General features: G+C 34.8%; 2 protein-coding genes and 2 long non-coding RNA genes across 18 annotated transcripts; all 4 read right to left on the bottom strand.

The window, feature by feature from the left end:
- Nucleotides 1-22,502: 22,502 nt before the first annotated feature.
- On the bottom strand, nt 22,503-24,221 carry LOC132253431 (uncharacterized). The gene is made up of 2 exons (XR_009465299.1): nt 23,837-24,221; nt 22,503-22,843 (listed from the first exon to the last, which is right to left on the bottom strand). It is a non-coding gene; the product is annotated as an uncharacterized LOC132253431 (long non-coding RNA).
- A 276-nt stretch (nt 24,222-24,497) lies between these two features.
- LOC100259870 (putative disease resistance protein RGA3) lies at nt 24,498-33,163 on the bottom strand. 13 transcript variants are annotated; one of them, XR_002029019.2, is made up of 9 exons: nt 29,219-33,162; nt 28,444-29,066; nt 28,210-28,293; nt 28,058-28,118; nt 27,658-27,737; nt 27,255-27,412; nt 26,365-26,572; nt 25,085-25,370; nt 24,498-24,800 (listed from the first exon to the last, which is right to left on the bottom strand). XR_002029019.2 is itself a non-coding variant. In XM_019216908.2 (4 exons), exons 1-4 carry the CDS (start codon nt 33,053-33,055, stop codon nt 28,029-28,031), a joined length of 4,242 nt encoding a protein of 1,413 aa, XP_019072453.1. In that variant the 5' UTR covers nt 33,056-33,163; the 3' UTR covers nt 27,756-28,028. The 13 variants fall into 13 exon arrangements, 2 of the variants coding, with proteins under 2 accessions (XP_019072453.1, XP_010644892.1); XR_009465294.1 differs by having other exon boundaries at nt 25,085-25,285; nt 27,658-27,728; XR_009465293.1 differs by having other exon boundaries at nt 25,085-26,572.
- Nucleotides 33,164-43,924: 10,761 nt separating this feature from the next.
- Nucleotides 43,925-44,806, bottom strand: LOC104877778 (uncharacterized). The gene has a single exon (XM_010646755.1). The coding sequence runs from the start codon at nt 44,804-44,806 to the stop codon at nt 43,925-43,927; it is 882 nt and encodes a 293-aa protein (XP_010645057.1).
- A 2,141-nt stretch (nt 44,807-46,947) lies between these two features.
- On the bottom strand, nt 46,948-50,662 carry LOC104877749 (uncharacterized). Of its 3 annotated transcripts, none has more exons than XR_784717.3 (6): nt 49,559-50,662; nt 49,119-49,434; nt 48,633-48,850; nt 48,064-48,282; nt 47,458-47,658; nt 46,948-47,208 (listed from the first exon to the last, which is right to left on the bottom strand). It is a non-coding gene; the product is annotated as an uncharacterized LOC104877749 (long non-coding RNA). The 3 variants fall into 3 exon arrangements; XR_784716.3 differs by having other exon boundaries at nt 47,529-47,658; XR_784718.3 differs by having other exon boundaries at nt 47,529-47,658; nt 48,064-48,254.
- Nucleotides 50,663-72,089: the final 21,427 nt, after the last annotated feature.

Genomic DNA, 72,089 nt, shown 5'->3' with positions numbered 1-72,089 from the left:
CATTGGCCAATCAGGTTAGCTTGTTCCCCGAACATTTCTCTTGCTGCTGGAATGGTGGACATTCTTCCACCATATGTTCAAATGACTGACAGATGGAGCAAGGATTGGCTTGTTGTTGAGGTTCTGAAATAGCTTGGACTTCGTGAACTTTTCTCAACTCCATTTCCTCTATTTTTCTAGCCATGGCAGCTACCTTGGCTTTCATCTCCATGTCTTCACTCAGATTGTACATCCCCCCTCTTGACATTTGCTGAACTGGTCTCTTCCCCATTTCTCTGTTATTGGGCTCATCCCATCCACGGGAAACCTCTGAGACATAACTTAGGAAATCCATAGCCTCCTCAGGGTTCTTGCTCATGAAATCACCCCCACACATTGTCTCCAATATCTGCTTCATTGTAGTTGACATGCCATCATAAAAATAGCTCACCAAAAGCCATGTATCAAAGCCATGGTGAGGACATGCATTGATGACCTCCATATACCTCTCCCAACATTCATAAAATTTTTCATTCTCACTTGCTGAGAAGTTGGAGATTTGTCTCTTCAATCCATTTGTTCTGTGAGTAGGGAAAAACTTCTTCAAAAAATCAGCTTGAAGTTTTGTCCATGTTCTTATGCTTCTCGGCCTCAAGGAATTGAGCCATATCTTGGTCCTTTAATGTGAATGGAAAGAGCTTCAACCTCATAAGCTCAATAGTTGTTCCCCCTTATTGAAAAGTATTGCACACATCTTCGAATTCCTTTATGTGCGCATATGGATTTTCACTTTCCATCCCATGGAAAGGAGGAAGTAGAGGCACGATGTGTGGCCTGATAATCAATTGCTCTGTAGGAGGAATGATGCAAGATGGTGTACTCATCCTCGGAGGGTGCATCCTGTCCCTCATGGACCTATACAAGTTCGGATCATTCTCCTGCCCGTGTTGTGAATGCTGATCCTCTGGATGATTCTCCATGACTTCCAAAATAATCTCTAATTCAGTAGCTCGTGGAGTCTCTATCCACATTAACCTTTCCTCTTGGTCTCTAATCCAATAGGGCATGCACGGATTCAGCTGGAACAAAACAAATAAACAAAACAAAGAAAAAGAAAAAAAACAGAGCATGCGGAAAGAAAAACAGAGTATGAAAAATAAACTAAAAATGAAAGTTAAAAGCTAAAAGAAACTTATCTAAACTAAGTTAAAAATGTTCTAAAACTAAAATAAAAAGTTAGTAAATGAAAAATGAGATAGAATTCACCTCACTCATGAGAAGTCTCACAAGTTACCTCCGGCTGATGTATTCACAGTGAAGTAGCACCTTCCCCGACAACGACACCATTTGATAACCCGATTCTTGGTAGCTTGGCATGTAAGGGTATCAACAAAATTTATACCTAAGGTCCTTACACTAAAGTAGCAAAGCTACTATAGCATAGTGGCTCTAGGATCGAACATTCGGAAGGGTTTTTACTTTAACTGGTGAAGTTCGGAGGATGGAGTGAACTTTTCTTAATAAAAATTAGGTTAAGATGAAAACATAAAAAGATGAAGGTGTTGTAAACTAAACTAACATGAAAATAGGTTAAAAGATGGAAAAAGAAGTTTCTCAAAGCTTTGGATTGCCATGCTTAACTCACTGTGTAAAAATGGAGATTTTGGGACTTTTCACCTCGAGTTGGGGAAGTAACTAAGGTGATGCTTACTTCCCGAACCGGTACGAGTTTAACAACTGAGTTTTAGTCCTTGAAAACTTGCAAAAAGGGTAGCTGAACCTCATAAATGCTCTTTTATTGGTATAGGTCATCTCCTTGACTTGCAATACAATGGCTCGTAGGAGATAATTAATGAACGTCAATGGATCTAACAATAAAATCCACTGAGACCAAAAGGTTATCAAGTATTGGCCATTCAAAGCAAGTCAGAGGGATTAAAAGCTTTACTTTGAATAAAAACATTTATGACGCTTAGCTACTTACATTTATGGCTTGGAAATCTCCATCCTAACACGGGAGCTTCACATGGCATCCATTACTTCAAGAAAATAAAAGGTTTTAGCCTCTCATCCTTGGGGATTTCATCCTCCAAGGATGTTTGGCTACTAAGAAAATGAGAAAGAAAAGAGAAAAGAAGCGTATGAACAAAAGTGCTCTTATAACTTATAAAGTTACAGGTTACAAGATGATCGTGTCTGAGGCTCTTCACCTCTATTTAAAGACAATAAAAAGCTAAATTACAAGAGCTATTACAAAAGCAACCTTTTCATTGGTTGATTACAAGGGTAAAATAGGTATTTACAAAGCTAAAAGTCAAGCAAAATATCTTGGAGAACCGGCAGTGGAATATCATCAACAGCGTCTCAAAACAGAGGATTTCAAAGGCATTTTGCAAGGGGAAGATGAAAGGTCCAAATTTCGCAAGGTGGTTTCTTCATGGTGCGAAATGGCCAAATTTCGCACCATGAGGAAAATCCCCTTGCGAAATTGGTCATTTGGCAAGTGAATTGCCTCCCCTTGCGAAATGGTGTTCCCATTGCTTGTGCTCGTGTTTCCACTTGAAATTCAAGCCTGTAAACGTCCAAAATCCTTGCTTAACTCGCCCAAGTAGCTCCTCCATCAATTGGCATGCTTGAATTGGTTCATAAGCTGATGAAAAACATGTAAACTTGCCACTAAAAATGGTTAGAACTAATTACTAAGGAGCTTAATGAATTAATTAGGTTAAATGAATATGATTACTACTCAAAGGTGCTTAAAACCCTTATAATTAGGTCTACAAAATAGCACTTTTCGGTAGTAATCACAAGACAAGAGGATCAAAATTGAAAATCAAGGCTAAGAAATGAGAACTACCGCCTGAATAAAGAAAATACAAGTTTACAAATAAGCTACCTTACTTAAAACCAACCTTCGTCTCCCTTGTATAAAGTCATTTCCACACTAACTCCAGAAGAGGGTAGGAAGCAAAATTAGAAATTGGAGCAAGGAGCACAACTTAATGGCGAGGTTGGTGGAAGCTTTTCTCAACTTTACCAACCAATTGAAATAGTTGTCAATCTTTTTTTGGCATGGAAAATACTTGGCAAGGAGGCTAAGGTAGCTGGAGCATGTGGCAGCCCATAGTTGGATAATGTAACAACCATTAGTTGGATGATGTGACAACTGTGGAGTGTAAAATTGGCAACCAATACATGAAAAATATAATGGTTAGCAAAAATGTGATATAAATATACCAAAAAAGAAGGAAAATATTTAAAAAATACATTAAACCCAAAATTAAGGACTTAGGAATAAAATTGAGTAAAGGGATGAAACTAGAATTGGATATTAAATATGAATGCCTAATTTTAGGCACACAAAATGTAATTATTTGGTTCCAATCATTGATTATTGTTATCATGGTAGCCAAGTGTCATACTTTTGACTAAAAATCATATGTTACATGAGAGAACCAAACATATTGATGTTAGAATGCATTTTATTAGAGATGTGATTGAACAAGGTACTAATGTAATGAAAAAGATCCCTATAGTTGATAATTTTATAGATATGATGGCTAAACTTATTTCTATGATTAAGTTTATGCATTGCTTAGACTTAATTGGTATTGATATTACTTGAAGTTCCCTTAAGGGTGTATAAGAGCAAAGTAACATAGAAGACTTTTGAGTTTATTTGAATATTGAGAATTTGAGCCAATGTGGAGATTGTTGAAAAATATTTCAAATTGTTTTGAGTCAATTTATAAGTCTTTAATATTTTCCTATTATGATATATTTATATAAGATATTTTTCTTTTATTCTAAAGGAAATATCATATTATAAGATTTTTCTTTTAGGAATAGTTATCTTTGATAATTACACAATTAATTCTCTATGGAATATTCTTATATAATCAAGAAAATAAAGGAAGAGATTTTGATTTAAAAAAAAAAGTCCATTTTTAGTGTAATCATGAGATTTGAGAGCTTTAGGATTGTAATCTTCTTTAATAATAGTGGAAGCTCATCTTCATTTTCACAGATAAATGTAGGTTTTAGGCCACACCACATAAATCGTCCTACTTTATAAGTTTTCTATTTTTGTTCTTTTATTTCTTCTCCTTATTATTGTTATTTGCGTGGTTTTTCCATAACATATTAAGATAGCAATTAAAATAGTAGTGAAGGCATGTGCAAAGAGAAACATTTTTTCACTTTTAGCTAAGATGTACTTGTTAAGTATAGAAAGCCAATTGTAACCATCTTTAAAAGTATAGAAAGCGTAGCATTCGTATATTGTGAAATTGATCTACTCTATCTTCTTTCTTATCAAACATAGAAGTTGTTTATTTTCCCTACAAATAATCAAATAATAATTTATTATTTGAAATCCACTATAGAAAAAGATTAACATTAGGCTTGAATAATAATTTTCAATAGTTGAAACCTTCAAGCAAACAATTTATATCAATGTTAAAAATATCATTAGAATGTGCTAGAAAGAGGATAAATATGTCTATAAATGTTTAAATAAATGTATAGAACTCCTATATAGATATTTGCAATATAAGTGTTAAATTAATCAAGGTAAACATCCTCATTAGTATCATTAAAAAATTTCAAGTTCAAAAACTACTAAAATACCCGATCCATGAACTCCAATTGCAAAACTTGTGATGCTTTTGTAGCTTGGTGAAGTTCTAGTACAAATAAAAATATATATATAAATTTAAACAAATATAGAAGTCCTTAAAAAATTGGTTGTAAAGAATAGATGACAAATATATATGAGGGACAATAAATAGAAAACTAAGATGTCAAAGATAGAATGATAAACTCAATCTAACTCCTATACTATACATCCATAATCTACAACTTTCAATATGAATCTCCAAAACATAATTGAAGTTTTGTAAGCCTCATTGTTATAGCTTTTCACATTGGCTTGGTAGTGATTACATCTAGAAAAAATATACTTATTAATCTTTTTTGTTTTCAGAACATGTTGAAACAATTGTAAAATAACTTTATCAATTTAGTGTATAAGTACCTATTAAATATTGTAAGAATGATTCAACACACAATTACCAATTAAATTTTTTTTATAAAAAAAAAATTAAAGATAGAGCATGTGAATAGAGGTTACACAATTACTTTATGAAAGAGTTGGAAAATGATATATAGTGCCAAGCTATTAGATTCTTAAGTTTGGTAACTGCTAACATGTTGAAGCTCCTTTTAAAGAGACTTCACCCACCATTTACAACTTGTCAATATGAATCTCTAAGACATAATTGAAGCGTTGTAATCCTCATTGTTATAGCTTTTCGCATTGGCTAGGTATGATTACATCTATAAATATATACTTATTAATAGGTACTTGTGTGTCAAATATGTTGAAACAATTGTAAAATAACTTTATCCATTTAGCATATAAGTACCTATTAATGATTGTAAGCAAGATTCGACACACAATTACCAATTCATTTTTTTTTTTTTAAATAAAGATAGAAAATGTGAATAGAGGTTACACAATTACTTTATGAAAGAGTTGCAAAATGATATATAGTGCCAAGTTGTTAGATTCTTAAGTTTGGTAACTGCTAACATGTTGAAGCTCCTTTTAAAGAGACTTCACCCACCATTTACAACTTGTCAATATGAGTCTCCAAGACATAATTGAAGCTTTGTAATCCTCATTGTTATAGCTTTTCGCATTGGCTTGGTAGTGATTACATCTATAAATATATATATATATATATATATATATATATATATATATATATATATTCCAAATATTTTGAAACAATTGTAAAATAACTTTATCCATTTAGCATATAAGTACCTATTAATGATTGTAAGCAAGATTTGACACACAATTACCAATTCATTTTTTTAAAAATAAAGATAGAAAATGTGAATAAAGGTAACACAATTACTTTATGAAAGAGTTGCAAAATTATATAGAGTTCCAAATTGTTAGATTATTAAGTTAGGTAATTGCTAACATGTTGAAACTCCCTTTAAAGAGACTTCACCTTCAGGTTAAGGTTCATATACTTCATTTGATGTTGTAAAAATTATAAATATATAGAACCTAGAGATATGTGAATACTCTAAGACCTTATGCTAAAAAATTCAATAGATTATGATATGCATATATATGCTAGCAAATATATTAGGGTATGAATGCTACCAATAAGCACACAAATTATGGTCAAAAGAAGGAAGGAAAATGGAAATAAAGAAGATATTTTTTTCCTCATAAATCCTTTAGATGCAAATGTAATGGCATAGATGTCAATCAAGGATATGATATCAGTAATCCAACTGTAGTGATTGCGTGTTTTGGGAATGGTCCTCACTGAGTTCAAGTACCTTTAAAAATAAAAAGAATGATACTTTGATTACCTTGAACAAAAATATCTGAGAAGAGAATTGAGTAAACGGTTATACCAATTAAGTAGTTTATGCTTCTTATTCAACTTATTATTCTATTGCACATGAGAATAAAAAAAAATTAGTATTGCCAATAAAGTTTAAAAATTTATAAACAAATCAATTAAAAAATTATAAACAATAAAAAGATGAAAAAAAAAATTAGATATGAATCATAAACCTGAACAACGAAGGTTATATATATGGACACTATAAGGAGCTTGTAAGTTGGTGATATAGTTGAACCAACTTTTCTCATATGCTTCAAAGATGCAAAACTTGTGAGCATTTGTCTCTAGAATAGTGACTAATGGTCAAACAAGACTAAATATTATCCTTTTGGTATTAGTCATAGTACTAAATTGATTTCAATATAATAATTGATTAAGCCAAGTATCTTTACAATCAATAATTGATTATTACAAACATGATACTAAATAATTACCAATATTTGATTTCTTTTAACAAAAAACTTGGTTCACTATTCACTTCTAAGCGTATCAATGAATATAATAAAGAAAGAAAAAAATAGCAAAAAGATTATTATTCATGCAAGCAAGTTTACCATTGTACAAGTAAGAAACTCTTGCTTGATTGATTACAAAAAAATAGACATGAAGTAACAAATGGAATGAGAGCAAACCTGAAATATTTTGCAAGAGGCTCACCTCAATTAAAGAAGGCATGATTCCTCTACATAATACCCATGCGGTACCTTTTAATATAAAAGGAGTATGAGATAAACAAAAAGGTCAACTTTGAAAAATTATTGATAACTAATTTAAAAAGATAGTAGCAAGATGTCCAAACCATGTCAAATTAAATACTTCTTCTAACTTTCTAGACAAATATGGAACTTGACAATGTTCCCTACAAATAATAGCAATGCCATTTAAGGGCATGTCAATAGTGAATAAAATTACACAATTGAGGAAAAGGTTGTTTTTTTTTTTTTTCCTTACTGAAAGTGAACTTAGGCTCCAATAATAGTTTTCAAGAGTTGAAACTCATAGACAAACACCACTTACAAGTCTACTAAATATAATTGAAGTTTGGAAAATATACCATATACATAAGACATGAATCTCAAGTAATGTCCAACTAAACTTCATAATTAAATTGCCAAATTACTCAAGAAAGCAATATCAAATCAATGATACTTATGTTGTTGTAAAGATTAATGGTTATTTCTCACACTCTAAAAAGAAATTTGAAAATATTAAATTATTTCAGTAATGAAACGTGTTATAAATATAAATACATGATGTTTATTAGTGGTGGCATTAGAGGTATGTTAATGGAATACTAACAATAATAGGTTGGGCATTTCACTCATGATATAATTGTTAAAAAGTTAGTGAAGTCAATTACCACAATAAAATAAGAATGATTATCACGATAGTTATAATAACAATCAAAGAATTATAACAAGATCAATTAATCACCTGAATTGAAATCCAACAAAGCACCAAAGCGAGAATTATCAAACCTTATCAACATCAAACGTTTCAACTCCAAGGCAATTAAAGATTACTTAATATATAGTTGACCATCTATTACAAATTGTATGTCATGCAATTACCACGTTGTTCTATTGTCTATAAGAACAAAAAGATAAGATTTATAAATATAGTACAATAATTTCTTAGAAATGGATTGTCGTGTAAAAACCATAAAAAGACAAAAGTTTAAAAAGTGGTTGAAAATGAAAACTTGAATGATAAAGACATTATATATGAACTTTGGAAAACAACTAAAGAGGGCAGAGAAGAGAGAGTATGATGCAAGTGCTGGGTGTTTACCTTAGCACTAGCCCTTGGTAGTTTGTCAATAAATAGGTTGAGCATATGATTCGTGCCCAATTGGTGTCTCAGCTGATTTGTGTCCAGCTGGTGCTCCTTGAATGAGGGAGTAATCAACAAAATTTTTAACCTATTACACCATATACTAGGGTAGCAAAGACAAAGCTACTATAGCATAGTGGCTCTAGGATCGTTCACTAGGATGAGTTTTCACTTCACAAATGATATTAATTCAAAGTTGAATTGGTGCCTTTTCATTTCAAGGTTAGCTTTAAAAGAAAACATAAACTTGTTTAAATGGAAAAAGTTCGGTTTTAAACTAACCAAAAATAGTAACTGATTTTACTTACAAAGAAAAGATGTTTCTTGGAGTTTCAGATCACTAGGCTCAGATTCCTCATACAAAAATGGAGAGTTCCGGTCACTTGTTTCTTTTCCTCGCATTAGAGAATTAACATATAGTTCCTTCTCCAACCGGTGTTGTACAGATGCTTCCCATTAATGGGTTCAAACACTAAATCCCTCTCACTGATGCACCATGCAATGGCTCATACCTCTCACCTAGCACTTGCCATTCAAGGTGATCTTTAACCTTGGATTACCCGTCAAAAGCTCGCAAGAGATAACTAATGGATGTCTCCTTGGAGTTCAAAAGCTTACCAAGTGTTGGCTATTCTAGAAAATCCTACCTTCAAGTCACCTCCCAAAGGCTCGCAAGGGGTAAACTAGTGAATCTCCATGGACGGAAATCACTTGCCTTACCAAGTGTTGGCCCAGGTGATTTAAAGGCGTTTTAAGTTAACTAAAAAGATAAAAACCATTAACGGGTCACACTTTCTCTTCATTAAAAACTAAAACAACAAAACTTCCAATTTATGCATGTGGAAACTTACCCGGCTTTCTTCACTCCAAGAGATAAAGAGCTTAGCCTCTCATCCTCTGAGGAAAAATCCTTAGAGTTTGGTTGGCTAGAAAATGAAAATGAAAATGAAAACAAGAATATGAATGAAAAACAGAGCAAGTGCTCTGTAGATATATTATATATTGATCGATATTACATATTTTTTATATACAGTGGATGCAAGGGAATATATATAGAGACGTTTTTCCAACCTTCCTAATTAAGAAATCTTATGGTTGGTGGCTTACAAGGAGAAGAATGGAAATTTATACAAAAATATCTGAAGAAAAGATCTAAAAGTGTCGGTCGCAACTATCAGGAAGCTTCAGGAGAACACCCGTGCACTATGCAAAATGGCTGCGAAATTCTCGCAACAAAAGGCTGATTTCGCAGCCGTGCAAAAACAGCTTGGAGTGATCTGCTTGCAATGGCTGTAACTCCTTCGTTTCAACTCCGAATCGCACACCGTTTGAAGCATTGGATTCTTGACTTCCTGAGATTTGAAATGGTATAAAGAATGTAGAAAATGGACTTCGGGAAGTGCTCCAAAAGTGCAAAATAAAACTGCAGATGCTGTCCTCTGTTTTCTTCACTCTGTTTTCCTCTTCTCCATTACTTGTGCTCGTGTTTCCACTTAAAATTCAAGCCTGTAAACTTCCAAAATCCTTGCTTTAACTTGTCCAAGTAGCTCCTCCATCATTTGGCATGCTTGAATCGATTCATAAGCTGATAAAAACATGTAAACTTGCCACAAAATGGTTAAAACCAATTACTAAGGACCTTAATGAATTGATTGGGTTAAATGAATATGATTACTACTCAAAGGTGCTTAAAACCATTATAATTAGATCTACAAAATAGCACTTTTTGGTAGTAATCACACCCCCCAACCGACTCATTGCTAGTCCCTTAGCAATGGAGGAGATAAAAACTAAGTAAACTATAATAATATACATAAAAGAGATCATGCATATCACTCCAAAAAATGATATGAGTGGCATGATGGACATCCATGGATCAATAAAGATGTGAAACTCAACCTATAATAAGAGTTGTCAAAGCATTCACTTGATCATAGAGTACAAAGAATGGATATTATGCAAGTTTAAGTATCAAAAGAATTTCCATTCTCAAAATATCCAAATCAAATTCTTCCACTAAAAGCTAAGTGTTAATGTGATTAGCTTCCGAGTATAGTATGGATAACTATCATCTCCCCCCAACCTAAGTCTTTCTTTAAGTTTAGCAAAATTAACCATCTCTTGATAGGTTAGGAACGCACCTCTTATTCACAATTCTTTTCACTTACTACACTTAACCAATTCACCCATGTAACAAGCAGAGGATCGGTGACTCCCAACCAATAAAGGCTTAGGACACCAGGCTTTAAAGGCTTTCGCCACCCCTTCGGACCATGCTCAGGTTTCAAGGCAAGCAAAGAAGTTTATTCTATATTATTATTATTTTTTTCTTTTTCTTTTTCTTTTTTCTATTTTTTCAAAGACTCATTGGTCTTTATGAGGTGTCCCAACACTATTAAAGAGAGGTTAAAGGTGTCAAATTATGATTTCTCAAGCTTAGAGGGTGAGATAGTTTCACATCTTATAACCGGAATCTAATGTATGTGTGTGCGAATAGCTTAAGGTGGAAGAGATAAGTTTGCATGCAATGAGAGTTTCAACAATTCATCAACTTTTAGAAGAGCATAATAAAAACTCTAAGACTCATGTAATCAAGTTGAAACTCGACTTCTCTCATTTAATTTTGAGAGTTAATCCTTAATATCCATGGAGTTTAAAGCAAAAATTTTAAAAATTAAGCAAAAAGCAACTAAATTACCAAAATAACTTAGCATTATTAACAATACTTACTTCCTCAACTCTCCCCCCAACCAAGCTGAACATTGTCCTCAATGTGACAAAAGCGATTAAAAAATAGGGAGGAAGTGGTACCTCCTTAGTGACATGGAGTCTGAGTCGTATAGGAGAAACCACATGTTTCAAAGAAAACATAAGAGTTAGTGAGTAGAGGAAATAGAAAAATGTCAAGTTTAAACAAAAATGATGTCTATGTATGATGCATCATCAGTAATACATCCAATCCCAGAATATAAGACATCAAAACATGGAATTATCTACACTAATATAATATGTAAAGACAAAAAGTAAAGAGATGATCAAGTAGTGGTAGGATCCTGTGGAGCTGATGCAACTATGGTGGCCTCTTGAGTGGGTTGGATCAGGACTTTGGACTCTGTTCTGGTAATCTCCTTAGGTGGCATAGTCTCCTTAGCTGGAGCTCTCAGCTGGTAGCTATGGGATTTGATGGTTTAAGGAGGTCAAAAATGGAGTGAGAGGCTTGGTGTGTGTGATCCCAGGGTGTGCGGGGCTCTCCTCTTCAGATGCATGATTGTGAGGCTCTGATGGCATTTTAGCAACTTCTATTGGCTTTGCAAAGTGTTTTTGCAAAACTTCCTCCATCTCGCAAGTCAATTTCGAAATTTGAAGGCCATTTCGATGCTTGGAGGTGATTTCGCAGCCATTTTGAAGTTTGAAAATCATTTCATAGCCATTTCAAAGCTCAAAAGTGATTTCGCAGCCCAATATTGATTTCGCAACTCATTTCGTAGCTCAAAAGTGATTTCGCAGGTGTATCGCAGCTTCAAAATGAGGGGAACTGTGCTGCAAAATGGCACTCATGTGCCAAAAGTGGTTTCGCAGCTGCGAAACACCCTTCCAAATGGTGTCTCGGCTGCGAAATTCCCGCTCAGCTTTGAGCGCTTGTCTTCAAATAACCATAACTTCTTCGTTTCAACTGCAAATTGTGCACCGTTTGAAGTTCTGGACTCCTGACTTCCCAAGATTTGAAACAAGATATGGTATGCATAATTTGAGCTCCAGTAAGTGCTTCAAAAATGTGTCCAACAGTAGCAAAATGGAGGTGCGACATTTCCGCTCATGGTTTGCACAGTCATCTTCAAACGGCCATAACTTTTCCGTTTCAAATCCAAATCGAACACCGTTTGAAGCTATGAACTCCTGACTTCCTAATATTTGAAACGAGATATTGCATGCATAATTTGAACTTCGGGAAGTGATCGAGATGTGTCCAACAATTGCCAAAATGGGGGTGCGGCTATGAAATTGGGATTTTTCACATTTTGGGACTTCGCAGCCGTTTCGCAGCTGCGAAATGGGAGTCATTGTGCTGCGAAATGGTACTCGTGTGCCAAAGTTGGTTTCACAGCCGTGAAATCCTCTGCGGAATGGAGCTTTGGCTGCGAAATTGGGAATTTTTTACGCTTTGGAGCTTCGCAGCCGTTTTGCAGCTGCGAAATGAGAGTCACTATGCTGCGAAATGGCACTCGTGTGCCAAAGTTGGTTTCGCAGCCACGAAATCCTCTGCGGAATGGAGCTTTGGCTGCGAAATTGGGATTTTTCACGTTTTGGGACTTCGCAGCCGTTTCGCAGCTACGAAATGGGGGCTCTTGTGCTGCGAAGTGGCACTCGTGTGCCAAAAGTGGTTTCGCAGCTGCGAAAATTTTCGCAGAGAGGGTCCTGAGGCTACGAACTGGTTTCGCAGCAAAGTGCCGATTTCGCAGAGGTTGCGAAATTTCGCAGACCCCTGTTTTTCCCCTATTTTCGCTCCGTTTGACTCCGATTTTGCTCCGAAAGACTTCCTTCAATTTATTTGCAATTCCTCTTGATTTTGATCATCCAAAAACCTATATTACATCAAAACAAACTAGAATTAAAGTATTGAAATCAAAATTAAAACATTGAAATCAAAATTAAAACAAGTAAAAAAAACAAAACAAAAAGATATGGACTAACTAGTCTTTAAAAAGACTAAGTCCATCAAAAAATTTGATCCTTATTTAGCTTGCCCGGATCCCATATGAAGTTTGCATCTCTCTCTTGAGACTTGGTTTGTATGATTTTCCCATACAAAGCTTGGAGAAAAGGTGGAGGCATGTGTTTCTTCATCAATTCTTCCTTGATGACTATCCTTTGTGGTTCTCTTTGTACATTAACATCATAGCCATCTTTCTCTATGCTTTTCCCCTTTTTCTTTCCTTTGATTTCCTCCCTCTTTTCTTTCTCTGTTTCACTCTCTTCCTTATGTTCTAGCTTGCATGTGGGCAGATCAACCTCTTTACCACTCCTCAAAGTGATAACCTCTTCAATTTCCTTCACCATTGAACATTCTCCCTCTTGAGCCTCCATTTCATGGATACTCATGGAATTTTGATAAGGTTGAGAAGGGGAGTTTTCTATCTCTTGCACTGTGTTCAAATTTATGAGCCTTGAAATTGAATATTGGATGTTGTCAAAATTTTGGGCCATATCATTTTGCATTCCATCCATCCTTTTATTCAACATACTCTCCATTCTATCAATTCTTTGATCGACTCGAGCATTGATGGCTTCTTGAGCTTCAACAAAGTCTCCCACAACCTTGCTAAGATTCACTATAGCTTGTTTAAGGTTTGAGGCTTGCTGTGGTGCTTGAGCAGGTTGCTGATACTGAGGTGGCTGTGGTTTCCAAGAGAAATTTGGATGGTCCCTCCAATTGGAATTGTAGGTGTTGCAATCACCAAACATTTCCCTTTCGGCTGGAATGGTAGGACACTCATCCACCAAGTGCTCATAAGATAGACAAATGGCACAAGGCATAGCTTGCAATGGTGTCTAAGAGATGGCTTGCACTGGTTGCATATTCATCATTTCTAGCTTTTCCAATCTCCTTGCCATAGCTGCAATCTTTGCCTTCATGTCTATGCCATCATCCAAAATATACATCTCACCCTTAGCATTAGGTTGAGACGTCTTTCTTCCCATATCTCTAGCATTTGGTTCATCCCATCCTCTTGAGACTTCAGCCATATAACTCATGAAGTTCATGGCTTCCTCTACTATCTCGTATTCAATATGGCATGCACAACTAGCAATTTGTGAATTAAAAACAGAGAACACAAAAGAAAACAAAAGAAAAACAATTCAAAGAAAGAAAATTAAGGTAAACTAAAAACTAAATAAAAGGTATACTAAAATATGAACAATAAAGAAATAAAAAGAGTTAGTAAAAGGAAAAGAAAAGTCACCAAACTTGTGATGAAGATCACAAGTACTCTAGAAAGGTGATATCATTGTAAAGTGGCACCATCCTCGGCAACGGCGCCATTTGATTTGTGCCCAATTGGTGTCTCAGCTGATTTGTGTCCAGCTGGTGCTCCTTGAATGAGGGAGTAATCAACAAAATTTTTAACCTATTACACCATATACTAGGGTAGCAAAGACAAAGCTACTATAGCATAGTGGCTCTAGGATCGTTCACTAGGATGAGTTTTCACTTCACAAATGATATTAATTCAAAGTTGAATTGGTGCCTTTTCATTTCAAGGTTAGCTTTAAAAGAAAACATAAACTTGTTTAAATGGAAAAAGTTCGGTTTTAAACTAACCAAAAATAGTAACTGATTTTACTTACAAAGAAAAGATGTTTCTTGGAGTTTCAGATCACTAGGCTCAGATTCCTCATACAAAAATGGAGAGTTCCGGTCACTTGTTTCTTTTCCTCGCATTAGAGAATTAACATATAGTTCCTTCTCCAACCGGTGTTGTACAGATGCTTCCCATTAATGGGTTCAAACACTAAATCCCTCTCACTGATGCACCATGCAATGGCTCATACCTCTCACCTAGCACTTGCCATTCAAGGTGATCTTTAACCTTGGATTACCCGTCAAAAGCTCGCAAGAGATAACTAATGGATGTCTCCTTGGAGTCCAAAAGCTTACCAAGTGTTGGCTATTCTAGAAAATCCTACCTTCAAGTCACCTCCCAAAGGCTCGCAAGGGGTAAACTAGTGAATCTCCATGGACGGAAATCACTTGCCTTACCAAGTGTTGGCCCAGGTGATTTAAAGGCGTTTTAAGTTAACTAAAAAGATAAAAACCATTAACGGGTCACACTTTCTCTTCATTAAAAACTAAAACAACAAAACTTCCAATTTATGCATATGGAAACTTACCCGGCTTTCTTCACTCCAAGAGACAAAGAGCTTAGCCTCTCATCCTCTGAGGAAAAATCCTTAGAGTTTGGTTGGCTAGAAAATGAAAATGAAAATGAAAACAAGAATATGAATGAAAAACAGAGCAAGTGCTCTGTAGATATATTATATATTGATTGATATTACATATTTTTTATATACAGTGGATGCAAGGGAATATATATAGAGACGTTTTTCCAACCTTCCTAACTAAGAAATCTTATGGTTGGTGGCTTACAAGGAGAAGAATGGAAATTTATACAAAAATATCTGAAGAAAAGATCTAAAAGTTTCGGTCGCAACTATCGGGAAGCTTCAGGAGAACACCCGTGCACTGTGCAAAATGGCTGTGAAATTCTCGCAACAAAAGGCTGATTTCGCAACCGTGCAAAAACAGCTTGGAGTGATCTGCTTGCAATGGATGTAACTCCTTCGTTTCAACTCCGAATCGTGCACCGTTTGAAGCATTGGATTATTGACTTCCTGAGCTTTGAAATGGTATAAAGAATGTAGAAAATGGACTTCGGAAAGTGCTCCAAAAGTGCAAAAGAAAACTGCAGCTGCTGTCCTCTGTTTTCTTCACTCTGTTTTCCTCTTCTCCATTGCTTGTGCTCGTGTTTCCACTTAAAATTCAAGCCTGTAAACTTCCAAAATCCTTGCTTTAACTTGTCCAAGTAGCTCCTCCATCATTTGGCATGCTTGAATCGATTCATAAGCTGATAAAAACATGTAAACTTGCCACAAAATGGTTAAAACCAATTACTAAGGACCTTAATGAATTAATTGGGTTAAATGAATATGATTACTACTCAAAGGTGCTTAAAACCATTATAATTAGATCTACAAAATAGCACTTTTTGGTAGTAATCAGCATAGACTATATTTTGCATCCTAACCATCACCATTTATGCATTAACTTGAAAGCTATCATATATGTCATAAAATACTTGGTTTAAAAATCTTCCAAATATAAGCATGCATGGACCAAGAAGATCATTTAAGAAAACATGTCTAATTTCTCAACCTACAAAGCTGTAGTATTTTTTAGGAATGGGAAAGAGGATGCTACAAATTGCCTTCTAATAAAAATGAAGATGACGAGAAATACTCATTTTCATCATTTTTTGTTTTTGTAATTCATGGTATTTTAATTCAAACATGAAGAATCTTGAGATTAGGAAGGTGGATAGATTGATAAGCGACTTAGTAAGATGTGCTCCTCACTCAATTTGTTGGTATCTTATTACATATGAAAAAAAAAATCATCTCCAAATAGACTAACAATTTTTAATAAATTAAATAGAAAGTAATCAATAAAAAATCAAAAGATTTTAACACATGTACATTTAAGCATATAGTATATGAAAATCAAACAAGGTGATTTTTTTCTTTATATGTCTTAATTCATTTTAGAATAAAAAAATAAAATTGTAAAAAAAGTAGAACATTGTTAGAAGATTGATTGTAAAATAATTCAAAAAAATAGAGCCAATAGAAACAAGAGAAATGTAGGATTACTGACATGAAACATATAACAAATGACACACTTGAATTAAGGAGACCATGTGTGGTTTATTAATCAATCATGCTCAAGCCAATCTTCACTTTTTCCTTTTAGCATTCTTAATAAGTGGCAAAAGTAGTAGATTATGAGTTTCTATAGAGTGCTCATGGGTTCCTTCTAGTAGTGATTTTAATTTAGGGCATTCAGCAATTTGAAGTTGCCTATCTAGTCTAATAAAGTTGTAAAACCATAATACTTACACTTCTTAGAATTTCCAAAATGGTTACATGTTGAAACCCCAATTGTATTGACAGCTTCTAAAGCTTCAAGGGTAGTGAGGCACTAAAGCACTTGAGCTGAATACTTTATGCTACCACACTTTTAAATTTTCAACAACTTAGAGAGAAGTCAAGTGTGGCAGCAACTGAGAGAGGCATTGGTCCATGAAAAATCCTCACTTTCCTCTTTTGCTTTAACTTGGCAACAAGTACATTTGCAATAAAATAATTAATACATATGACAAGTAAACAACATTATAGAAAATAGAGTATAATGCTCTTAACACATTGATAGTAAAATAACAATACAATGTTCAAAATAGGAAACATGTTAGAACTGCAAGCAATACACCTGACTTGAAAGAAAACATAAATTTTGAATGCTACTAAATTCTTTGGCCATGTAGTAGATATGAATTTCTTAGACACGAGAAATGATTGTGCCAAGGGATAATCACAAGATTCTTGAGTAAGGCAAAATCTGTTATAAAATAGTAGTTCAGTCAACCCTAACATTTTCCCAAACTCTTACAATGCAAGACTTAAAGTAATATGATTAGTTTGGTCTTTAATTACTAATTAATTGAGGATGCAAACTTTTCAAATTAATCATCTAAGTCCTTTTTGATCTATATGCTAATACATACAAAAGTTACCATATAGAATGTAAACAAAGCATATTGATAAAAACAAAACCATAAAAAATGAGAAGAAAGATTGGGATTTCAAACCTGAACTAACTCTATATTAGTCCAATCTTCACCAAATATCAATATCTAGGACTGAAGATTATTGGGCCAATCTTCACCTATTTCCCTTTTAAGTCTTTCTAATATACATGGATGATAAAAGATCACAAGTGTCTGCAGGGATATGAAGGAACCAATCTTTTGTGACAATGATGTGAATCCGAGGTAGCTATCAATTTTAGTGTATGTAAGTGAAGTAGGGATGCTTATCAAATCTGTTATCATTGCCAAAATGGAGAAGTCTTGAATTATGGGTGTCAACTGAGGTTTGGATGAACCATCTAGTTTGAAAGTGATGTCAATTCAAGATAGCCATGAATTTGAAGCTCTGTAACTGGTGCAAGGTTACCTATCAAGTCTGTTAAATGTTTACAAACCATAACAGTCTCCAATTGTGAGTGGTTATAGGGTGCTAAGGATGCACGTCTTCCAACAGTGATGCTAGTTTGGGATAAATATAAATTTAAAGGTTTTTGTTAGGTTGCCTATCAACTCCGATAATGTTGCCAAACCAGAATTGTCCCAAATTATAGTTGTCTGTAGAATGCTGAGGGAACTCATCTTGTGGTAGTGATGCTAGTTAACAATAAAGATGAATTTTATGTCGTGTAAGTAACTCGAGGCAACATATCCAGTGTACTAATGTTGCCAAACCTAAACAACACATAATTGAAAGAGTTTGAAGCATAATAACATGTTGAAGCAGCTTAACTAGGAAAGAAATTATGTTATTTATGTCAATTCAAGACAACAATTTGAAGGCCCAATGTGATATCAGAATACTACCACAAAGTTCCTTACTTTCCAATTACTTTTGAGAAGTTGTTGAAACCACGTCATTATTCAATTTTGCTTTGACCTGAAAACAATTATATCTTCAATAAAATAATTACTTTAATAAAGCTCTTGAACATATAGAATGCAAGCAGGAAGTAACAAGAGGATACATTGACTATAACCATTAAAGTAAAAGCACTAGAAACTTATGTAGTCTTCAAGAGGAGTAAGGGGGTTAGAATTGCAAACATCATACCTGAATTTAATAGAAACCAAAAGTTCTAAGCATAATCAGATGACTTAGCCATCTTGAAAATGTGAATAAATGCAAGCTTTTTAAGAAAGGTGATATCTACAAGAAAATATTACAATCAAATCCAGTTGTTTCCCAAACTCGAGAATGAAAAAACTTAAAAAGTTACGGTGGAAGTTCGCATTAGCTGCATAAACATATACAAACACAGAGCAAAGGGAAGGAAAGCAATGTAAAACTTTTCCTTTCATGTGTGCTAATGGATGAGAATCAGGTAAACAAAATACAACATCCTTATAACATTGACCACAAAGTAATATAAAAAAAATGAAGTTATTGAAAGCAATAAGAGGGTTTGGATCATGAACTTGAAGTACATTATAGATGTCATTATCAAAGATCCCTTCAATTCTTCATGAATTAGCAAAAACTATCTAGTCAATATCGGGAACATGGGAATGTTGAGGGCACATACTTCTAGCAGTGATTTATATTCAAGGTAGACAATGACTTGGAGCTTATTAAGAGATCTGAAGCTGCCATGGAAAAGACAACTCAAGCTTTTAAGTCCTTAGGATTATCCTTACTATGTAGTAAATGAAGCTTTTTGCGATATTTATTGTAAGGTCCCCATAGTGATGAAATGTAGAATCTGTTGATATAGAGACCTAGTTTATAGAAATCCTCAATTCAACTATTCAAGGAAGGTTGTGCCCAAGCCCCACAATCGTCCCTTTTTGCATTGATTTGAGAACATTATATCTGCAGTAAAATTGCTAGTCTGACAATATTTTAAAACATGAAGAATGCCAATACAAAATAACTTGAACAAAATAGTTCTTATGCTACCTACTGATTAACACAATAACAAGCATGATTTCTAGGGAAAAAAAATAGCTAAATTATGATACATAACAATAGAGAGCACTGACATAATAGGTTTGTTTTAGTGATATTTTTAAAAAATAATTAACAGAACAGTTGATACACACAAAGCAAATACAAGGAAAGTAGTTAAGAAATTTTCTGCTCTACAAGTTGCATCTTTCTCAATCCAGTTACCGTCTTATCATATAAAAAAATTAAGAAATATAATCACAACTTGTATGATGCTCTCAATAAACAAATAGCAAGCAGGGATTACTTAAAATACAAGGTAGAAGTGTTTTTTGCTTTAGCCATCTGGTAGATATGAATTTCTAGGCCATGAGAAAATTTTAGGTCAATCTAAAACTTTTTATTGTGATTTTAATTTGAGGAATGGAAAAATGCAGGAACTCGTTTTAAGATGGACCAAAGAATAATCACAAACTTCTAAAGTGCGGTTAAATTTTCCATAAAAAAAAATTAGTTTTGTTTTATATGCTAATGTAATTGCAATAAACTTTTGCTCGACGACATGGATGTTATTATTTTAGGAACAGTGTGCTTAATGACCCTCAAGAATTTTTTGCCCTTACTTGTAAATAGACTAATAATGTCTTATTTCATTTAATCTAGTTATTTATTCCATTCTCTACAAGAAATTTTAGCCCTTATTAATAAATGAATGGAATATTGCATGGGTGTAGAAAAAAATAAAAATGGTTTGACGCCTATCTTGTTGAAACCAAAAATTTATGAACCTCAAGATCATCTGAGACATTAGTTATCCTAGGGAATTCCCTTTTAATCACCTTCAAAAATAAGGTGCACTAGTAATGGTATAGAAACAGTGACAAGAAAAACACAAAAATCTAAAATTCTACCTTAGAAACAAGGTCCTCATATGTGGCCAACCTTCCTTTGATATCTTCTGATATATTGAGAATGTTGCATTAGTTTCTTTTCACCTTGTCATGGTGTAAGTGGTTCTGACGGTTTCTTATGAGGTGGAAGAAAATTAATGAGAAAGGATTTCAAGAGTGAGCTTAAATGAGAAAAACACCTAAGAGATGGGTGAATTAGGTTTTTCAAAAACTTTTTCAACACAACAAATTCAAGCACAATATAATAAAAAATAAAGAGATAGAGTTAGAGAATTTAAACTCGGATTTTATAGTGGTTCAACATTTCCTTACCTACGTCCACTCTCCTCAATCTCCTAACCGAGTGAGGGTTCCACTAACTTGAAGCTTCAACAAAGCTTCCAATCTTCTTTACACTTGGATTCTGGCTCCAATGGGCTCTTACATAATCTCTTCAAGATTTAAACCTCTTGAAGGCTTTAACACTCAATTTTTACAAGAATGAATCCCTCAATCTAGCTCAATGATAGTTCAAATACAAATCAAAGCTAGGATGATTCACAAGGGTGCACTAAAAGGATATGCAAGTGAGGATTTAATGCACTAAGAAATAAATGAGAGCTTTTAAGGCAAGAACAAGTGGGTAGACAATTGATTGCAAGTTTTCTCTATGTCATAAATGAAGTGGAGCTCTCAATTTATTGGTTTCTAAGCTCGGGAGCCAAAAAAAGCAAAAAATAGCCTCAATCGGTCGAGCTGGGGGTTGACTGGTTCACTAGCCGTTGAAGCATTTAATGCTTTGGCAGGTTACCGTTGCCTCGACCGAACCTCGACCAAAGGTAAGGAGAGTACCTCGACTGGGAAGAGAAGGCTACTGGATGAGAGAAAGTGTTTTTAACACTCCTCGACCAGATCTCGATCGAACAAGAGCAACCGATTGACCGGTTCCCTAGTTGGTTGAGCCGGCTGGCATGTGCCTCGATCAATTTAGCCTTTTGGCCCCGAAAACCTATATTTTTCAATTCTTTTCCTTTCTAACACTTAGGCAAGGTCTTTAGGTAAATTAATATGCCAATTTTGAAACGTTTTACCTAAGGTACATTTGATAAAACTCGGGTTTTAATGAAATCGTAATTTAAAGGAATAAACTGAGTTTTCAAAGATTCATGAAAAGATATGTAAAATCTAAGTGCACCCATGCATTCATCTTACATTTGTTTCCTATGATCAAAAGTCTTCCAAAAGTCTCGATCTTGTATTCATTTGATCATTTGATGAATTTCCAAATTTATACCTAAGATTTTTTACCATTCAAACCAATTAGTCACTTAACCATGGTTTGTTATCATCAAAACCTGATTAGGAGAACCCTTGGGCTAACAAAGTGCTTAAATGTTTCTTTGGGCTTCTCTGTATAAAAGCATGCCTTCTGTTATTGATGATCACAAGTCGAGCCTCCTCGCCCAAAATGCCTACATGCAACAACAATCTCAATAGTGAGGAACACATGAGCTAGTGTTTATAATGTTGTGGGCATGTAGATAGGTGATATGAGTTTACCTTTTCAATTTTTGAGCCAGTTCTACTAGGAAGACGTTATCTTGGTCTTCCCAAATTATTAAGATAGGTTGAATAACAAGTAAAGGCAATTTGTAACATAACAAAAATGACATAAGGATAATTAGTGGATTGTAAACTAAGTGAATCAAAATTCAACCTGTTAGATCTTGGGTAGCTCTAAAAGTTTCTGGTCTTTAGGAATAGCTTAGATCAAATTTTTATTCTCTTCTACAAATTCTATCTACAAATTCTATGCACATTAGCTACTAGTATTTTGTCTGTATTAGAAAACAAATATATCAAATAACCAATAATAATAATAATAATAATAATAATAATAATAAACTTGAATTTTAATCACTCAACTGTGATCAAATTTTGTGAATCATTAAAAAAGACATTTTGAATTATACTAAAAAAAACACCAAAGAAAATGTGATATCCAAAGAACTTGAATGAAATTATTGAGAAAACAAAAAAATGTGATATCTAAAGAAAATGAACATAAATAATTTCATATAGATATTGAATAAAAATGAAGCCATAAGAAAATGAGAAGAAATGAGAATTCCATACTTGAAATGATTCTCCTTATTGATGGAACCTCCACTAAGTATGGCCTTTGTATTCCTGGGCAAGTATTCACCTGTTTACCTTTGGTATCTTGCGAGTAGGTGCATATAATGAAAGATTTTCTATGTGGAACACATCTCTTCCAAAGTGGTGTCGATTTAGTGCAATCACCAATAAGAAGGTCTATAAGTGAGTTGAAGTTGCCTTTCGAGTGCAGTAATGTTGCAAAACAAGAGTAGTGTTCAATTTGAGTTTGGATCATATCATCTGTGCATCCAATAAATAGAGACTTCAATGAAGAAGTAGAGACAAAGCAGTAATTGACATAACACCTTAGCTCACTAAGAGATGTGAGGTTGTCTATCTAATTTGATGAAACTACTAAACTAAAACATTTAGGTTATGTTTGGTTCCCTAAAAGTACTAAGAAAAAAAATGTTAAGGAAAATGATTTTCTCATATTTGGTTGTCTTTTGGAAAATACCAAAGAAAATCAAATATAATTAAAATTAATTAGAAATTGATATTGAAGAGTTAAAAAGAGTGAAGTGAGTTTGAAGTAGCATACAAAAATAATTCATTGACTTTCACTTTTTTTTCCTTCCACTTTTCCTCTCTATTTTATTTTCCTCACATTTTCCCTCAAATTTCTAAGAACCAAACAAAGCTTAAATGATTTTTTTTTTTTTAAGAATATTTGGAACAGTAACATGATAGAGCCAACCCCACACTCATTATCAACAGAAGCTGCTAAACTACAAGTCTGCAACATAGATGAAGTACTGAATTCATTAACACCATTCTCTATTTTGCATTTACTGGACAATTATTGCTCTAATAAAACATTTAGACTACATCAATGGCTAAATTGAAAAGATAGCAAAATTTCTTTTGTATCTGGCATCTAGTAAATATGAATGTTTGGACCATGTGAAATTTTCAAGCCAATCCAAAGTCATTTCCTTTTGGGATCCTTTGGCCATTAGGTCAATGGTAAGCTTCTTAAGAAAGGAAGACTCTATGACCAATACTATTTATATTAGAGCTCAATATTTCCTCAAACTCTTAGAATGCAAAACACTCAAGCAAAATGATTTGAAGATGTAAAAATTTTCAAACTTACTGGAGTAAGCATTTAATAAAACAAATAAGGTGCAAATAAAAAGAACTACCAAAACAAATGAAAACAGAGGATTTTTTAATGTAAGATAATAAAAATGAAGTCATAGAAAATAAGAAGAAAAGTTAGGGATTTCGAACCTGAAAGGCATTTTGTATCAGTTCAATCTTCATGGATGCTATTATTTTAGGAACAATGTGCTTGATAACCCTCAACAATTTTTGGCCCTTACTTGTAAATAGAATAATAATGTCCTATTTTCATGTAATTTAGTTCTTTATTTTATTCTTTACAAGAAATTTTAGCCCTTGTTAATAGATGACTGGAATATTGCATGGGTGTAAAAAAAAATAAAAATAGTTGGCACCTATCTTGTGGAAACCAAAAATTTATGAACCTCAAGATCACTTGAGACACTAGTTATCCTAGGGAATTCCCTTTTAATCATCTTGACAAATAAGGTGCATTGGTAATAGTATAGGAATAGTGATAGGAAAAACACAAAAATCTAAAATTCTACGTTAGAAACAGGGTCCTCATATGTGGCCAACCTTCCTTTAATATCTTCTTATATATTAAGAATGCTGCATTAGTTTCTTTTCACCTTGTCATGGTGTAAGTGGTTTCGAGGGTTGCTTATGAGGTGGAAGCAAATTAATGAGAAAGGATTTCAAGTGTGAGAAAATAAAGGTTATGCTTAAATGAGAAAAACACCTAAGAGGAGGGTGAATTGGGTTTTTCAAAAACTTTTTCAACACAACAAATTCAAGCACAATATAATAAAAAAATAAAGAGATAGAGTTAGAGAATTTAAACTTGGATTTTATAGTGGTTCGGCATTTCCTTGCCTACGTCCACTCTCCTCAATCTCCTAACCGAGTGAGGGTTTCACTAACTTGAAGCTTCAACCAAGCTTCCAATCTCCTTTACACTTGGATTCTGGCTCCAATGGGCTCTTACATAATTTCTTCAAGATTCAAACCTCTTGAAGGCTTTAACACTCAATTTTTACAAGAATGAATTCCTCAACCTATTAGAAATAACTTAGATCAAATCTTTATTCTCTTCTACAAATTCTATGCACATTAGCTGCCAGTCTTTTATCTGTATAAGAAAACAAATATATCAAATAACCAATAATAATAATAATAATAAACTTGAATTTTAATCACTCAACTATGATCAAATTTTGTGAATCGTTAAAAAAGACATTTTGAATTATTCTAAAAAAAACACCAAAGAAAATGTGATATCCAAAAGAACTTGAATGAAATTATTGAGAAAGCAAAAAAATGTAATATCTAAAGAAAATGAACATAAATAATTTCATATAGATATTGAATAAAAATAAAGCCATAAGAAAATGAGAAGAAATGAGAATTCCATACTTGAAATGGTTCTCCTTATTGACGGAACCTTCACCAAGTATGACCTTTGTATTCTTGGGCAAGTATTCACCTGTTTCCCTTTGGTATCTCGCGAGTAGGTGCATATAATGAAAGATTTTCTGTGTGGAACACATCTCTTCCAAAGTGATGTCGATTCAGTGCAATCACCAATAGGAAGGTCTATAAGTGAGTTGAAGTTGCCTTTCGAGTGCAGTAATGTTGCAAAACCAGAATAGTGTTCAATTTGAGTTTGGATCATATCATTTGTGCATCCAATAGATAGAGACTTCAATGAAGAGTAGAGACAAAGCATTAATTGACATAGCACCTCAGCTCACTAAGAGATGTGAGGTTGTCTATCTCATTTGATGAAACTACTAAACTAAAACATTTAGGTTATGTTTGGTTCCCTAAAAGTACTAAGAAAAAAAATGTTAAGGAAAATGATTTTCTCATATTTGGTTGTCTTTTGGAAAATACCAAAGAAAATCAAATATAATTAAAATTAATTAGAAATTTACACATTTTTCAAATGATTTAATCTTTATATTGAAGAGTTAAAAAAAGTGAAGTGAGTTTGAAGTAGCATACAAAAATAATTCATTGACTTTCACTTTTTTTTCCTTCCACTTTTCTTCTCTATTTTGTTTTCCTCACATTTTCCCTTAAATTTTCTAAGAACCAAATAGAGCTTAAATGATTTTTTTTTAAGAATATTTGGAACAGTGACATGATAAAGCCAACCTCACACTCATTATCAACAGAAGCTGCTAAACTACAAGTCTACAACATAGATGAAGTACTGAATTCATTAACACCATTCTCTATTTTGCATTTACTGGACAATTATTGCTCTAATAAAACATTTAGACTACATCAATGGCTAAATTGAAAAGAGAGCAAAATTTCTTTTGTATCAGGCATCTAGTAAATATGAATGTTTGGACCATGTGAAATCTTCAAGTCAACCCAAAGTTGTTTCCTTTTGGGATCCTTTGGCCATTAGGTTAATGGTAAGCTTCTTAAGAAAGGAAGACTCTATGACCAATACTATTTATATTAGAGCTCAATATTTCCTCAAACTCTTAGAATGCAAAACACTCAAGCAAAATGATTTGAAGATGTAAAAATTTTCAAACTTACTGGAGTAAGCATTTAATAAAACAAATAAGGTGCAAATAAAAAGAACTACCAAAACAAATGAAAACAGAGGATTTTTTAATGTAAGATAATAAAAATGAAGTAATAGAAAATAAGAAGAAAAGTTAGGGATTTCGAACCTGAAAGGCATTTTGTATCAGTTCAATCTTCATGGATGTATGATATCAATTTGTGGGATATGAGCAATCTTTGCTTAGTCTTCACTTTTCCTTTCAGCAGCTTTCCTTTAAGTGTGAACATATGCAAATTGTTTAGTGTCTGCAGGCTTTTGAGGGAACATATCTTCTGGCAGGGATGTCAATTCAGGGTAGCCATGAATTCCAAGTTCTGTAAGAGAGGTGAGGCATCTATCAAGTGCAGTAATATTCCAAACACAAAACAACATTTAAGATTGAGAGTTGTCATATCAAACAGTTTTTTCTCAAACTCTTATAATGTAGAACTCCAAGTAAAATGATTAGTTTAGTGCACAACATTACAATTTTTCAAAAATCTGGAAAATATTTTCAAAGTTATTGATGTGAGCATTTAAACAAACATATGAGGTGCCAATATAAAAAACTTTTGCTCAACAACATGGATGTTATTATTTTAGGAACAATGTGCTTGATGGCCCTCAACAATTTTTTACCCTTACTTGTAAATAGAATAATAATGTCCTATTTTCATGTAATTTAGTTCTTTATTCTATTCTCTACAAGAAATTTTAGCCTTTGTTAATAGATGACTGGAATATTGCATGGGTGTAAAAAAAATAAATAAATAAATAAATAGTTGGCACCTATCTTGTGGAAACCAAAAATTTATGAACCTTAAGATCACTTGAGACACTAATTATCCTAGGGAATTCCCTTTTAATCATCTTGACAAATAAGGTGCACTAGTAATAGTATAGGAATAGTGATAGGAAAAACACAAAAATCTAAAATTTGACCTTGGAATAGGGTCTTCATATGTGGCCACCCTTCCTTGGATATATTCTAATATATTGAGAATGTTGCATTAGTACCTTTTAACTTCGTCATGGTGGGAGTGGTTCTAGGTGTTGCTTGGGAGGTGGAAGCAAATCAATGAGAAAGGATTTCAAGTGCTTAAATATTTCCTTGGGCTTCTCTATGATAAAAGTATGCTCTATGATCACAAGTTGGGCCTCCTCGCCTGAAATCCCTGCACGCAATAACAATTTCAATAGTGAGAAAGACATGAGCTAGTGTTTGTATTGTTGTAGGCATGTAGGCAGGTGATACAAGTTTACCTTTTCAATTTGTGAGCCAGTTCTACTAGGAATACCTTATCTTGGTCTCCCTAAATTATTAAGGTAGGTTGCATAACAAGTAAAGGCAAATTGTAACATAACAAAGATGATATAAGTAGAATTAATGGATTGTAAACTGGATGAATCCGAATTCAACCTGTGCGATCTTGGGTGGCTTTGAAAGTTTCCGATCTTTAGGAATATCTTGGATCAAATCTTTCTTCTCTTCTACAAACTCTATGCACATTACTTGTTAGTCTTATTTTTGTATTAGCAAACGAACATATCAAATAACTACTAATGATAATAAGAATAAACTTGAATTTTAATCACTCAACTATGATCAAATTTTGTGAATAGTTAAAAATTACATTTTGAAATTATTCTAAAAAGAAAAAAAAACCCCAAAGAAAATGTGATATCCAAAAAACTTACTTAAATGAAATTATTGAGCAAGCAAGAAAATATAATATCTAAAGAAAATGAACTTAAATAATTTCAAATGGATATTGAATAAAAATGAAGTCATTAGAAAATGAGAAGGGAGGATTTCATACCTGAAATGGTTCTCCTTACTGATGAAACCTTCACCAAGTGTGGCCCTCTGTATTCTTGGGTCTGTAAGTGAGGTGAGGTGAGGGTATGTATCAAGTGTAGTAACGTTCCAAACACAAAACAACGTTTAAGATTGAGAGTTATCATATCAGACCTTAGTATTTCCTCAAACTCTTAGAATGTACAACTCCAAGTAAAATGGTTAGTTTAGTGCACATCATCGGAAAGCGCATCCAAGCTAGAAAAAAATTTCAAAATTATTAATGTGAGCAGTAAAAACAAACATATGAGGTGCCAGGGATACAATGAAAACATAATAATAAAATGAAAACATAGCATTTTGATTCTTAAATAATAAAAATGGGAAGAAAGGTTAGGGATTTCGGACCTTATATTCCATAACTCGATCACTTTGGAAATTAATACGTGGGATATGATCAATCTTGGCCCGGTCTTTACCTGTTTCCTTGTTGTATCTTTTCTCTAGGTGTGGATAATCACAGAAATAAAATTTCTGCAGTTTTTTAAGGGAACAGATCTCTTCTGGCAGTGATGTCAATTCAGAGCATTCATAAATCATAAGTTCCTTAAGCGAGGAAAGGCTGCCCATCCAGTGTAGTAATGTTGCCAAACCAGAGCACTTAACAATGTAGAGAGTTTCGAGAGTGGAAACATATTGAAGCGACTCCTCTGGGAGATATCATACCATCAATCTCCCGTATACACAGAGACTTCAATGAAGAAGAAGCAGAGACAAACATGCACTGCCTCAGTACCTCTGCTCTGACTCCACGCAGGCTTAGTTCCTCAAGACGAGGTAATGATGCCACATTGAAGGATGCCAAGTTTGGGCAATCATGGATTGTTAATCGAGAAAGAGAAGGAGATGAATGCAGTTCCAAGGATTGAGAGTTATCATACCAGACCTCAATATTTCCTCAAACTCTTAGAATGTACAACTCCCAAGTAAAATGATTAGTTTAGTGCACAGCATCAGCAAATGATGTTAATCTGGAAAATTTTTCAAAAAGTTATTGATGTGAGCATTTAAACAAACATATGAGGTGCCAACATAAAAGAATTACCAGAGACAAAATGAAAACATAGCATTTTGATTCTTAAATAATAAAAATGGGAAGAAAGGTTAGGGATTTCGGACCTACCTTACTATACATAATCGAATCACTGTAGAAACTAACATGTGGGATATGAGCAATCTTGGCCCGGTCTTCACCTGTTTCCTTGTATCTTTCCTCTAGGTCTGGATAATCACAGAAATAAAATGTCTGCAGTTTTTTAAGGGAATAGATCTCTTCTGGCAGTGATTTCAATTCCGAGCAGCCAAAAATAATAAGTTCCGTAAGCGAGGAAAGGCTGCCCATCCAGTGTAGTAATGTTGCCAAACCAGAGCACTTAACAATGTGGAGAGTTTCGAGAGTGGAAACATATTGAAGCGGCTCCTCTCGGAGAGATATCATACCATCAATCTCCCGTATACACAGAGACTTCAATGAAGAAGAAGCAGAGACAAACATGAACTGCCTCAGTACCTCTGCTCTGACTCCACGCAGGCTTAGTTCCTCAAGACGAGGTAATGATGCCACATTGAAGGATGCCAAGTTAGGGCAATTTATGATCCTTAATTCAGAAAGAGAAGGAGATGACGGCAGTTCCAAGGATTGCAAGTTAGGACACTCACGGATCCGTAACGTTACCAAGCCAGAAACATGTTGAAGTAGCTCCTTCGGGAGAGATATCATATCATCTATGCTTCCAATATACAGAGACTTCAACGAAGCAGAGACAGACATTATCTGGCATATCACACCATATCTAACTGTGAACAGAGATAGTGTCTCAAGAGAAGGTAATGGAGCCACTTTGAAGGATGCCAAGTTAGGGCATTCATAGATCCATGATCGAGAAAGACAAGGAGATGAATGCAGTTCCAAGGATGCCAAGTTATGGCAATTGATGATCGTTAATTGAGAAAGAGAAGGAGAAGAATGCAGTTCCAAGGATGCCAAGTTAGGGCATTTTCTGATATCTAAATCAGAAAGACGAAGAGATGACGGCAGTTCCAAGGATGCCAAGTTATGGCAATCGATGATCGTTAATTGAGAAAGAGAAGGAGACGAATGCAGTTCCAAGGATGCCAAGTTATGGCAATATCTGATCTCTAATTGAGAAAGAGAAGGAGACCAATGCAGTTCCAAGGATGCCAAGTTATGGCAATTTCTGATCTCTAATTGAGAAAGAGAAGGAGACGAATGCAGTTCCAAGGATGCCAAGTTATGGCAATTGATGATCTCTAATTGAGAAAGAGAAGGAGACGAATGCAGTTCCAAGGATGCCAAGTTAGGGCAATCTCTGATTTCTAATTGAGAAAGAGAAGGAGAAGGATGCAGTGATGCCAAACCAGAGCATGCACGAATATATAACTTCGAAAGATGAGAAAATGAAGGACCTTCCTCTGCTAGTAAGTCCATCCTCCACAATTCCTTCAACTTTGGCATGACATGGAGTTCGAGCGATTCAAGAGATGGGAAGAGTGGCGTTGTTAATGAACCCTCCTTTAACTCCACCAGTTCTTCCATAAACTTAAGCTTCAAAGACTTGAGAGAAGGGAGTTGAGAAAAGGGTGGCAGAATTTTGCATCTTGAACATCCTGAAATTTCAATTTTAATTAGGTAGGGAAACAGGGAACCCAACTCATCATTCATCATCCAACTTGGAAACTCCGTACCTTCGTAACCTTGTATAAAGATATCCTTTAGGTGTCGGTGTGGTTGAAGGCCTTCCATCACTGACTTATCACCCTCATCCCCCCCATCTTGGCCCGACCGTATCCATTTCAATCTCAAGGACTGAAGACATTGTTTTCCTTTCAAAATTCCCCCCCTGGATACCAGTTCAACATCCCTCACGTTTTGAAGATTACGTATGCATAACCCTCCTCTTAGTTGGTTAAGGCCTTTCAATTCACTCAAGCCACCAATTTTGTGATTCCTAGACTGCCCTATATCATTCCCAACCACAAACAATGGTAGACTTTGAAGTAAAGTCAACTTGCCGATTCCATGTGGCATATGAGTCAAGTCATGACATCTACTATTCTCCAAGTGTCTAAGATTGATCAATTCTCCTATATTGTCTGGAATCCTTTTTAAACTGACACACCCTGTGAGTTTTAGTGTTTGCAAATTCTTTAACCTTGTAATAGCATTTGGAAGTACCTCAAAATTATTGTAGGAAAGATCAAGATACCTTAAATGACTCAATTTGCCTAAACACTTTGGCACATAATCTAAACTCAATGCACGTAGACACATAAAACTCGAAAAAAATGAATTTACAATTGTACTATCTTCATAAGAATATCCATAAGGGTTTAGAAAGGTCCTTACGGGTTTTCCCTTTAGAGCCTTTATCATAGGATTTACCTTTTCAAACAATGATACATGACGAACTTCTTCTGGAATGTTATTTACATCACTTCTTAAAATAAGGATCTCAGATCCTACAATTGATTGTGCAAGATCATGTATAAGGTCATGCATTTTAAAATGATTGGTTCCTGCCTTCTCCAACAATGACCTTGACAATAATTCCTCAACATATTGATCCCCTATATCCTCTAATTGCTTATTATTATAAGGTTGAATATAACCTTGTGCTATCCATAGTTGTACCACCAACTTTTTCTCAATCTCAAAGTCTTTTGGAAATAAAGCACAATATGTAAAACATTGTCTCAAATGAGTTGGCAAATTATCATAACTTAATTTCAGCACCCCTAGAACATTCTCATTTTCATCGCCAAGTGACAACAAATTTTTATTGTTTCTAATAGACAACCATTCGCCCTGTTCTCTTTTAGACTGCAATATCATTGCTAAAGTCTTAATGACGAGAGGAACTCCCTTGCACATTTTTGCAATTTCTTCTCCAATTTCTAGAATTTCTGGATGCAAATTCTCCTGGCCTTCTCTAAATGCGATTTTTGAAAATAAATCCCAGGAGTGATTTTGTTCCAGACCTTCCAAACTAATGGGAGAATTATCTCCCATGATTGATGCAACTCTTGGTTTACGGGTGGTCACTACAATTTTACTACCAATAGCCCCAACCATTAATAAAGTTCTCACGTCATCCCATTTTTGAGGATTTTGATTCCAAACATCATCGAGGACTAGCAAGTACCTCTTTTGACTTATTTTTTCATGAAGCTTAGTTTTCATAGTCTCCAGACTTTCAGCATCCCCAACATTCAGAGATTTTAAAATTTTTTTGATCCACATAATAACATCAAAACTATCACCAGAATCATCAGAAATGCAAGCCCATATCTTAAACTCAAAATGATTGACCACTCTTTCATCATTGTATACCAATTTAGCAAGGGTGGTCTTTCCCAACCCCCCAATGCCTACAATGGCAACAACCGAAAGCTTTTCTTCACCCTTGGACGACAACAACTTCCCTATTATCTCCTCTTTGTTTTCTTCTCTTCCTACCATTTCAGACGGCAACACGAATGAATGGCTGTCTCTCCTATGTACTATGTCCCGTGGAGTCAGATTTAACATGGGGATGCCTTTTTCAATGTCATCTATCCTTTCTTTGATATCCTTGAGTCTATGACTCATGTTTAAACGAAAAGCAACTTGATTTTCAGATGAGAAGAAATCACTGACCTGCCTTGCCAATCCTCCTCGCTGAAGATAATGGGTTGCATAGTCATCCAGCAAGTCATCTGCGTCATACACAACGCCTTTGAGACTCCGGACCCAATCTTTGACCCAATCTTTGACTGCATGATTGCTCTGCTGCTGCTTCTCCTCAGCATCCAAAAGCACAGCCTTGATGATGCCCAGTTTCCCCTTGAGCTTGGTCATCTCCTTTGGAACACCATACATGGATCCAATTTCTTGAAACGCCGAGGACCCCAAGTTGGTCAAAATGTGCTCCACAACACCGAATGGAATTTGGTCAGCCATTTTGGAACAACTCAAAGTAGCTGAAAGCCAAGAAAATACAGCACGTAGAAGATGAGAAGCTGAGGGAATTGTGAGAGAATAGGGAACAAAGTAAGAGATATCTTTATAGGGGTGGATGGGATGGGCCAGGTCACATGGGTACTGGCTGATATCATGGATTAGGTGGACAAGTCAACAAGCTGCAATTAAAGGGAACAAATTTATTATTTTTAAATACCATGGAAAAAGACGAGGGAAAACAACATTAACCAAAAAAAAAAAAGAGAAAATACTAAAATTGTGTTTGTTTCTCATATAAATTTAATAGAAAATGTGAGGAAAAAAGTGAATAAAAATTAAAAATAATTTTAAATTCAATAAATTATTTGATATGTTCTTTAAATTCATTTTATTTATTTTAAATTTTCTACATAAAAATTAAATAATTTAAAAATATAAAAATTTTAAACTAATTTTAATTATATTTGATCTCTTCCATGTGAAAACCAAACATTAAAAAATTATTTTATTTTTTTTTAGAAAATGATGAGAAAAGTTTGGATAACTAATGGATTTGAAAATACTTTTTAAACTATTTTAAAATGATTGTAATTTTGTCGAATTCTCATAATACCACGTGCTACTCGGCACTTTTTTGATTGAGTATTTATTAAGATAAGGCATATTAACTTTTACTTTATTAACTTTTATGAGACGTCACTTGATTCATACGAGAGAATATTAGAAGAAGTGGAATCAAGCAATGAGGTTAACAAGGGATTGATATAAAAGTATAAAAAAGAACATTAGCACTACAAGGTTGGTTTCAACAAAAGTGCTTTGGTCCAAAAATGAAAAGACACTAAAGCAAAATGGAAGAGACAATCAAGGAAAACAAGAATATGATGCCTAGTGCCACCTAGCTAGAAATGCTTTACCACGCTGAGAAAATTATATTCTTCATGTAAAATGCATCATATTTTTGTATTTATTTGTTTTTTCATTGCATTTCAACTTTTTTATTTTTTGGTTTCTTGGTCGACCATTTTATTTGGAAGGAAGTATAATTTGTAATCTTATTTACTCTTTAATAATAAATTGAGAAAGTAGAGAAAATTTATCAATTTATCTAATATAAACATATAAAAGATTAGATTAGGTAAAAGTTCTTAGAATTGATTTATTATATTTAAAGTTCAAATAAAAAAAATATTATCATTTTAATCTAATATAAATACTGAAAGTAGGACTCATCAAAATATAAAATATGTTTTGATAAGAAGTTAAAAAAAAAAAAAAAAAACACCCTCTAACCCAAACCAATACCAGTTATAAACCTATATATTGAAAAGGTGAATTGTCTCAAAATTATTGATACAATGAGAGCATGTCTATTTTATTTTATTTAAACATTACCACCTATTTTCAAATATTTTTTTTTGAGTATTGATTAAGATAAGTATAATTAATTTTTTCTTTACCTAACTTCTATGAGAAGTCACTTGAATTATAGGAAAGAATATTATAAGAATAGGAATGAAGCAATGAGATTAACAAAAAAGAACATTAGTACTTCAAGTAAGGTTTCAACAAAAGTGCTTTGGTCCAAAAAGCAGCATCAAGGAAAACAAGAATGTGATGCTTGGGGCCACCTATCTATATTTCATGTAAAATGCATCATATTGGTGTATTAATTTATTTTTCTTCATTGCGTTTAAACTGATTTTTTTTTCTTTTACATTGTATGAGTAAACTGAGAAAGTAGAAGGGATAATAAACAAATGAAAGAAAATTAAAATTTAATATGAAATCCTAAAATCATAACTTTCTGTTGGCATCTTCTCTTCATCGGTCTTCTCTTCAATCGGATTTGCATCTTCACTCCATTTTCAATATCTTACATGCTACATGTTGTAAGCGTGTTTTATTTGCTACTTGAAGTATTTAGAGGGATTGAATCATAACACAACTAAAAGAAGGGAAGTGGATAAGAGAACACGTGGATGAGCAATATATATATGCATTATTTGCCAACAATTTTTTGTTTTCTTTAAATTCATAAAGACCTTAAATTAGTGAGGACATTTTATTTTCGATATTAAAATATTGAAGTTTTTTTTTTTTTTTCAGAAGACAACTTTTAATTTGAATTTTTTTTAAACCATCATAGATTTGAAAAATAAATTTTAAACTATTTTAAATTTATTATAATTTTTTCAAAATCTCCTAGTATCATGTAATACTCACACCTTTTTTGATTTAGTATTTATTATGATAAAGTGCATAAACTTTTACTTTATTAGCTTTTGTGAGAGGTCACTTGATTTAGACAAGAGAATATTAGAAGACATGGAATCAAGGAAAGAGGTTAACCATGGGCTGATATGCAAGTATAAAAGAGAACATTAGCACTACAAGTAAGGTTTCAACAAAAGTGCTTTGGTCCCAAAAAAACAACACTAAAGCAATATGGAAGAGCCAATGAAACAAGAATATGATCCCTGGTGCCACTAGCTAGAAATGATTTACCACATTAAGAAAATTATATCCTTAATGTAAAATGCATCATATTTTTCTATTTATTTTTTTTCTTTTCATTGCATTTCAACTTTTTTATTTTTTGGTTTCTATGAATGTTTTGTTCAACCATTTTATTTGGAAGGAAAGTTTAATCTGTAATTAATCTTATTTACAATGTAAGAATAAATTGAAAAAATTTATCAATTTATGTAATATAAACATACAAAAGATTATATTAAGTAAAAGTTCTTAGAATTTATTTATTATATTTAAAGTTCAAATAAAAAATATTGTCATTTTAATCTAATAGAACTGTTGAATCTAGGATTTATCAAAATATAAAATATGTTTTGATAAGAAGTTTTTTTTAAAAATAAAATAAAAATAAAAATAAATAAATCTCTGACTCAAACAACTACCAATTAAAAACCACTTATATTTTGAAAGGTGTATTGTATTGAAATTATTGCTAATTTTCAAACAAAGAGTTGCATAACCTTTAATCCACTTATATTTAGTTATTTGAAGAAAAACCATGAATTTTTTTTCTTAAAAAAATTAAGATCTTTTTCCTATAAAAAATTATTTAAATTATAGTTATTTTAATTAAAATATCTTGGGGTTTTTTTTTTCTTAAACCTTTTTTATAATAGTTTATTTTTGGTTGAGAGCTTCTCACCAACAATTATTAAATCCCAAATGTATTTTATTAGAATCTTTACATTGGGTTTAATTTGGCCATAACTATTAGATGTGATTAATGATTGGTTGAACTTAATCATACTTTCTATAGTTTCATGCATATGAAACTTTGGTCTAGTTATAGAAAAGTGTGGTTCATATAAATTTTTACATTTTCTTTAAAGTGTGTATTTCATTAAACAAGAAATTGTACTTTTACTAAATGAAAACTATGGATTTGTGGATATTTTAACACTCCTAACATGGTAGCTTCCACATTGATTAAGATGATAATTGTAACTTACTTTTACTATATTACTATATAAATGAATCCTTATATGATTAAGTACTATTTGGATGTCAACTATAATTAAGTTATATGAATGATAAGAAACAAAAGATAGGAAGTTACATGCATAAATTGTAATAGAGAAGCAAGGGAGAGTATTGTAAAAGACAAGTAAGAAAGAACTTTTCAACCGGATTTGCATCTTCACTCCATTTTCAATATCTTACATGCTACTTTGTTGTAAGAATTCTTATTAATTTTGACTTCTTTTTGCTATTTTACGTGTTTTATTTGCTACTTGAAGATTTTAGAGGGATTGAATCATAACACAATTAAAAGAAGGGAAGTGGATAAGAGAACACGTGGATGAGCAATCATATATGCATTATTTGCCAACAATTTTTTATTTTCTTTAAATTTATAAAGACCCCTAAAGAAAAAAGGTGCAAATATATATATATATATATATATATATATATATATATATATGTATGTATGTATATATATATGTATGTATGTATATTTTACAGGCAACACAAAACAAAATACACATGACATATAGAATAGTATAATAAGGCAAAGCCACACAAGAGGTGCAAAACATGCATCTAAAGTTCTTGTTTTGGCTTCAATTCTACTGTTATATATGGTGTCAATATATTATCTCCTAGCATATTATTTAATATACTTGTAACTTCATTTTGTTGTATCCAAGCAATAAACATAATTTTAACCCTCTTTGTGCTCACCAAGGGGCTTTCTAATATCTTAATGCCATAATGGGATATGACTAGGTACGGCCCGATATTGACTAGGCCATTAGAGTCAACGTGTCGAGCCGGCACGACCCACTTAAAAATCTTGTCGAGTCAGGCCGATGGCCTATGCAAGCCAAATAGGTGGCTCAACACGACCCATACGTGTTGCGTCGGTCCGGGCCGGGCCATGCTAGCGGGTCGTGGCCCATGGGCCAGTCACTTTGTTAAAAAATTTAATTTAATTTTTTAAGTCATTTTTTCTTAAGTTTTTTTCATTATTAAATAAAATTTCTTTTTGTTACTTTAAACACCTCTAATAATTATATATATATATATATATATATATATTTATACACCTCTAATAATTATACTTTTTATTTTTTACATTTATATTTATCGAGTTTGTAATTGTAAAATTTATAGAAATATTAGTTTTTGTTTTTAAAAATAGTAAAAAAATTATATTTGAATTTTTTTATTTTTGATCAAAATAACAATAAATTTAAAATAATGGAATATAAAAGGAAATGAAATATAAAAAAATAATTCTTTTATTCAATATTTCAACAAATTACATGAAAAAAATAAGGAGAAAGAAAAATGTGAGAATTGCATCACTATAGTTTGAGTACATCCCAACTAGGTTGGCACTCACCCAACTATCAATCATATGCATTACTCAACCTTTAAAAATTAGCTACATTTAATAGATTTAAAAAAAAACGAATAACATATAATTCTTCAATTATCATATTCACTTTTGTCTTCTTATTCAATCTTCATTCTTCTTTTTTTCATCTTCAATCATCATCAATCTCTTGAACATCATTGTCTGCATTGAGATGCAATTTCTCAAAGGCTTCTTTAAGTTCATCCTCTAAAGTTTGAAGTCTCATGCGTCCATCTTCTCAATCCTTCAAACATGTCAAAGCTTCTAGCATCTTTGCTGTAAGAGTTGTCCTCCTGTCTCCTGTTATATTTGCAACTATAGAAAAAGAAGATTCTAATGCTACAGTAGACACCGGTGGGGTTAGTAGATCACGTGTCATTTTAGATAGTACAGGAAAAGTGGATTCATGAGATTTTCACCACTTCATAATATCAAAATTTTGTACTTCATTAGGGATATGTATAAACAATAATCAATATCATGAGTGGTCATGAATGAGTCAAACCTCTTATATGTTGATGATATGTTAATAGCAGCCCAGGATAAGGAAAATATAAGAAAGGTAAAAGTCCAACTCAGTACGGAGTTTGAGATGAAAGACTTAGAAGCAACAAAGAAGATACTTGGAATGGAGATTCTAAGAGATAGAAAGGCAGGTAAATTATACCTAAATTAGAAATGGTGCATTGAGAAAGTTCTTTACAGGTTCAATATGCAGAATGCTAAACATGTTAGTACTCCATTAGCGGCTCATTTCCGACTTTCATATGCTTTAGCTCCACAATCAGATGATGACATTGATTATATGTCACGAGTTCCATATTCTAGTGTAGTGGGGTCTCTCATGTATACTATGGTTTGTTCATGTCTAGGTTTATCATATGCAGTCAGTGCAGTCAGTAGATACATGGCAAATCCTAGTAAAGAACATTGGAAAGCAGTTTCATGGATTTTTAGATTCTTGCGTGGTTCTACTGATGTTTCTTTCCATTTTGGGAGAACTAGAGGTGGAGTTGCTGGGTATGTTGATTATGATTTTGCTGGTAATCTTGATAAAAGAAGATCTCTTACAAAGTATGTTTTTAATATTGGTGGTTGTGTTATCAGTTGGAAAGCTACTTTGTAGACTACAGTTGTTTTATCTACTACTGAGGTTGAGTACATGGCTATTACAGAGGCTTGAAAGGAAGCTATTTGGTTAAAAGAACTATTTAGAGAACTTAGTGACAACTTGCAAATTACCATAGTTTTTTGTGATAGTCAGAGTGCTATTTTCCTCACAAAAGATTAGATGTTTCATGAGAGGACAAAACACATTGATGTGTGGTATCATTTTGTGTGTGATATCATTTCTCGTGGTGATATTATGTGGCCAAAGTTAGCACCCATGATAATCCTACTGATATGATGATGAAGATACTCCCTCTAGCCAAGTTTGAGCATTGCTTGGACTTGGTTAGTATTCGTTGTTGAATTACCCTTTAGGGTTTGTGGAAGAGGTGAAGAGTTTTTCTTTTTTTTTTTTGTTGAAGATTAGAGTTTGTTTTTCTAATTCCTTACATTGGAATTCGTGTCAAGGTGGAGATTGTTAGAGCTTGGTGACCTAATTTCCTTTTTTGGTCCAACCCGAAATCTTTACGGTGCGATATATATGGTGAAGAAAAAATTATAGATTTCTTTCCTGCTTTATTTTTTTTTTCTCCCATATATATATATATGGGATGGTGTATAGGTTCTAAGGGATTTCTGTTGTAACCGCTTAATGCTCTCCCATTTTGTACCAATTTTTGACATAGTGGATTATTCTTCTCCTCTGCCCGTAGTTTTTCTCGTCTAAGGTTTTCCACGTAAATCTGTGTATGTTCTTATTTTTTTTTTTATTTTTTTTTGTGGTCTATTTTCGTTTTTCATAACACTAGCTTATTCCCAAACTCTTAGTGTGCAAAACTTAAAGTAACATGAATAGTTTGGTCTTTAATAACCAAATAACAACTAGGTTTAATAGTATCTCATCTTTTTTTTTCTTTTTTTTTTGCTTTATATGCTAATGCATACTAGAATTGTCAAAAAAGAAGGTAAACAAAGCTTATTGATAAACTGAAACCATAGCAAATGAGAAGAAAGATAGGGATTTAAAACCTGAATAACTTTCTATAACATGAACAATCTTTGACCAATCTTCACTTGTTTCACTTTCACATCTTTCCAATAGCCATGGACAATAAGAGATTGTGGCAGTATGGATCCGAAGAAACCAATCTGAAGAATTTGAAGACTAAAATATGAAGAATTTGAAGACAAACTATGGAGGAACACCTCAATTCATTCTGTGATACCTTTTTTTACAATGAATGAAAGCATAAATAAATAGCCTACAGATATGAGACAATTCCGGAATGGTACACTATCACCAGACGAAATTTCTCTTACATGGAAAGTGAATAAACTCTTACATGGGAAGTGAATAAACTACTCTTACATGGAAAGTGAATAAACTACCTTGCTAGAATTACTCCTAAATCAATTATAATAAAGGCTGTACATTACACTAATTCAGGGAAGTAAACAGAGGATGCTAAATATGGGAAGGAACATGCACAGGCAAGAAGGCGACGTGGGCTTGATTTCCAACACTCCCCCTCAAGCCGCGTTGTAGATGTTGATCATTCCAAGTTTTTCTGTCAGATCTTCTAAGTTAACTCGAGCAAGAGCTTTTGTGAGAATGTCAGCCGTTTGACAGTTTGTCGGAGTGTAGCTGACTTTGAAAACTCCTTCTTCAATCTTTTCCTTGATAAAGTGTCGATCTATCTCCACGTGCTTAGTTCGATCATGATGAACCGGATTCTTAGCGATATTGATGGCAGCTTGATTGTCGCAGTATAACACCATGGGATGCTTCAATGGAACCCGTAATTCTTCTAACAACTTGTTCAACCAGATTCCCTCGCAGATACCTTGTGCCATAGCACGAAATTCTGCCTCAGCACTGCTACGGGCTACCACTGACTGTTTCTTGCTTCGCCATGTAACCAAGTTCCCCCAGACAAATGAACAATAGCCTGAAGTTGATCTCCGATCAGTCACTGAACCTGCCCAATCTGCATCTGAAAAAATCTCAATCTCTTTCTTTGTTGTTCTTTGAAAGAAGAGACCCTTTCCCAGTGTCATCTTGAGGTATCTCAATATTCTGATCACAGTAGTCATGTGTTTTTCGGTTGGATTATTCATGAATTGACTTACCACACTAATGGAGAAGCCGATGTCTGGCCTTGTATGAGAAAGATAGATGAGTTTCCCCACAAGACGTTGATATCTTCCTTTATCATCTGGCGCACTTCCATCACTTTCTTCCAGTTTGACAGTTGTATCCATAGGTGTTTCTGCTGGCTTGCATCCTAGCATTCCTGTTTCATTTAATAAGTCCAGAACGTATTTGCGTTGTGAGACTGCTATACCTTTCTTTGACCTAGCAATCTCCATTCCGAGAAAGTACTTGAGGTTTCCAAGATCCTTGATCTCAAATTCCTTTGTCAGTAATTTTTTAAGTAAGTCAATTTTCTCTTCATGATCACCTGTCAAAATTATGTTGTCCACATATACAATGATAATTGCCAGTTTCCCTTCTGGGAAGTGTTTCACAAATAATGTGTGATCGGATTGACATTGAACGAATCCGTACCCTTTCACTACCTTAGTGAACCGTTCAAACCAGGCCCTGGGAGATTGTTTGAGACCATACAAGGATTTTCGGAGTCTGCAAACCTTGTTGAAATTTGATGTCGTCTCGAGTCCAGCAGGAATGTCCATGTAAACTTCTTCCTCTAAGTCACCATTGAGGAAGGCATTCTTCACATCAAGTTGGTGAAGCGACCAATCGAGATTAGCTGCCAAGGATAAAAGTACACGAACAGTATTGAGCTTGGCAACTGGAGCAAAAGTTTCTTGATAGTCAATGCCATAGGATTGGGTGAATCCTTTGGCGACCAACCGAGCCTTATACCTGTCCACATTACCATCTGCCTTGTACTTTACTGTGAAAATCCACTTACACCCAACTGGTTTCTTACCTCTTGGGAGGTCAGTAATTTCCCACGTACCATTCTTTTCCAGCGCCCGAACTTCCTCATCGACTGCCGCCTTCCACTTAGGATACTTGAAAGCTTCCTGAATATTCTGAGGAACTTGTATCTCTGTGATGCTAGAAGTGAATGCACGAAACGTAGGTGATAGCTTATCATAAGAAATAAAATTTCCAATGGGATGCTGAGTGCATGATTTAACTTCTTTCCTCCAAGCTATGGGCATATTAAGAATATCATTTTCTAACTCGGAATCAACAGTACCATCAGGAGCGTTGTTACCTGGAAGTTTGCTTGGATTAGGACCCGGTTCTGCCTCATGGGTTTGTTGAGAAAGTGCTCCTTCCTCCGTTTCCTCTTGGATGTGCTCCTTATCCCACAAGTCAACAATGGACTCGGGCTGATTAAATGACTCTGGAGGAATGTGATTTTCAGTGGTGATGGGTGACTCACTGAATGACTCAAGATCCCAAAATTGATATTCCTGAGTTGAATTCTCCCCCTGAATATCGTTTTTGGGATAGTAAGGATGGGTTTCAAAAAAGGTGACATCCATTGAATTGTAGAATTTTCTTGTGACCGGAGAGTAACACTTATACCCTTTTTGATTTGAAGAATACCCAAGAAAGATGCACTTGAGTGACCTAGGATCAAGTTTACTTCTATGTTGTTGATTGATATGAACAAAGACAGAGCACCCGAAATTTTGGGTGGGACGGTGGAGATGAGACGAGTAGTCGGAAAGGATTTTAGGAGTGTTTGACAAGGTGTTTGGAATTTTAGTACCCTAAACGGCATCCTATTGATGAGGTAGGCTGCCGTAAGGACAGCTTGCCCCCAGAATAATTTTGGAACATTCATGGAGAACATTAGTGATCTAGCCACCTCTAACAAATGCCTATTTTTCCTTTCAGCGATTCCGTTTTGTTGTGGGGTATCAACACATGAACTTAAGTGAACTATCCCTTCTTGTGCTAGAAATTCTCCTAGAATGGAGTTGAAATAATCCCTAGCATTATCAGACTTTAGAATTTGTATTTTTGACTGGAATTGGGTCTGAATCATATTTTTAAAATTTTTGAAAATTTGACTCGTTTCAGATTTTTCTTTCATGAGGAATACCCAAGTTAATCTAGTGTGATCATCTATGAATGAGACAAACCACCTGGTACCAGTTACATTTTTTATTCTTGACGGACCTCAGATATCGCTATGAATCATTGAGAATGGACTAGACTCTTTATAGGGTTGAATGGGAAAATGAGACCGGACTTGCTTTGATAATTGACAGATTTCACACTCAAAGGATTTTGGATTTTTATTAAATAATGAAGGAAATAAATGCTTGAGATACATAACATTTGGATGACCTAAGCGATAGTGCCACAACCTAATTGCACTATCGTTATTTTGACATGAAACCGAAAAAGAATTACTACCAACTGCCATTTGAGGTTGTTCTTGTGGATCGTGGCGCTCCTTAAGGATGTAGAGTCCAGAGCATTCCTCAGCATTGCCAATCGTCTTCCCCGAATCCAAATCCTGAAATTCACAGTGAGTGGAGGAAAAATTAGTAATACACCTCTTTTCCTTAGTGAGTTTACTAATTGACAATAGATTACAGTCCAAGTTAGGAACAAGGAGAACAGAGTTGAGAGTAAGATCCCTTGATAGCACAACTGAACCTGTTCCGGCAACCTTTGATAGTGAACCATCTACTATTCGAACTGTTAAATTATTTGGACATGAGCTATATGTATAAAAAATTGTCGCATCTCCCGTCATATGATCAGATGCTCCTGAGTCCACTATCCAAGGTTTTTTACGTTTCTTACCAGCAGTGAAGACACTCAAAAAATTACCTTTGTGAGCCAAGGTTCCGGAACCAATGACCTAGTTGGAAGATGAGCTAGTTTGTGACTGTATTGACAAAAGAGGAGACAGTAGTTTCTGAAGCATCTCCATTTGCTCCTTATTAAAAGGGCTAGCTTCAGTTTGTGGCGATTGTTCATCGGTAGCCACATGATTACCTCGTCCTTCTTTCTCAAGTGGTTGACGTGGCTTCCAATCTACTGGCTTTCCATGAATCTTCCAACAAGTTTCTCTTGAGTGTCCCGACTTTCTGTAATGATCACACCAAGGTCTACCTCCTTTAATTTTTTTACGATTGTCAAAAGGAGCGAATTGAGTCTTAAGAGTCGAGCTTTCTGCCATATTCAGTTGTTGATGGGATCCCATCATGAGATTTTTCCGACTTTCTTCGCGACGGACTTCAGAGAATGCCTCTCTGAGGCTAGGTAGGGGTTTTACTCCCATGATTCTTCCTCTGATTTCATCAAGATTTTTGTTCAAACCTAACAAAAATTTAAACACACGTTTCCCTTCGACAATCTTTTTATACAAAAAACCATCTGTAACACAATTCCAGTTATGAACCTCAAACGTATCAAGTTGACGCCATAGACGAGTAAGAGTATTGAAATATTCAGTTACCGTAAGGTTTCCTTGACGCAAATCGTGGAGGATGCCTTCAATCTGGATGATTTCAGATGTGTTTTCCTTGTCTGAGAAAGTTTCTTTTGCAGTGTCCCAGATTTCTTTGGCAGTATCAAATGACAGAAAATTTTCACCAATGTCAGCGGTCATAGAGTTGACTAGCCAGGACATGACCATATTATTTTCTGCTATCCACTTTTTGTAGGTTGATGCTGTGGTTTCTGGTGCCGCCGAAGCTCCAGTGATGTAGTCATCTTTCTCCTTTCCCCGTATAAACATTAATATGGACTGAGACCATTGCAAATAATTTTGCCCATTCAGTTTATGGGCTGTGATTGGAAGATGAGAGGTTTCCATCTGATGAGAGGATGAAGACTATGAGATGATGATATCAGAAGTAGAGGATGATGAGTTGGTAGCCATTCCAAAGGCTGGACCGTATTTAGGCATAAATTAGAAGAATAGAATTGAGTAGAAAAAAAACTGACTAAAGATGAAGACGATGAGATAGGATTAAACCTGCTCTGATACCATGAAGAATTTGAAGACTAAAATATGAAGAAATTGAAGACAAACTATGGAGGAACACCTCAATTCATTCTGTGATACCTTTTTTTACAATGAATGAAAGCATAAATAAATAGCCTACAGATATGAGACAATTCCGGAATGGTACACTATCACCAGACGGAATTTCCCTTACATGGAAAGTGAATAAACTCTTACATGGGAAGTGAATAAACTACTCTTACATGGAAAGTGAATAAACTACCTTGCTAGAATTACTCCTAAATCAATTATAATAAAGGCTATACATTACACTAATTCAAGGAAGTAAACAGAGGATGCTAAATATGGGAAGGAGCATGCATAGGCAGGAAGGCGACGTGGGCTTGATTTCCAACACAATCTCTTTAGGAGATGATGTCAATTCAGGGTAGCTATCAATTTCAAGGCATGCAAGTGAGGTAAGACTGCATATAAGGTCCGTTAATGTTGTAAGTGTCTACAGAGCATGAGTGACCCATCTTCTCTGGAAGTTATGTCAATTCAAGGCACTCATGAATTTGAAGTTTTGAAGTGACGTAAGAAAGCCTACTAAGTCTATTAATGTTGCCAAACCAAAAAGTACTCAATTACAAGTGTCCAGAGGGTGTTGAGGACATGCATGTTTTCTGACAGCCATGTCAGTTCAGGACAACTATAAACTTGAAGATGTTAGTAAATGGAGGTTGTCCATTGAGTGTGATAATGTTACCAAACCAGAACATATTATTTATGTCAATTCAGAGAAATAATCTGAATCCCTAAATCACTTGTGACAAAGACATTAGGCTACTAGCACATCACTGAATTTTCGATGACTTGAGAGAAATGAAATATGTCTGGTAATAAGAAAAATATTATAGGTTTCATGCACTATTTACTGTTCAAATTTTTATTTCTGAAATTATCCTTTAGGTCTTCCTGTCAGCAAGCCAAAAAAACAATTTTTTTGGTTTTCCTAGAGGGTTTTGCATGGATTTTCTCGGCAATCAAACAAGGATGAATTTTCCCAGAAATTGAATGGGGGCGGCGGCAGCGAAAGCAAAAAAAAAAAATCCTTGTTTGATCCCCAAGAAAATCCACCCCCCATTCGATTTCTAGGAAAATTCATCCTCGTTTGATTTCCGAGAAAATCCATGCAAAACTCCTAAGGAAAACCAAAAAAATTGCTTTTTTTTTTTGCTCCCTATGCTTTCTAGATCTGTTATAGGGTCTCCATTCCCCATTCAATTTCCGGGAAAATTCATCCTCGTTTGATTTTCGAGAAAATCCATGCAAAACCCCCAAGGAAAACCAAAAAAATTGTTTTTTTTTTTCTTTTTTGTCCCCGCACTTTTTGGATCTGTTCTCATCGCTGCCCCCATTCGATTTCATAGAAAATTCATCCTCGTTTGGTTTTCGAGAAAATCCATGCAAAACCCCTAAGGAAAACCAAAAAACTTGCTTTTTTTTTTGCTCCCTATGCTTTATGCATATGTTCTAGGGGTCTCCATCCCCCATTCGATTTTCGAGGAAATTCATCCTCGTTTGATTACCGAGAAAAGCCATGCAAAACCCTCAAGGAAAACCAAAAAATTTTCTTTTTTTTTTTGCTCCCTACGCTTTCTGGATCTATTCTCGCCGCCGCCCCCATTTGATTTCCGGGAAAATTCATCCTTGTTTGATTTCCGAGAAAATCCATGCAAAACCCCCAAGGAAAACCAAAAAAATTGCTTTTTGTTTTTGCTCCTTGTGCTTTTTGGATCTGTTCTAAGGGTCTCCATCCCCTATTCGATTTCCAGGAAAATTCATTCTCATTTGATTGCTGAGAAAATCCATGCAAAACCCCTAAGGAAAACCCAAAAAAAAAAAAAATTTCTTGCTGACAAAAGACCTAAAGGGTAATTTCGAAAATAAAAATTTGAACAGTAAATAGTGTATGAAACCTATAATATTTTTCTTATTACAGGCATATCTCATATTTCACTTATATGGGTTTCCAAAACCATATATTTCCCATATCATAGCCTATAAACACAACTTTCCCGAAATGAGATGTGGTAGGCAACAATCCCCACTTTCGAGTTGCTTTAGAGAAGTAAGGTGTCACAACTACATCACTATCTGGCATTGCTTTGACTTGGCAACACTTACACCTGCAATAAAATTTCCAAACATGTAAAATACAAATATAAAATAACAAGATCACATATAGATTATAACCATTAAAGTAAAAATACAAGGAATTGGTATCTTTGAAGGTAGGAACTTCAAATTTTACTATCTAAGGATTTTACAAAAATAATTTTGTCTTCAAAAGCAATAAGAGGGTTGGAATGGCAAACAATATACGTGAATGCAATAGAGACCCAAAATTCTAAACAAGTATTAGAGCATAATCTCACACAACATAGCTTCCTTCATCAAACCCTCAACCTCAAATTCGTCTCTTTCTCCATTCACCACCCAAAATTACCTCATTCTCGTCAGTCGTCACTGCAACCCTCTTTTCTTAAAACCAGACAGCAGTAGCATTAGGTCCACCAAATCTACATTCCCACCAAAACCCACTAACACCGTCCTTCAAATCTCGTCTTCTGAACTCACTGAAGACCAAAACAAAATGGAAAAACACCCATCATTTTGGAGCCATGAGAAGCAACTCAAAACAGCAGAGTACATTTGTTGTTAGAACACAAAAGAATCCACCATGGGTGTTGCAGAAAGAAGGAGAAGAAAGAGGGGGTTGGAGATGACGTGATGGGTATTTTTCTGGTGAGTGAAGGCATATTTATTGGATGCCTTAGCCATATACAAGAAAAATAGTATAGGGCTAAAATGGAAAATGATTGCATTATGAAAGTGTTATATGACTTTTCTCTTATGTGCTAATGCATGAGACTCAGGTAAAAAGAATTAAAAATAGAATATAATATTTTTAGAATATTAACGGAAAAATAATATAAAAAATTAGAGCCCCCCAAAGCAGGAATAGAGGATGGATGATGAACCTCTGATATATTGTAGATGGCAAAGTCAAAGAGCCCATGAGAGTGTTGGGAAGCACATCCTTCTGGGAGTGATTTCGATTCAAAGATGAGGCAATCTGATGTTTTTTAGAATTTCAAGAATGGTAACTTGTTGAAGCCCTAATGGTAGAGACAGCGACTCAATCTTGTAAGTCCTTGGAATTTGCAACTCTCTGAATTTCCAAATATAGAGACATCAGCCTACAGAAACACTCAATTTAGTTACTGATCAAGGAAGCCATGTATCCAAGCCTCACAACTATTAGTTTTTGTATTGATTAGACAACATTACATTTGCAATAATTACTCTAAAAAAATTTCTAGGCCCAAAACAACATCACCAAAAGGGGGAAAAAAATAAACTACTCGAACTGACATAATAAGTTTTTGGTCTATGATATGTTTGGTTGGAGTTATATATTAAAAAACAATAAAAAATGATAGTGCATATGAAAGTTCACAAATATAATTACAACTTGTATGACACTCCTGACAAAAATTGAAAGCAAAATGAAAGATGATGTAGAGATTAAAAGCAGGCAACAGATTACCTGAAATATATGGCAGAGAGTAGACCTGATTTCTAAGGAAAGCAGGACCTGAAATATATAGCCATCTGATATATACGAATTTATGGGCCATGAGAAAATTTTTAGGCAATCCAAAACTTTTGGTAGGTGATTTTGAGGTAGCAAATGGAAGAACGTAGGCAATGATTTCAGGTTGAGCCAAGAAGAAATAATCACAAGCGTCTTAAGCAAGTTGAAATCTGCAACAAAATAATAATTAAATCATCCCAACATCTTTCCAAACTTCAATTACCAATTCATGGTGCATTAGAAATTGATTTGAAGGGAAAAAATTTCGAACTTACTTGTTTAAGCATTTCATCAAATGAATAGTGTGGACATAAAAAAATCAAAATCACTTCTGATTTATGTGCTAATTCATACTGGGATTACAGATATAGAATTCATGTAATTAGGAAATTAAATCAAAATGAAGCCATAAGAAAATGAGAAGGGTGGATTTCAGACCTAAAATGTCTCTCTATATTGATGAAATCTCCACCAAGTATAGCTCTCTGTGTTCTTGAACCTGAAATGTTTCTTTTTGGCATCTTCAAGCAGGTGCTGACAATGAAAGATTTTTTAGTGTCAGAAGGTTTTTGAGGGAATGCATCTCTTCCGAAAGTGATGCCAATTCAGCGCAGTCACAAATATGAAGGTCCATAAGTGAGGTGAAGCGACCAATCCAGGGCAGGAATATTGCAAAACCAGTGCAGTATTCAATTTTGAGAGTTTGGATCCTGGAAACATGTTGAGGCAGCTCCTCTGGGAGACATCATAGCACCTGAGCATCCAATAGACAGAGACTTCAATGAAGGGGAGAGAAACATTAACTGACACAGCACCTCAGCCCTCATTCAGACTTCAATGTAGATTTTGAGCTTCTACAGGTTTTCGAGGGAACGTACCTTCTGGCAGCCATGAATTCCAAGTTCTGTACCTGACGGGAGGCTGCCTATCCAGTGTTGTAATGTTGCAAAAACAGAGCGATGTCTAATGTTGAGACTTTAGATCATGGAAACATGTTGAATCGGCTCCTCTGGGAGAGATATCATATCAAATCTCACCTCAACTCCAAGTAAAATGATGAGTTTCGTGCATATCATCATCGACTGTATATATGGTCTGGAAAAAAAAATCGATTTACTGATGTGAGCATTTCAACAAACATATGAAGTGCCAATATAAAAGAATTACCAAGACAGAATGAGAAAACCTTGCATTTTGATCGAAAAAATAATAAAAATGAGAAGAAAGGTTAGGGATTTCGGAGCTCCCTTGTTATTCGTTGATCAGTGTAGAAATCAATATGTGGGATATGAGCAATCCTGGGCCAGTCTTCCCCTGTTTTCTGTCGGCATATTTTCTCTAGATGTTGACAATCCCAGATATAGAATTTCTGCAGGTTTTTAAGGGAACGCATCTCTTCTGGTAGTGATTTCAATTGACGGCATTCATGAACTCCAAGCTCTGTAAGTGAGATGAGGCTGCCTATCGAGTGTGGTAACGTTGCCAAACGAGAGCATTTCAAAATGTAGAGAGTTTAGAGAGTGGAAAGATGTTGAAGCAGATCCTCCGGGATAGATATCATATACAGAGACTTCAATGAAGAAGAAGCAAAGACGGAGACTAACTTTGACGGTAACTTTGCTCCAAGTCCACCCAGGCTTAGTTTCTCAAGACAAGGTAATGAAGCCACTTCGAAGGATGCTAACTTTGGGCACTTTCCAATCTTTAAACTAGAAAGACAAGGATATGGCTACAGTTTTAAGCATGTCAAGTTTGGGCAATCACTGACCTTTAAACTAGAAAGACACGGAGATGACGGCAGTTCTAAGCATGTCAAGTCTGGGCAATCACTGATCTCTAATTCAGCAAGTGAGGTGAGGCTGCCTATCCAGTGTGGTGATGTTGCCAAACCAGAGCACTTCAAATTGTGGAGAGGGGAAAGATGTTGAAGCAGCTCCTCCGGGGGAGACACCATATCATCTATGTTGTCAATAAACAGAGACAAAGGTGTCTATTAGACTGAATTGGGAGGCAAAAAAAAAAAAAACATGGGAAAAAAAATTAAAAAATGTTATTTAAAAGAATATTGTTAAAAATGGTTGCTTGACAAATAAATACAAGAATACAATTTTTTTTTTTAAATTAAATTTATCTTTTCAAAATATGAGTAATTTCTACTTTTTATACTCAATTGGTCTTTTGAAAAAAAAATAAAAATGAGATACTTTTATTATATTGAACTCATCTTTTCAAAATACAAATTTCACATAAAATCATTAACGATCTTAATTTAAGAATTATCTTTTGAAGAACGGTTTTTTAAAAATTGTATATGATACTTGTATCAAAATGTTGTTTCCAAGGAAAGCCATGTAAAGTTTCCAAGGGAAAAAACATTATTGTTGAAATATTGTTTCTTTTGTACTTGCACCAATGAATCTTATCTTAATATTTATACATGTATAGTTTTCGATTTTTTATGTTTTTTTTTATACATGTGCATATATATCCTACATGAAATAGCATTGAGGAACAATTTTTTTTCTTAAATTTTGAGTCATCCATCTAAATATATTTATTGGTTAATTTTCAAATAAACTCATTTTTGTAGCATCCAAGGAATGTAGGTAGTTAAGAATTGATGTTATAGTCTAAGTATGATTAGTTTATTAGAAATAAGTTTATTATTAGATTGAAAAATAATATAATAAAATGCAATAAAACATTATTTTCGAAAAAATATTATCAATATCTAATTGTGTGTATTCCAACAAATGGTATTAGAGTTAGAAGATTGGGGAATATAAAATACCAAATCAAAGCTAGAATACCAAGAAAGTACACAATCACAAGAAAATTGTAATTTTGTTGGTAAAATTATGACTACAAATAATAACTTAAATCATCCTCAACTCTTAAAATTCATGGGTAAAAATTTTGATAACTAGAGTGTGTTTGTTAGTGATTATTGGAAGTGTTTCTAGTATTTTTAGTGTGTTTGATAGTGATTTTTTGAAGCGTTTCTAATATTTCTAACACTTGAAAATTGTTACCTTTTTAAGTATTAAAAATATTAGAAATACTTGTTAAAATCATTATCAAACATACTTCTAGTGTATTCAGATGTGTCTTGTTTAAATCTCAAGATTCTGGGGATCTATTGGATAACAGTTACAATAAAGTGATTGATTCAAAAAGAATCCAAGGTACTATCAAAGTAGAAAAATTCATTGAATGATTCTCGAAAAAATATTAGAAAGCAATCAATATTTTGTGAATCTATATTTGAGAAATACATGTATATTATTATATATGCATTATCATAAATATATGCAAACTAAATATTAAATGAGTTCAAATATTGTAAATTATTATGGATTATCATAAATTTTATTATACATATATTGATTTTTTTTTCAATAAAACAACTTAATATGTATATTATTACTTTTTTTTTTATTCTTAGTTGAAGTTTTTTTTACAAAACTATAAGATTTGTTCAATTTCCATCTCATTGATATTTTTCTTCAACTTATTTAAATCCTCCTATTGGTAAGCACTTCTTTATTTTGTGAGAAGACTTTGTTTCATTTGTGAAAAATTTGGAGGAAAGAAAAACAAAGAAATATAAAAGAAAAAAATGAAAAAATTATTTTAATTTATTTTTCCATAAAAAAAAATTTGAGGGAAAAAAAATCTATATGGAATTTACTCTCTACGACAATAAAATAAATCTATAAGGAATTCACTCTCTACAACAAAAAATCTACAAGTTTGGAGTATATATATATGTAATCTCTTTGCATGACATTCAAAAAAATTTAATTCACTTTCTCCAAATTTTCACATTCAAATAGGAGAAAATAATATATATTTTCTTTTTCATGATATGAATTTTTTTTTTTTTAGCAAATTGTTCTCCTTTGTTTAACACTATCGAGCAACATAGCCTTAAAATAATGCTACCAATATTGCTTAGAGTCCAACTCAAGATGCTAAATCCAGCACACCATTTTATTGGGTAGATAGTAATAAACTTAAGGTAAGATAAGAGTCTTCTTTCATGGGTTGCAATTTGTCTGTCTGACTCATATAGAATTGAAGTCTATAATGAAGTTTGATAAACAAAATTTTGTCAAAAGGAAAAATGATCAAAAGAATGATATATGAAGAAAATTTTAATGTGTCAAGAAATTCAATAAGTTCATTAAGAATTTTCTTAAAAAATTACATGTCAGTTTGAAAAAGAAAAAAAAAAAATCATAACTCATTCATTCTTCTTATGGAATGCCATTAAAACACTGGTTGTTCTGCAATGACTCCAAAGATATGGCATCACCAAAATTTCAGCCCTAGTAAGGCTGAGGGTGTTTGACTACCCCAATTAAATGTTTCATATTAAGATAAATGTATTATGTGGACAAGAGTTTAGTGAAAATTTGTAACCTAAAATTGGAATTTGGATTTCATTAATTTATAGCCCTTTTAATATCATTCTTTTAAAAAATCACCTTTTGTTCCTAACAAAAATTCGTTAGTCTTTTAGTGATAAGTAGTCGATTGCATCTAATTCTATGCAAAACCTTGTGAGTTCAACCTTTTCTAATTATATGACCCAACATTTAAAAATACTTTTAGTCATGATATGTAAATAAGTTAAACGGTAGTGATGATTTGAAAATATTGTTACTACGTATTATTCCATTTCGAGAAAGAAAAAATAAAAATAAACATTTTTACAACTTCAAAGACTCTTACTTCATTAATCGCAATACATGTTATTTGTTTACATAAGAATGCAACATTAATTAGTATCATTCACCACAAAATACAATATCATAGAAATGGCCTAACTTCTTCTTGCTCCCTGCTTGCGAGTGCTCCTTGTTGACCTTCTAACCTTCTTGTGTCTATCTCCTTCAATCATTCTTACAAACCATTTAGGCTTTCTTGTTAAGAAGATGAGGCACCCCATAGACAACCCAACTACTAGTCCACAACCATACCCCATCAATATGACTTTCCAATCAAATCCAATATCGGATTCCACCTCTTCTTCTTTGGGAGGTTGTGATGCTTCATCAACTACACATTTCTTAGACAAGGGAAATCCACATAATCCTATATTCCCACTATATGAATTATTTGCAAATGTATCAAATTGGTTGCCTCGAGGAATGACTCCAGTGAGATGATTTTTCGAAAGATTTAGGACTTCAAGAAATGTTAGACTTGTCAGCTCCCTTGGAATTCTCCCACTAAGCTTGTTCGAAGAGAGGTGTAATGATTCAAGTACCATTAGATTCCCTAAAGATGATGGAATATGCCCTATAATGTTGTTATGAGACAAGTTGAGTTCTCGAAGTGAACTAAGACTACCAATGAAATCTGGAATGTCTCCTTGGAATGTATTGCTTGACAAATCAATCATTGTGAAGGTAAACATGATTCTTACAAATTCAAAATAAAATCCTTTGATTGTTACCATTATACAATCTCGATAATAGTATTCCCCCATATATTTCAATTTCATTTTATCCTCAGTGACATTCATCATTGCCTTGAAATTCTTCAAATACATTTCGGGTAAACTGCTAGAGAAACCATTGCTTGAAAGATCCATTATTCGTAACTTAGGAAATGGAAATTGGAAATTTGAACCGCTTATGTGACCATGGAACCTATTAGAACACAAGATCAAAACTTGTAGCTCTAGAAGAGTTTCCAACCAAAAGGGGAATGTATCATTTATTATATTATTTCCAAGGTCTAAAACTTGCAACCTTCTACAATTGATCAAAGATCGTGGTAGAGGCCCTTCCAATTGATTTCCATTGAAGTCAAGATTCCTAATAAGATTGCCCTTTGAAAATGTTTCAGGAATGGTACCATGAAGTTGATTCATTCACAAATCCAAAACTGAGAGAGACTTACTGAAGTTTCCCAAACATTGTGGAATTAAGCCACTCAAGTTGTTATTAGAGAAATCTAGAACTTCAATATAACTCATTTCACAAATCAATGATGGAAGTGGCCCTTGAAGCAAGTTGGAATGAAGGTCAAGATATTGCACAATCCTCCATGGAAATCTGTCAAACCTGGTTAGCATGTTTTGAGAAAGATTTAAGTAAGACAGTGTCTCCGTACCCACATTCCATGCCCATTTCGGAAGTTGTCCATAAATCTTGTTGTTTGAAAGGTCTAAAAACGCCAATAACTCTTGACTTCATAAAAATCTTGGGAATTCACTTATGTTGCAAGAAGACAACAACAATGTTTCCAAGGATGGTAGCGCACTGTTGGAATGGCTGTAGTTGCTCAATGTCAGAATGTTATATGAAAGATCGAGATAGACAAGATTTTCAAGATTCATGAACATGTCTGTCTCCACAATGCCTTCCTTCCAAGTGTCTGTCTTGGCAAAAGAAGCTAAATTTCAATCATCCGAAGAAGAAGCGGAGACATCTATGGAAAATAATTGCTTAAGTCGAAGCAAGGCAACATTCTGGTGATGAGGACACAGCTTCGTAGAAACAAAAAACATGAGAATATGAGAGAAAGAAGAGGAAGCAAAGGATTCGATACATCGTATCTTCAAAAGCTATAACAAAAATTGGCTGATGTGTGATGAAAAAAATATAATAATGGATGACTTGAATTTATACCCAAAGGTTCCCTTATAATTTAAGTTTAAATTTTCATTATTAGAAACTTCATCAAAGTTTCCAATTCAAATGTGGGACCATTGACTTCAAATCAAAGAAAAATTTAGAGTCACTTCCACATTAAAATGACAATGTGGGTTCGTTGTCCGATCAAGAGTCGAACTATTTTGCCCACTTTTAATCACAAGCTAAGATTTCATGGAAAAAGTAGCATATTTCTTACCCACCTTAGCCACAATAATTTCTCAAATGATATCCATTTAGTTTGTATAAGTTTCTTTAATCATAAAATAGGTCCCTGCATAAGCTAAAGTAAAACTTTCACAGTTAGTAGCATCTAAGGTTAATCTTATCTTTTAATGAGAAATATTAAGAAGTACAACTCTACATCAAGAGCTAGAAGTCTTGGTCTTCTCTATAAAGCAGTTGAGTTTTTAAAGGATGAAGGTGTCTATTAGATGGTTATTTTAAAAGAATATTGTTAAAAAGGGTTATTTGACAAATAAATAAAGAATCCAATATTTTTTACTTTTTTATTATTTTTACATTAAATTTATCTTTTCAAAATTTGAGTAATTCCTACTTTTTATACTGAACTCGTCTTTTGAAAAAAAAAATGAGTTTACTTTTATTATATTGAACCAATCTTTTCAAAATACAAATTCCACATAAAATCCTAAACAATTTTAATTTAAGAAACATTTTTTGAAGAACGGTTTTTACAAATTTTATATGGTACTTGTATCCAAATGTTGTTTCCATGTAAAGCCATGTAAAGTTTCAAAGGGAAAAAGCATTATTGTTGAAATATTGTTTCTTTTGTACTTGTATGGTTTTTTATTTTTCATGTTTTTCTTTGATACATATGCATATATATTCTACATGAAATAGCATTGATGAACAAATTTTTTTCTTTAATTTTGAGTCATCCATCTAAATATATTTATTGGTTAATTTTCAAATAAAATCATTTTTGTAGTGTCTAAGGAATGTACGTAGTTAAGAAATAATTGCAAAACAAAATATGTGCTTTGAAAATTTTAGATATGGGAAAATAGTATAATAGTTAAAAAAGGGTATGACAAAAGTTTTGTCAAAGATTATTTGAAAAAAAAAGTTATGTTATTTAAGAGGGAAAGTGTTTAAACATGTAAAAAAAAAAAAAATACAGAATAACAAATCTAGACTTGCATTATAAAACCATATGAAACTTCCTTATGTTATTACCCTACATAAAAGTATGCACATAACTTGGAATATTGAAGAAACCAATTAGTCTTGGTCTTCATATCACAAGGGCAAAAGTTTAGTCTTATCTATAAAAAGTATGGCCCATTGGATGGACTTAAATACGTAGAAGACTTGGAATAGAGAAAGCAATTAGTATTGGTCTTGGCATTCATATTGTTAGGGACAAAAGTCTGGCATTCTCCATAAAAAGTGTGGCCCATTGGATGAGGCCTACGTATCGTAAGGGGCAAAAGTTTAGTCTTCTCCATAAAAAGTGTGGCCCACCGGATGACTTAGATATGTAGAAGACTTGGAATAGAGAAAACAATTAGTATTGGTCTTAGCATTCATATTGTCAGGAACAAAAGTCTAGCATTCTCCATAAAAAGTGTGGCCCATTGGATGAGGCCTATGTATCCCAAGGGGCAAAAGCTTAGTCTTCTCCATAAAAAGTGTGGCCCATCGGATGACTTAGATTTGGAAAAGACTTGGAATAGAGAAAACAATTAATCTTAGTATGACTTAGATATGCAAAAGACTTGGAATAAATGATTCGCGCATGTAACTCCAAATGGGTCATTTAATCAAAAACATTTATAAAACCTATGACCTCATACTAATGTAGTAAAGCTACTATAGTATAGTGGCTCTAGGGTCGAACTCTGGGATGGGTTTTCATTCTACCAGTGATGTATTCAAAATTAGAAATTGTATTTAATGATTTCCTTAATCAAAAACTTAAAATTTAAAAGAAAATGAAATTTGATTTGAAAGTGTTTAAAACTAAACTAACATAAACTAATTAAAAATGGAAGAAGGAAAGTCTCCCGGAGCTCAGGATTACTAGGATCAAGTTTAGAATGCAAAGTGGAAAATTCCGGATTTTTCTCCTCGCATTGGGGATTTAACCTATAGTTATTTCCCGAACCGGTATAGGTTTAACAATGAAGATTTAATCCATAATAATCAATATAAATGGTAGTCAAAGTCCATTAATGGCTTTAGACACTATAGGTCTTCACCTTGAACTGCTTTCCAATGACTCGTACATGATAACTAATGGACTAATATGGATCTAGCAATAAGCATCCATAAAGACCTGAAGCTTACCATGTATTGGTCATTCAAAGTGATTCTAAGGGATTTAAAGCAAAACTTTGGATTTAAAAGCCATTTATGAATTCCAACTACCTGAATTTAATGCACGAGCGTTTTCCACCTTGCATCTGAACTTTTCACCTAGCTTCCATCACTCCAAGAAACCAAAAGTTTAGCCTCTCATCCTATGAGAAAACATCCTCAGAGGTTGTTTGGCTTCCAAGAAAAAGAAAATAGTAGAGAAAAAATGGAAAACGAGAGAGCTCTGTAAAAAATCTCTAAGTGTCAAATGTAATACGTATATTTTCCAAGAGGTAATTTCCACCCCTTATAAAGTCTTTACAAAAGCAAAAGCTTGTGATTGGTTAGTTACAAGGATAGGAAAGGAAATTACATCAAAAATTACATAGGAAAATATCTAAAGTGGAGTTGGCAAAAACAGAGCACGCATGGGGTAGGTGTGCGAACTTCGCACACCATTCGCACAGCTAAAGGGGGTTGTGCGAAATTCTCGCACACCTGGAGGAGTTGTCTTCCGAAGGCCATATCTTCCTCGTTTCAGCTCCAAATCATGCACGGTTTAAAGCGTTGGATTCTTGACTTCAAAATCTTTAAAATGGTATATAGCATGTAAAAATTGGACTTCGGGAAGTGCTCCAAAAGTGCGAAAGAAGACTGCAGCTGCTACATTTTGATTTTTCTTCACTTTGCTTCTCTTTGGTTTTCTCCTTTGCTTGACTTGTTTTAACAATCCAAAAAGCTGTCAAAACATTAAAAATAGCCACAAATATGATTAAAAGACATTGCTAGGTCCTTAACATGCCAATTGGACTAAAGATGGAGAACTACTACACAAAAGTGCTTAAAACATAATGCATTAAAGGTGTAAAATAGCACTTTTTGGGTAGTAATCACTCCCCCCAACTGACACATTGCTAGTCCCTGAGCAATGAAGGAGAGAAAAAAGAAAGAAAAATAGATAATATAGTAATTTACAAAATCATGCTGATCACTCCAAAAAATAACCAAGTGGCATGATTGAATCAAACACTCTCGTGGCAAGTCAAGGATATAAAACTCAATCATCAACACGAGTCATCAAATAACTTACTTATCACAACATTCAAAGAGCGGCCATTATGCAAATTTGAGTATCAAAATAATTTCCACTTCCAAAGGATCAATTCTTAATCTTCCACAAAAATCTAAGTGTTAAGGTGCTTAGTTTCCAGTTATAGTATGTCAAACTATATTCTCCCCCCAACTAAGGTTTTTCTCTAACTTAAGTAACACTAACTCATATATAAAAGGCTAAGAACGCACCCTTCTTTCTCTTTTTTTTTTTTTTTTTTTTTTGTTAATTTTTTTTTTTAGTGTCACTCCACCCATCCACCCATGTAACGAGCAGTGAGGTCGGTGAACTCCCAACCAGTAAAGGCTTAGGGCACCAGGCTTTAAAGATTTTCACCATATACCCCTCGGACCTTGCTCGGGTTTCAAAGCAAGTGAAGCAAAAATTATTTTCATAAGACACATTGGCCTTTAATAAGGTGTCCCAACACTAATAGAATGAGGTCAATGGCACCAAGTCGATAATTTCCAAAGTTTTGGGGGGTGAGAAAGTTTTCCATCTTATAATTGGAATCTAATGTGTTCAGTGTGTGAAAAGATTAGAGTGGAAGACTTAAGCTTGAAAACAAAAGAAGCTTCAACAATTTATCAACTTTAATAAGCATAATACAAACTCTGAGACTATGGCAATAAGATAAGAATTTAATTTCTCCCATTTACTTTTGAGAATTTATCTTTGAGAAAACAAAGAGAGTTTGCAAAAAATTTGTTAGCAAAATAACTTAACAAATTCAACAAATTACTTCCTCAACTCTCCCCCCAACTAAGATGAACATTGTCCCCAATGTTCCAAAAGCAAGCGATAAAATAAGGGAGGAAGTGATACCTCCTGATAGTAAGGGACTCTGAATGAACAGGAGAAACCACATGTTGCATAAGAAAAGGAAAATCATAAGAGTGATGAAAAGAGGAAATAAAATGGAATAGCTAAAATACACTAAAAGAGAAGATGTCTATATAAACTGAGAAAGTACAATATACAAAATAAACATGGAATACATCCAATCCCAGTATAAAAGTGGTCCAAAATATATAAGACATCCCAAAACGTAGCATATAGATACAAAAAAGGAGAGGAGTGATCGTATGATCAAGTAGTAGGCTCCTCTGGTGGATAGGAGGGGTCCTCCGCTGCAACTGTGGAAGGCACCGCTACAGGTGGAGCTGGTGGCACAAGACCGAGGTGCTGCTAAATCTCACGGAGAATGAGAGTCTGCTGGTCCTGCTGAGTCTGGAAGTGGTCCATGCGCTCCATAATGGCCGTCTGAGTAGTGGTCAAAGTCTGGAAAGAAGTGAGCAAGGCACGATACTCTGGACCAAGGATAGTAATGGGCGGCTCTGATGTAGGAGGAACAACAGGTGGGGCATCAGATGATGCTGCCTCCGGTACTGGCTGTGGAGGGTCTGTAGTGGACGGAGCAGGAGGGACTTCCCTTGGCTCGGGAAGTTCTGGGGACTGGCGATGGAGCCATATCTGAGTCCATTGGTCAAGAGAGAAGCTCTCTCGACAATGGCGGCGGGGCTCTGAACGAGGGTCTGTAGGAAAACCCATATGCGCCAAAACATGGCATAGCAGCCGAGGGAAAAGTAAAGGAATGGAGTCTGCCCTCGCAAGATGCCGCGTATGCACCTTCTCCTCAAAATGGAGGAGAGCGGCCATAATCAAATGATGGGGGCCAAAATAGTAGCCCTCAGAGATACGGAATAATGCCTCCATAATGGCCCCTCGTCTCTGTACTTTATGCTGAAGAGGAAAAAGATTGGTGCGAAGCACCACATCAACTAGGAGCATCTCTGGGGGAAGCTCTCTCCTCAAAATGGTCCTCTGGGAAGATGTCCCTCGAGATAGGATACGAACCATGTCCCACTCAGAAAATGGGACCCAGCGTCTAAATGTAGCGGGATCTACTGGTGCAAAAGGGATATGGAAGGCATCGGCAATCTGTCTAGCCCCCAAAATACTCTGGCGTCCATCAATGGTAAAAAGGATCGAGGCAGGTACCGGGACGCCACGAGTAGTCATAGACTGGTAAAAGTCTAAAACTACTCGAGGATAAAAGAACTGGGGCAAAGTCATAAAGGGTATCAGATGGTACCTCTCAAGTAGGTGGTATGAATCCCGTAACTCAGGCTGCTGTCGCATAAGAGAGTGATCGAAATATGCCTCGACATGAAAGTCTCTCGATCGGCAATCTGAATTGCCCTCAATGGGCAAGCTGGGTCTACGGCGCCTGGCAGAAGAAGGCTGAGACTGTGAATCCCGAGGTGCTCTGGAGGAGTCTCCTGGCTCTGAAGTCTTGGCTCTCTTTGTAGGAGGACTCCGAGGCGGAACTTGTGAAGGGGCCACAGACGTGGCAGATGCTCTCCTCGTATGGTATCTGCTCTGAGGGGCAGAATCAGGTAAATGTGAGGGTGCAGCTAGTGGGGCCCGCACAGGGGCAGCTCTCTGACTGCTCTGGGGAGCTGTGGTAGATCCTCCTCAGGTCTTTGGCATGATAGATCGATGAAATGAGGCATAGAGGCTTGGGATTAGGGAAGGTAGGGATGGAGAAGCTGAGATTTTTGCACGGGGGGGGGGGGTGGTGTGCGAAATTTTCGCACAGGGTAGGGGGGGTGTGCGAGTTTCGCACACCTCAAGGGGGTGTGCGAAATTTTCGCACAGGGTACTATTCACCCGTGCGCTTGAAGAATTTGGGCTTGATGGAGATGGTGAAAATTTGTGGCCTTTGAGGGCGGGAAAAGCTGGCTTAGGTATGAAAAAGATTTTTCATGATGATTAGGCTTGAAAATTGGGAGCTTTTCAAAAGGAAAATTGAAAATTGGGAGCTCCCATGGCCGGCGGCAATGGGTTTCTTATGAAGAAACCATGGCTTGAATGCTTATGGTTTAGGCTTTGGCTTGATAAGAACAAGGTTTGGATTGAATTATGGATGGATTTAGAGGGTTGGGTGAAGATTTGAAAGGATTTTGATGGTGGAAGGAGATGAAATTGCCGAAAATGGGAAGTGGTGAATAGTGGATGCCGCGGCTATGGAGTGGAGCTATGGATAATGGCTGCCATGGTGGTGCTGATGATGATGGATGATGAAGGAAAGGAGCTTTGTGGATGGCAATGGGTGATCGGAAGAGAGGCTTTGAGAGAATTGAAGAAGAAGCTAAGTCTTTGAAGTGGAGAACAAAGCTTTTAAAGAGAAAATGAATTTCGCACAGGGGAAAATGGTGTGCGAAATTTTCGCATACCTGTGATTCTCCAAGACAGAGAGCATGGTTTTGAAAATTGGCGCAAAAAATGAATTCGCACAAGGTTCGCACAAGGTTCGCATACCTGTGAAATTCGCACAGGGGACCGAGAGCATGTAATTTTTGAAAAGTGGTGCAAAAATGGAATTCGCACAGGGTAAATGGTGTGCGAAATTTTCGCACACCATAAGGGGGTGTGCGAATTTTGCTGAGCCTTGTCTTATCTCCCCTGTTTTCCCTTGTTTTCACCAAGACTTCATTCTTCAAGCCTTCCTACCTACATGTTAGCACAAAAAAACACAATTCAAACCACATTAGAATGAAATTAAAGTCAAAAATAGAAATCAAAACATGCATAAACACAAGAAAACACTAGATTAAAGTAAAATCAACTTAAAAGAAAATAAAAAGAGGATGAACTTTTTAGTCTTTGGAGAGACTAAGTTCAACCATGAACCAAGTGTTTTCATGTTGGAGGTGGATCAAGGAGGATGAATTCCTCCTTGTCTCGGGAAAAAGATTCAATATAGGGTTTGAGACGATGCCCATTAACTTTGAAAGTTCGAGTGCTATTGAAGTTGAGTAGTTCCACTACTCCATTTGGTTGCACTTCATGAATTATGAAAGGACCCGTCCATCTTGATTTCAATTTTCCCGGAAAAAGATGAAGCTTAGAGTCATAAAGCAAGACTCTTTGTCCCTTGGCAAAATTCTTTTGATTTACCAATTGATCATGCCATTTTTTCAACCTCTCCTTTGCAATTTTTGAATTGAGGTAAGCATCATTCCTCATTTCCTCCAATTCATTCAAATCCAAACATCTTTTCAACCCGGCTCTTGTCAAATCCATGTTGAGTTTTTTGATTGCCCACCATGCTTTGTATTCAATCTCCACTGGAAGATGGCACGCTTTGCCATAAACAAGGCGATAAGGGGACATTCCAAGAATGGTCTTGTAAGCGGTCCTATATGCCCATAAGGAATCTAGGAGCTTAATAGACCAATCCTTCCTATTCACATTCACCACCTTCATTAATATATTCTTGATCTCCCGGTTGGCTAACTCAACTTGGCCACTTGTTTGAGAGTGATAGGGTGTAGCTACCTTGTGCTTAACCCCATATTTGGCTAGAAGAGTCTCAAAAGGTTTATTGCAAAAGTGGGTTCCTCCATCACTGATAATGGCCTTAGGCACACCAAATCTTGCAAAGATGTTGTCCTTGAGGAATTTAAGAACCACCTTATGATCATTGCTCCTACATGGGATTGCTTCTACCCACTTAGAGACATAATCCACTCCCACCAAAATGTAGGAATGTCCAAATGACATTGGAAATGGTCCCATGAAGTCTATCCCCCAAACATCAAAGACATCCACTATCAAGATGGGATTCAAGGGCATCATATTTCGGCGTGTTAGCTTACCAAGCCTTTGACACCGATCACATCCCTTGCACATAGAGTGGGCATCCTTGAAAAGAGAGGGCCACCAAAAACCTGATTGGATTACTTTCATTGCTGTTTTCTGGGAGGCAAAATGACCTCCACATGCATTATCATGGCAATGGGAAAGAATTCCTAATTGCTCTTGTTCAGGAACACATTTCCTTATGATTTGATCCGCACAATATTTGAAGAGAAAGGGCTCCTCCCAATAATAGGCATGGATCTTAGCAAAGAAATGCCTCTTGTCTTGGGCACTCCACTCACTTGGTACTTCTCCAGTAACCAAGAAATTTGCAATGTGAGAATAGCATGGAGCTACCTCTATTGACATGAGAGACTCCTCAGGGAAGTCATCATTGATAGGCAGACCATGTGAGTCATGCGATATCACAAGTCTTGACAAGTGGTCAGCTACCATATTTTCTACTCCCTTTTTATCCCTGATTTGGAGATTAAATTCTTGGAGCAAAAGGATCCATCTTATCAATCTTGCCTTGGCATCTTGCTTGGTTAGCAAGTACTTCAAGGCGGAATGGTCAGTGAACACCACTATAGAGGACCCTACCAAATAAGCACGAAACTTATCCAAGGCAAAAACTACTGCCAACAACTCCTTCTCAGTAGTTGTGTAGTTCCTTTGAGCCTCGTTCAAAGTTTTGCTCGCATAATAAATCACATAGGGCTTTCCATCTTCTCTTTGCCCTAAGACAGCCCCCATAGCAAGGTCACTTGCATCACACATTACCTCAAAAGGTAATTTCCAATTTGGGGCTCTCACTATTGGTGCTGTTGTGAGGAATTGCTTCAGTTCCTCAAAACTCTTCTGACACTTCTCATCTCACACAAACTTGGCATCTTTTACCAAAAGTTCACAAAGAGGCTTTGAGATTTTTGAGAAATCCTTAATGAACCTCCTATAGAACCCGGCATGTCCTAAGAATTGCCTAATTCCTTTAACATTTGTGGGAGGTGGCAACTTAACAATTAGCTCCACCTTTGCCTTATCTACCTCAATGCCCTTCTTGGAGATGATATGTCCTAAGACAATTCCCTGTTGTACCATAAAATGGCACTTCTCCCAATTTAGCACTAGGTCTTTCTCAATACATCTTTGGAGAACAGCTTCTAAATGCAACAAACACTCCTCATAAGAACTTCCATAAACAGTGATGTCATCCATGAAGACTTCCATGATGCGTTCCACCATATCACTGAAGATGCTTAGCATACATCTTTGGAAAGTTGCAGGAGCATTACATAACCCAAAGGGCATTCTCCTATACGCAAAAGTACCAAAGGGGCAAGTAAAGGTTGTCTTTTCTTGATCTTCCAAATCAATCTCTATTTGGAAGTACCCCGAGTACCCATCCAGAAAACAGTAAAAAGGATGTCCTGAGACTCTCTCAAGGACTTGGTCCATGAAAGGCAAAGGGAAATGGTCCTTCCTAGTCACTGAATTCAACCTCCTATAGTCTATACACACCCTCCATCCTGAGGTAGGACGTGTAGAGACTTCCTCCCCTTTCTCATTCTGGACCACAGTGATTCCAGATTTCTTTAGGACTACTTGGGTGGGGCTCACCCACAAACTGTCTGAAATGGGATATATGATCCCAGCTTGGAGTAGCTTCAGAACTTCACCCCTCACCACCTCTTGCATGTGAGGATTCAACCTCCTCTGGGGCTGCCTCACTGGTTTTGCATCATCCTCCATATAGATATGGTGGGTGCACACCAAAGGGCTAATCCCTTTCAGATCAGAAATTTGCCATCCAATGGCTTTCTTGCATTTCCTGAGGACTCCCAAAAGATTATCCTCTTGATCAATAGTAAGAGTTGAAGAAATCACCACTGGACATTTCTCATTTTCCTCCAAATATGCATATTTCAAATCAACAGGAAGTGGCTTCAAAACAAGTTTTGGAGGGTCCTCCACAGTTGCTTCTTGTGAGTCTTCCTGGTTGAACAGTGGTAAGATCTCTTCCCGTCTCCTCCAAGGAGACATGATGGCTAGAACATCAGAGGGTTCAGGTAACCCTTCTTCAAACATTTCAAGGTTTTCACTCAAGCTCTTTTGTAAATTCTTGTCACAATGCTCTTCAACCAAGGTGTTGATCAAGCACACCTCCTCCAATCCTTCCTCTTTTTCTGGGTGAAAATGCCTCTTGCATAGGTGGAATATGTTTAATTCCAAGGTCATATTCCCAAATGTGAGCTGCATCACCCCATTTCTACAATTGATAATGGCATTGGAGGTAGCTAGGAAAGGTCTCCCAAGGATGATTGGTACATAGTTTGCTTCCTTCACAATGGGATCAATATCAAGCACAACAAAATCCACAGGATAGTAGAATTTGTCCACTTGAACTAGAACATCCTCTATCACCCCTCTTGGGATTTTGACTGACCTGTCAGCTAAGGAGAGAGTAATGGCTGTGGGCTTCAATCCTCCAAGTCCCAGTTGCTTGTACACAGAGTATGGGAGCAAATTCACACTTGCCCCCAAGTCTAGTAAAGCTTTCTCCACATGTGTCCCTCCAATGTTGACTGAAATGGTGGGGCATCCCGGATCTTTGTACTTAACTGGAGACTTACTCTGAATGATAGCACTTACTTGCTCAGTGAGGAATGCATTCTTTGTCACATGTAACCCTCTCTTGACCGTGCACAAGTCCTTTAGAAACTTTGCATATGTGGGGACTTGCTTGATCATATCAAGTAAGGGTATATTCACCTTCACTTGTCTCAAGACTTCAAGAATTTCTGATGAATTCTTGATTTCCTTCTTTCCATGTAAAGCTTGAGGAAAAGGGGGAGGCATATGTTTTTTCATCATATCCTCTTTAATCACTACCCTTGGCTCTTCATCAATGCTTGATTTGGATGCACTTTTCTTCCCACTCTTCTCTTCTTGGTTATTGCTCTCTTTAACCAAGGTTTTCTTTGACATGAGTTCTTCATCTTGCCTCAACTTAGGCAGGGGTTGATCAACCTCTTTTCCACTCCTTAAAGTGATCACAACTTTAACCTCCCTCAACTTTGAAGACTCCCCCTCTTGGGTTTCAACTTCATGAACACCCTTGGGATTTTGGCTTGGTTGAGAGGGAAACTTTCCCTTCTCATTCACAATGTTGAGGTTGGTAAGCCTAGAGATGGAGTATTGAATATTATCTATCTTCTGAGATAGATCATTTTGCATCCCCTCCATTCTCTTAATTTGAGAACTCTCAACATTTTCAATCTTTTGATGAAATTGGGAGTTGATTGCCTTTTGCTCACCCACAAAGTCACCCATGACTTTACTTAGGTTCACAATGGCTTGCTCCACTGAAGAGGTTTGTTGAGGTGCTTGGGTTTGGGCTTGTGGTTGGTATGGAGGTGGTCTTGGTTTCCAAGAAAAATTTGGGTGATTTCTCCAGCTTGAATTATAGGTGTTTCCATAAGGTGCATTGTTGTTAGGCTTAAATTGCCCCACAACATTGGCTTGATCACCTAACATCTACCTCACAGCTGGCATGGTTGGGCACTCATCTACCACATGATCACATGATTGGCAAATGGTGCATGGCATGACATGGGCTTGGGTCTCGGAAATGGCTTGGACTTCATGCATCTTTTTCAACTCAAGTTCTTCCAATCTCCTTGCTATTGTTGCCACTTTAGCTTTCATGTCCATGTCTTCACTTAATACATACATTCCACCTTTTGGATTTTGGGTTGGTTGGAAGGGAGACTTCCCTTTCTCTCTTGAGTTGGGCTCATCCCATCCTCTTGACACTTCAGACACATAACTTAAAAAGTCCATGGCTTCTTCCGGATTCTTGCTCATAAAATCTCCTCCACACATGGTTTCAAGAATTTGCTTCATGGAGGATGACATCCCATCATAGAAATAGCTCACCAAGAGCCATGTATCAAAGCCATGATGAGGACAAGCATTGATGGCCTCCATATACCTTTCCCAACATTCATGGAACTTCTCATTTTCTTTTGCAGAAAAGTTTGAGATTTGTCTCTTCAACCCATTGGTCCTATGGGTGGGGAAAAATTTCTTCAAAAATTCGGCCTGAAGATCAACCCAATTCCTTATGCTCCTTGGCCTTAAAGAATTAAGCCATATTTTTGCCTTGTCCTTCAAAGTGAAAGGGAATAGCTTGAGTCTCATCAAGTCTATTGAAGTTCCTCCCTCTCTAAAGGTATTGCACACCTCCTCAAACTCCTTGATGTGGGCATATGGATTCTCACTCTCCATTCCATGGAAAGTTGGTAGAAGGGGCACAATATGGGGCCTTATAACCAGCTGCTCAAGAGGAGGCAGGATGCATGAGGGTGCACTCATCCTTGGTGGATGCATTCTATCCCTCATGGATAGATATGCATTAGGATTACCCCCTTGACCTTGTTGAGAATTCTGATCCTCTGGTGGAGGGTCCATGATGTTAACACAAATATCCAACTCTGTGTCTTGAGGATTCTCAATCCTTACTAATCTTCCCTCTTGGTCCCGAATCCAATAGGGCATGCAAAAGTTACTACTTACCTGAAATAAAACAAAAACAACAAAAACAAAAGAAACCTAGAAAAAAGTTAAGGTTAGAAAGAAAATGAAAATAAACCTAACAAAAATAAAATGAAAGGAAAAGAAGTTAGTGAAAAAGGAATTCACCAAACTTGTGATGGAAATCACAAGTAGCCTCTAAAAGGTTGCATCACTGTATTGTGGCACCATCCCCAGCAACGGCGCCATTTTGATTCGCGCATGTAACTCCAAATGGGTCATTTAATCAAAAACATTTATAAAACCTATGACCTCATACTAATGTAGTAAAGCTACTATAGTATAGTGGCTCTAGGGTCGAACTCTGGGATGGGTTTTCATTCTACCAGTGATGTATTCAAAATTAGAAATTGTATTTAATGATTTCCTTAATCAAAAACTTAAAATTTAAAAGAAAATGAAATTTGATTTGAAAGTGTTTAAAACTAAACTAACATAAACTAATTAAAAATGGAAGAAGGAAAGTCTCCCGGAGCTCAGGATTACTAGGATCAAGTTTAGAATGCAAAGTGGAAAATTCCGGATTTTTCTCCTCGCATTGGGGATTTAACCTATAGTTATTTCCCGAACCGGTATAGGTTTAACAATGAAGATTTAATCCATAATAATCAATATAAATGGTAGTCAAAGTCCATTAATGGCTTTAGACACTATAGGTCTTCACCTTGAACTGCTTTCCAATGACTCGTACATGATAACTAATGGACTAATATGGATCTAGCAATAAGCATCCATAAAGACCTGAAGCTTACCATGTATTGGTCATTCAAAGTGATTCTAAGGGATTTAAAGCAAAACTTTGGATTTAAAAGCCATTTATGAATTCCAACTACCTGAATTTAATGCACGAGCGTTTTCCACCTTGCATCTGAACTTTTCACCTAGCTTCCATCACTCCAAGAAACCAAAAGTTTAGCCTCTCATCCTATGAGAAAACATCCTCAGAGGTTGTTTGGCTTCCAAGAAAAAGAAAATAGTAGAGAAAAAATGGAAAACGAGAGAGCTCTGTAAAAAATCTCTAAGTGTCAAATGTAATGCGTATATTTTCCAAGAGGTAATTTCCACCCCTTATAAAGTCTTTACAAAAGCAAAAGCTTGTGATTGGTTAGTTACAAGGATAGGAAAGGAAATTACATCAAAAATTACATAGGAAAATATCTAAAGTGGAGTCGGCAAAAACAGAGCACGCATGGGGTGTGCGAAATTTTCGCACACCTGAAGGAGGTGTGCGAACTTCGCACACCATTCGCACAGCTAAAAGGGGTTGTGCGAAATTCTCGCACACCTGGAGGAGTTGTCTTCCGAAGGCCATATCTTCCTTGTTTCAGCTCCAAATCATGCACGGTTTGAAGCGTTGGATTCTTGACTTCAAAATCTTTAAAATGGTATATAGCATGTAAAAATTGGACTTCGGGAAGTGCTCCAAAAGTGCGAAAGAAGACTGCAGCTGCTACATTTTGATTTTTCTTCACTTTGCTTCTCTTTGGTTTTCTCCTTTGCTTGACTTGTTTTAACGATCCAAAAAGCTGTCAAAACATTAAAACTAGCCACAAATATGATTAAAAGACATTGCTAGGTCCTTAACATGCCAATTGGACTAAAGATGGAGAACTACTACACAAAAGTGCTTAAAACATAATGCATTAAAGGTGTAAAATAGCACTTTTTGGGTAGTAATCAATAAAGAAAGCAATTAATCTTAGTCTTGGCCTATATATCGCAAGGGGTAAAAGTCCAATTTTCTCCACAAAAAGTATTATTGCCCATTGGATGACTTAGATATGCAAAGATAGTAGTTTGCATTAAGCGAAGTTTCAATCATCATTCTCATAGTGCTTTATTATGATGTTTAGGGTTAGTTACTTTAGCTGTTAGGAGGCTTTCTCAAATTTCCATCAATTGGATTAGTTTTGAAAGTAATCACATGACTTTAATTTTCTATTTTTTTTCTCTATTTTTTTAGAATAAAATTTCTCTCCATTCAAGTCCATAGAATTACTCAATGATTACCTATAATTTTATGTATTGTAAGTTCTTATGAGGAATCCTAGTTTTTCGATCAAGCATCTTGATTCAAATTAATGACAAAAACTTACATTTGAGAAAGTTTAATCAATCCAAATGTTAATTTGTGTTTGTATGAACATGATCAACCCATCAAAGAGGAGAGTATTCCATAGTATTATCATCATATTATATTTTCATCAATGTTAAGCAATATATAGGCTCATTCAATTTTTAATTTTTCATATTTGTTGTTTGGGTGAAGCTTTATATTCATTGTTAAATGATTTCAACCATTAAAAAAATGATAACAAGTATACTGAAAATGAAATTAACAAAACTAGTAGTGAGACATATAATTTTAATGAATTAGGTATCATTTAAATACATCTTCTATTTTTTTTTTAAAAAAAAAAAAATTGTAACTCGGACTTCATAGAAACTTACTTTACAAAGGTAATAATTTTTTACAGCTACTTAAAAAATGCTAGTATGAATACATAGTGAATGTCAATAATATTTAATGAAAAATAAAAATAAAAATATTGTTTTTGATATCTTAATAAGGGTTTGATCTAATTTTTTTTTAAATAATAATAATATTATTAACGCTTATATTAACAAAGTGAAAAAAGAAACTTTTTATGAAATACATATAAAAAAATTCAAATGTGTGTTATGAAAGGATAGCATTTAATTTGTTTGTTTAGTAGATTAGGTAATAATTATCATTGTTATTCAATTGAATTTTATACTGGAGAATTATATTTTAAAAATACTTTTATTAAAAATAAAGATAATTTTTTTATATTATTGAAATTTTTAAGGAAATAAAACTTTCTTGACTAGTTTTAATAGGTGAATTCTTGTATTTAAAGAAAAAAAAAATGAAATTCTTAGATATCCACAAACAAAGATTAAGGCACTAGCAACAAATTCTTAGATAACCCAGTCCAATCCATCAAGTTGAATAATTGGTGCTTTGCCCCAAGCCCATTATTGGGTTGGGCCTAAGTTGGAAGAGAAAAGATATATTACATGTGCCCTACGTACGGTGACCCTTTGTACTTTGTCCTCTATCCTCACCTTCGCAAATTATAATACCACCAATAAATAATTAACATTTTAATAGTTATTTGAAAAGAATATTGTTAATGCTTTTTACATAACCCCAAGATAAATATGAAAATAAAACTAAAAAATTGAAAACATTAGGATATATGCATTACATGAGATCACATTAATGAAAAAAAAAATTCTTAAGTTTTAAGCCATCCATCTAAATATTTTTGTAGTGTCCAAGGAATATAGCTAAGAAATAACTTCTTCACAAAAAGTATAGCTCATTAGATGATTTGGTTTGCATTGAATGAAGTTTTAAGTCTTCATACCCTTTATTATTTTTAGGGTTTGTTACTTTGGCTATTAGTAAGCATTCTCAAATTTCCATCAATTGGATTAGTTCTAAAAGCAATTCCATGTCTCTAATTTTCTCTTTTTTCATTATTTTTAAAATAAGATTTCTTTTCATTTAAGTTTATATAATTACTTAATAATTAACTTTAATTTTCTGTATTGTAAGCTCTTCGAAGGACTTTTAATTTTTTAATTAGATATCTTGATTCAAATTAATGATGAAAACTTACATTTTAGAAAGTTTAATCCAAATGTTAAATTATGTTTGTATGAAAAAGGAAGAGGAGAGTATTACAACAGTATGATCATCCTATTGTGTTTTTATCAATATTGGGCAATATCTAGGTTCATTCAATTTATACCTTTTCATATATACCTTTTCATATTCATTGTTTGGATGAAGCTTTGTTGAATATGTATTATAATTAAATCATTATAACCATGAAAAATATGATAAGAAGTACATTGAAAGTGGAATAAAAAAATAATGCATTTACAAGACTAGTTAAGAGGCATATAATTTTAATGAATTAGGTACTGGGTAAATATACCTTTTGTTTTTAAAAATAGAAAAAATTAGTAACTCTTGATGTAGATTTATCAGACACTTTTATAAAAAGTTAATAACTTTTAAAGTTATTT

Source organism: Vitis vinifera, chromosome 19 (genome assembly GCF_030704535.1).
Source record: "Vitis vinifera cultivar Pinot Noir 40024 chromosome 19, ASM3070453v1".
NCBI classification, from domain to species: Eukaryota; Viridiplantae; Streptophyta; class Magnoliopsida; order Vitales; family Vitaceae; genus Vitis; species Vitis vinifera.
Note: the sequence above shows the minus strand (reverse complement) of the source record. Positions and strands in the feature narration are given on the sequence as shown.

Excerpts from the sequence above, each read along its gene's own strand:
- LOC104877778 (XM_010646755.1), bottom strand. The coding sequence starts at position 44,806 with ATGTTTATACGGGGAAAGGAGAAAGATGACTACATCACTGGAGCTTCG.
- LOC100259870 (XM_019216908.2), bottom strand. The coding sequence starts at position 33,055 with ATGGCTGACCAAATTCCATTCGGTGTTGTGGAGCACATTTTGACCAAC. Across the intron at positions 28,539-28,761 it reads GTGTATACGGGAGATTGATG|AGAAAAGATACAACAAGGAA; the intron begins GTATGATATCTC and ends ATCCACACCTAG. Across the intron at positions 28,119-28,443 it reads ATCGAGTTATGGAATATAAG|ACCCAAGAATACAGAGGGCC; the intron begins GTCCGAAATCCC and ends CCTCACTTACAG.